Genomic DNA, 72,089 nt, shown 5'->3' with positions numbered 1-72,089 from the left:
AGTCTAACATAGCCTTATCGTTGTCCTTTATTTGCTCGTTGTCCATTACTTTGTGCATAATATTATCAAACACGTTTTTTTCAATGTACATCACATCAAGACAATGACAAACTAAGTTATCTTTCCAATAAGATAACTTCCAAAATATACTATGTTTAGCCCAATTATGCTTTCGGCCATATCCCGGAGGTTTCAGACCTGTCCTGTTATCGACGATCCTTGTGATTCTATGGACACATTGCCAAACTTGGCTACTACCCAATTTCGTAGCTGCCTGATGCGGGCAGAAATTAGCGAATTAAAAATTATTAAAATATATACATTGCAAGTATAGTTCTTAATTCGCCGGAAATCCGCCTATCAATTTAGAAAGGTGTCACAGAAAATTGAATTTAAAATACTGGGAGTATGAATCCCAGGTCGTCTCCCAACGAGTTGCAGAAAAGTGTGCTATTTTATTAATCAGAAGTTTTCAAAAAGGTTTGAATTGGGCAAACAGGAAATTAAATTGGTGAATTTGAATAATGTAAATAAAAGCCTTGACTGGGAATTGATTAGTTGGAATCCCTATTATTGTAGGAATGCTCTCAGGATTAATTGACAATTAAAGGTTATCCTGTTTAGTTATCCTTCACTAGGTGAAGGAAAGTTAAACAAGTTGGAATGCTACGTCCGTTCACAAGTTGCAATCCACTTAATTAAAAGGGATTGGTGTTAGTGATTAGAAGGCAATCCAACCATAAACCCAATTACAAATTTTTTTTTCAAGCCTTCTAACTCGAAGGTTCCTTTCAATCAATTCTCCATCAAGTTAGGGAACTACTCGCTCATTGTGAATGTAAAACTCATAACACATGAAAGGGAATTAGAGAAAGACATTGTAAATAAAAAATCAAAATAATAACTTAAAGATAAAATCAATCCTTGTATTAAATAAGCCTGAAAATATTCCAATGGTAAAATTAAACAAAGTAAAGAACATGGGAGAGTAAGACCAAGTAAAGAAAACGAAATAGAATGACGAAGTCTTGATGAGGTAATAACTCTTCTCAATATCCCAAACTATGAATGTAAAATAATAATCCTAAAAACTATGAATGTGTAGAGAGAAAACCTAGGGGAAGAGTAAAACTAGATCTAAAACTAAAACTGTGTAGAATGAATGTTGTCTTTGGTTTTTGCATGTTCTCTGGCTCTAGTCTGCTGTTCCGGGCCGAAAACTGGGTCAAAATAGGGTCCGAAATCGCCCCCAGCGAATCTGCAAATTATGCAGGTCGCGCACGTCACGCGATCGCGTCGCTCATGCGGACGCATCATTCGCGTTTCTGCTTTGTCACGCGGACGCATCATCCATGCGACCGCGTCACTCGTGGTGTTCCATCCGCGCGTTCGCATCATCCATGCGGCCGCGTCGATGCAAATTGCTCTTTTCCGCGCGGTCGCGTCATCCATGCGACCGCGTCGCCTCTCGTTGGTCATCTCCTCAATTTCTTGTGTTCCTTCCATTTTTGCAGGCTTCCCTTCCAATCTCCAACTCATTCATGCCCTATAAAGCCTGAAACACTTAACACACAGATCACGGCATCGAATGGAATAAAGGAGAAATAAAATACATAATTAAAAGTCTCTAGAAAGCAAGTTTTCAACCATAAAACATCTTTAGGAAGGAAATATAAATGCATGCTTATTTAATGAATAAGTGAGCAAAGATCATGATAAAACCACACAATTAAACACAATATAAACCATGAAATAGTGGTTTATCAACCTCCCCACACTTAAACATTAGCATGTCCTCATGCTTAATTGAAGGAGATAAATGAAATGAGTAAGAACATGTAAAACCTATGAAATGCAATGCAACCTATATATATAAATGCAACTATATGATTCTTGTCCACTTGATCAAAAGTAAGTAAGTTCTTCAAAACAATTATAATTCAAATTCCACTAATTCAATTCTTATAAAGTAAGAGCAGATAAAAATGCAAGAGGATAGCTCATAAAAGCAGGGAACATAGAAATTCAAGCATGGAACCCTCACTGATGGTGTATGTACACTCTAGTCTCTCTAGTGTATAGGGTAATCACTCTATCCTTCTCTAATCATGCTTTCTAATTTTTGTTCTTCTCCTAACCAATCAACAATATTTACAATACCAATGTAAGCATCATGAGGTCTTTTCAAGGTTGTAATGGGGCCAAGGTAAGGGTAAGGATTCATATATGGCTAGTAAGCTTATAAATTGAATCTTTAATTAACCTAACCTTTAACATAACCTATATATACTCTATATAACTTAGAATTCACACCTAGCTACCCAGAATTCCCTTTTGCGTTCCATACTCATGTATCAACTTTTTATTTTAATTTTATCATATGTGCATTGATTTTTGAATTCTTAATTCTGCATTGGGGTAATTTTGTCCCCTTATTTATTGATTGATTTTTTTTTAAATAGAAACATAAAAATAAACATAGCTTATCAATGCACATAGATTTTTTATTCTTATAGTTTCACATGGGTAGGTATCCAAATTCCCATTAAATTATCATGACACATTCCCTTAATAACTTTTGTTCCCACAATTTCCCATACTTAACTAGCACACACAATTCTATCTTAAGCTAAACAAAGATTCAATTTGGGATATACAATTGTTTTTCCGCTTAAGGCTAGTAATATGGTGAAATATATAACAAATGAAATTTAAAGGCTCAAAGTGGTTAACAAAGGTAATTGAAAAGGGTAGGCTTAATTTGGATAAGTGAGTTTAAACAAATAATGGCCTCAATCATATGCAAGCATACAAATATAATAAATATTGGACATATAAGATAAAACAAAATATAGATTACAATCATAGAGAAGTAAACACACAAGAATAAAATAGTTATGGTTAAATAATGTAACCATTCATAAAGGCTCAAATCTCACAGGTTGTGTGTTCTCTAGCTCAAAAATCATGTTCCAAATACAACTTCAAGCAAATTTAACATAAAAATGTTTTTTTTTTTAGAAAATTAGTGAAATTTTGTTCCAAAGATAGAGTTTTAGAAGAAACTTATTGTCTTTTCAATCAAGTAGAGCATGCATGCAACTAACCTATTACTATGCAATTTATCCTATTCTATAAAAGAAAGAAAATCTAACTAAATATCCTAATTTATTGGTGCTAGGGAAGAGAAATTACCTCCGGAAATCAAGTACTGACCTTGTCCAATGTGCCTCTCTCCTAACTCTTCATTGTGAACTTCAGCTACAGTTTCATCTATGACATCACACTGGAAGATAGAATGATCTTCTGGAGGATTGTTTATGACTCCATTCAGATTGAAGATTACTATTCGGCCATCTATTTCAAACGAGTATGTTCCTGAAAGCATTGAATATTTAGAATAACATAGAGAAGTGCATAATGCCATATGGGCTTTTTCACAAACACATAGCATGTAAGGTAAATAAAGTATATAAAGTATTAAAGTGAACATTCAAGCAACCCTTTAAAGAAAATAATATATAATTGTCAAACAATTTGCAACAATCCACAAGTATATAATGAAGAATAATGACTCACATAAATTGATAACACCGTGTAAAAAGGATAGAAGAAGAAAAAAATATGAATAATGAAAAGAAAAAGAAAAGAAAAGAAGATAACATATACAATAAGAGGAATGATAGAAAAGAAAGGGGTGAAGAAGAAAATAAAACCTTGTTAATGGAGGTGAGGGAGAAAGAATGAAAGGTAAGATAGAAGGAAGAAGAGAGAAGGAAGAAATAAGGAGGAAAAAGAGAAAAATAGGATTTGAAGAGAAAAAGATATGATATTTGGCAAAGTTAGAGAAACTATGCGCCGCAAGCGACGCGATCGCATGGGGCACGCGGTCGCATGACTTGCGCTTAAGGTGGTTGACACGGTCGCGTCGGTCACGCGGTCGTGTGACCCATGTTGTGCTTATGGCTCGAGTGCAACTTCGCGCCAGCATAACTCTCTGTTCGACTTGATATATGTGCCAAATTTGGGGTGACGCGATCGCATGGGGCATGCGATCGCGTGAGTGGGCTTCAGAAGGGAACGACGCGGACGCGTGAGCCATGCATCCGCGTGGGTAGAATTGTGCCATTGGCACCAATCCAGCACCACTCGCGCACAATAATTTGTTGTGCACCCTTTTTACGTCGAAAATCAGGTCACGCGGTCGCGTGGGAGGTCATTATTTCCATGTGACGCGGACGCGTGGGGCATGCGTCCGCGTGGGTAGAATTGTGCCATTGGCACGCCTCCAGCCACGCTCCAGCGTGACTCTCTGTTCGTTTTTATTTTTCTCCCCTCTCCTTGCAACGCGAATGCGTCGCTGATGCGGTCGCGTCGCGTGGCATTTTTTTTAAATAAAAGTATGTGAATGCAGATGCATGAAAGTACCGATAAAGAGAAGAGTTATTGAATAGGAAAAACTGAAAATAAAGAAAAGAACGATCATACCATGGTGGGTTGTCTCCCACCTATCACTTTGCTTTAACGTCCGTAAGTTGGACGCTCCACTAGCTCAATCTTCTGCTATGTGTGGATCTTCCAAGAGGAAGATCTCAAGCTCCTTATTTTTCTGTATCTTCTTGCCATGGTATAGCTTCAAACGGTGTCCATTAACTTTGATAAGGTCAGAGTGTGAAGGATGGCTTAGGTGATAAACTCTGTACGGTTCGGCCTTCTCTACTCTGTATGGACCTTCCCATCTTGATCTCAATTTGCCTGGCATGAGCCTCAGTCAAGATTTGTCAAGGAGGAATAAATCCCCAGGCTGGAACTCTTTTTTCTTGATGTTCTGATCATGTACAGCCTTCATCTTCTCCTTGTATAGTTTTGAGTTCTCATAAGCTTCTAGGCGAAGGCTTTCCAGTTCTTGCAGTTGTAACTTCCTTTCAGCTCCGGCTTTCCCAATTTCCATGTTGCACTCCTTGACTGCCCAAAAGGCTTTGTGCTCCACTTCAACTGGGAGATGACAAGCTTTTCCATAAACTAAGCGGAAAGGACTCATCCCAATGGGTGTTTTATATGCTGTTCTATATGCCCAGAGTGCATCTTGTAGCCTGGTGCTCTAGTCTTTTTTATGAGGTTTGACTATCTTCTGCAAGATACGCTTTATTTCTCTGTTTGACACCTCGGCTTGCCCATTGGTCTAAGGATGGTATGCTATTGCAACCTTATGAATTATCCCATGCTTCTTCATTAGTCCTGTTAGTCTCCTATTACAGAAATGGGTGCCTTGATCGCTCACGATTGCTCATGGGGATCCAAAGCAACAGATAATATGGTTTCTCACAAAGGAAACAACAGTGTTAGCATCATCAGTGTGGGTAGGAATTGCTTCCACCCATTTTGAAACGTAATCTATAGCTAACAATATATAGAAATGTCCATTAGAATTTGGAAATGGACCCATGAAGTCAATGCCCCAAACATCAAAAATTTCACAGAAAAGCATAATTTGTTGAGGCATTTCATCCCTCCTGGATATATTACCAAATTTTTGGCATGGGAGACAAGATTTACAAAAGTCAGCAGCGTCTCTAAAAAGAGTAGGCCACCAGAATCCACAGTCTAAGACCTTTCTAGCTGTTCTTTGAGGGCCAAAATGTCCTCCACTCTCAGATGAGTGACAGGCCTCTAAAATGGACTGGAATTCTGATTGAGACACACAACGTCTAATTACCTGATCAGCGCCACATCTCCATAAATATGGGTCATCCCATATATAATATTTAGACTCGCTTTTCAGCTTGTCTCTTTGATGCTTAGAAAAGTCTGGAGAGAATGTACGGCTAACTAGATAATTAGCTACAGGTGCATACCAAGGGACTATCTCAGATACTGCTTGCAGGTTATCAAATGGAAAATTATCAGCTATAGGAGTGGGGTCATCCTTAATGTGCTCAAGGCGGCTCAAGTGGTCTGCCACTAAATTCTGGTTACCACTCCTATCCTTTATTTCTAAATCAAATTCTTGTAATAGCAGTATCCAATGTATAAGCCTTGGTTTGGACTCCTTTTTGGCTAATAGATACTTTAAAGCTGCATGATCTGAATACACTACTACTCTAGTACCAAGTAAATAAGCTCGGAATTTATCCAGAGCAAAAACAATAGCAAGAAGCTCTTTCTCAGTAGTAGTATAATTGGATTGGGCAGTGTCTAAAGTCTTAGACGCATAAGCAATAACAAAAGGGTCCTTACCTTCACGCTGAGCCAGCACTGCTCCTACTGCATGGTTGGAAGCGTCGCACATGATTTCAAACGGCTGGCTCCAGTCTGGTCCTCTCACAATTGGGGCTCGAGTCAGGGCGGCTTTCAGCTTATCAAATGCTTGTTTGCAATCTTCACTGAACTCGAACTCAATATCCTTCTGTAGTAATCTAGATAAGGGAAGTGCTACCTTACTAAAGTCCTTAATAAATCTCCTGTAAAAACCTGCATGGCCAAGGAACGAACGGACTTCCCTCACAGAAGAGGGGTAAGGTAAACTAGAAATAACATTCACCTTTGCTGGGTCTATAGAAATGCCATTATTAGATACCACATGTCCTAATACAATCCCTTGTTTTACCATAAAATGACATTTTTCAAAATTCAATACAAGGTTTGTATTAACACATCTATCTAATACTCTAGATAATCCATCTAAGCAAAGGCTAAAAGAATCACCATAAACGCTAAAATCATCCATAAAAACCTCCATACAGTCCTCAATAAGATCAGAGAAAAGACTCATCATGCACCTTTGGAAAGTAGCTGGTGCATTGCACAAGCCAAAGGGCATTCGTTTGTAAGCATAAGTCCCAAAAGGACATGTAAAAGTGGTCTTTTCCTGATCCTCAGGAGCTATATGAATCTGGAAATAACCTGTATAACCATCTAAAAAGCAATAATGTGATTTACCTGACAGGCGATCCAGCATTTGATCAATGAATAGAAGTGGGTAGTGATCCTTACGGGTTGTTTGGTTGAGACGCCTGTAATCAATGCAGACTCTCCAAGCATTCTGAACTCTAGTTGCTATGAGCTATCCATGCTCATTCTTCACTGTAGTGACTCCAGACTTCTTGGGCACCACTTGTACTGGGCTAACCCATTCGCTGTCTGAAATGGGATAGATGATACCTACTTCCAATAGTCTGGTCACTTCCTTTTTGACAACTTCCAAGATAGTGGGATTCAATCTTCTTTGGGGTTGATGGACAGGTCTTGCTCTCTCTTCTAAAAATATTCTGTGTTCACATACTTGAGGGTTGATGCCTACTATGTCTGCCAAACTCCACCTAATTGCTTTCTTATGCCTCCTCAGTACATCAAGTAACTGCTCTTCTTGTTGGGAAGTGAGTTCCCTTGCAATGATAACGGGAAACTTCTGTTCATCTTCAAGATAAGCATATTTGAGATGTGGAGGAAGAGGTTTCAGTTCCAAATTCTGATCATGGGTCGGCTCTGGATTCTCTGGAGCTTGTGAAAATGCTGAGGTACCCTCATTGTCAGTCAAGAGGGTCCTCACACTTGGACCTTGTCCAATGTGCCTCTCTCCTAACTCTTCCTTGTGAACTTCAGCTACAGTTTCATCTATGACATCACACTGGAAGATAGAATGATCTTCTGGAGGGTTGTTTATGACTCCATTCAGATTGAAGATTACTATTCGGCCATCTATTTCAAACGAGTATGTTCCTGAAAAAGCATCCAATTTGAATTTTGATGTCTTCAGGAATGGTCTTCCAAGTAGGATTGATGATGGCTTATCCGAGTCATTATGGGGCATCTCCAAGATATAAAAATCAGTGGAAAATGTAAGCCCCTTAATGTTTACTAAAACATCTTCAGCAACTCCATCCACTGTAATAATGCTTTTATCTGCTAACACAAAACGAGCTGCCGACCTTTTTAAGGAAGGGAGCCTCAAAATATCATATATAGACAAAGGCATTATACTGACACATGCTCCTAAATCACACATGCAATCATAAATTACTACTCCACCAATAGTACAACTAACTATACAAGGACCTGGGTCACTACACTTTTCAGGTAATCCTCCCATTAAAGCAGATATGGAACTACCTAAAGGAATAGTTTCTAATTCATTAATTTTGTCTTTATGTATACATAAATCTTTTAGAAACTTTGCATATTTAGGTACTTGTTGAATAACATCAAAAAGAGGAACGGTTACCTCAACCTTTTTGAATATTTCTACCATTTTGGGATCGGATTCCAGCTGCTTCCTGGGCTTCCTTGCAAGTTGTGGAAATGGAATAGGAGTATTGTTTTCTGCAGTGTCTGCGCCTCTTGGTGCTTCCTCCTATGGTTGGACTTCTTCTTTTTCAGCTATGTCCTGTATGTCCTCTTCCTCTTCAATATCTTCTATTTCTACTACCTCTTCAGCTGAGGCGTGTTCTGGTGAGCTTGGCTCCTCCTGATTCCTCTCCTGCAGTGTGGTTCCAGACCTCAGGGTGATGGCATTAATGCCTCCCTTTGGATTGGGTAATGGTTGAGAGGGGATTCCAGTGGAGCTTGAAGGTTGGTTACTGGAATTTTGCATTGATCCAATCTGTGAAACAAGAGCTTGCAAAGTAGAGGTCAGACCATTCAGACTGGCATTAATGTTATTCATAATGTTATTTTCCATGGTCTGTTGTCTCCACTCAAAAGATTGTAGTAACTCTTCATTAGGAGATAAAGAAGAATGAGTAAATTGAGAGGTCTGCTGTTGGATATTCTGTGGTCCTTGGGATTGCCTCAGGTGAGGTGCTTTGTAAGGTTGGTTCTGCTGCCTGTTGTTATTATTATTCAACCTCTGATTTCTCTGATTATCTCTGCCTCCTCTGTTATTGTTGTCCCTCCAATTCTGGTTAGAATTGTCCTGCCATCCATGGTTATGATTTCCACCTTGATTGTACCCTTGGTTGGGGCGGTCATAGAAGTTATGAGTGGATGCCACCATGTTGTCTTCCTGTTGGAGTTGCGGGCATTCATCAGTATAATGGCTATAATCAGCACAAATTCCGCAAACTCTCTGTGGGACTAACTATTGGTTTTTCTGTGGTGAAGGAGGTTGAGCTTGCTGAACTTGTTGTTGATTCAATTGCATCTGCTTCAGCAAGTTGGTCATTTCACAGATACTCTAAGTTAGAGCAGCAGTCTCTCTGCTAGAGGATACCTCTGCAATGGCTTTTGAACGGCCTTGCTTCTGTCTATGGTTCCTAGTAGATTCAGCTAAGTCGCTGATCAATTGCCATGCCTCATCAGTGGTCTTGTACTTCTTCATGGACCCATTGCTAGCACTTTCCAATGTGGTCTTATCTTAGGGCCTCATGCCCTGTGTGATATAGCTGAGTAACACTATCTTGTCAATCATGTGGTGGGGGCATGCTTCTAGAAGATTATTGAAGCGCTCCCAGTATTCAAAGAGAGTCTCGTTGTCATCTTGAACAATCGTGGAAATGTCTTTCCTTAGTTTATCAGTAACTTCAGATGGAAAGATTTCTCCAAAAACTCTTTTCTAAGCATATCCCAGTTGGATACATTTGCTAGGGGTTGAGTGTAGTACCACTCTCTTGCTTTTCCCTCAAGAGAAAATGGGAAAGCTTTCAGCAGAATTGAAGTTTCATCTGTACCATCACGCCTGACAGTAGAACAGGCTGCCTGGAAATCTCTCAGGTGCTTGATGGGCTCTTGAGCAGGTAAGCCATGAAACTTGGGCATCAAATTGAGCAGTGCGGTCTTTATTTCAAAATCTGTAGCCACCGCTGGGTGATGCGCTTGAAACAGTTGCATTGTAAAATCAGGGGCTCCTTCCTCCTGGATGGTAACTCTCCTAGCTGCCATGTCGTCTGCACGTGAATCAACCGAATCAATAGAACGGGAGCTGGTTTCTTCCTCAAGTTCACTTTCAGATCCGCCCTCAGAGCGGACTAACCGACGCCGAGCTCGCTTTATTCGTGAAATAGTCCTTTCAATTTCAGGATCGAATATTAGCAAGCGCGGATCAGGAAGTGAACGCGTCATTTGACGAAAGAAACATGCAGCTCATAGTAGCAAAATAAAATAAAATGCAAATAAATAAATTCTAATTAATAATTTTAGCACTCTATTGCAACTCCCCGGCAACGGCGCCAAAAATTGATGCGGGCAGAAATTAGCAAATTAAAAATTATTAAAATATATATGTTGCAAGTATAGTTCTTAATTCGCCGGAAATCCGCCTATCAATTTAGAAAGGTGTCACAGAAAATTGAATTTAAAATACTGGGAATATGAATCCCAGGTTGTCTCCCAACGAGTTGCAGAAAAGTGTGCTATTTTATTAATTAGAGGTTTTCAAAAAGGTTTGAATTGGGCAAACAGGAAATTAAATTGGTGAATTTGAATAATGTAAATAAAAGCCTTGACTGGGAATTGATTAGTTGGAATCTCAGGATTAATTGACAATTAAAGGTTATCCTGTTTAGTTATCCTTCACTAGGTGAAGGAAAGTTAAACAAGTTGGAATGCTACGTCCGTTCACAAGTTGCAATCCACTTAATTAAAAGGGATTGGTGTTAGTGATTAGAAGGCAATCCAACCATAAACCCAATTACAAATTTTTTTTTCAAGCCTTCCAACTCGAAGGTTCCTTTCAATCAATTCCCCATCAAGTTAGGGAACTACTCGCTCATTGTGAATGTAAAACTCATAACATATGAAAGGGAATTAGAGAAAGACATTGTAAATAAAAAATCAAAATAATAACTTAAAGATAAAATCAATCCTTGTATTAAATAAGCCTGAAAATATTCCAATGGTAAAATTAAACAAAGTAAAGAACATGGGAGAGTAAGACCAAGTAAAGAAAATGAACTAGAATGACGAAGTCTTGATGAGGTAATAACTCTTCTCAATATCACAAACTATGAATGTAAAATAATAATCCTAAAAACTATGAATGTGTAGAGAGAAAACCTAGGGGAGGAGTAAAACTAGATCTAAAACTAAAACTGTGTAGAATGAATGTTGTCTTTGGTTTCTGCATGTTCTCTGGCTCTATAAAGCCTGAAACAATTAACACACAGATCACGGCATCGAATGGAATAAAGGAGAAATAAAATACATAATTAAAAGTCTCTAGGAAGCAAGTTTTCAACCATAAAACATCTTTAGGAAGGAAATATAAATGCATGCTTATTTAATGAATAAGTGGGCAAAGATCATGATAAAACCACACAATTAAACACAATATAAACCATGAAATAGTGGTTTATCAGTGCCTCTTCTTGTTCAGTTTTATTCTTTGTGAGCGAGTCCTTGTTGCGCCGAAAAGGATGATCAATGTCTAGAAATCTTCGATAGCAATCAAACCACAAATTCTTACCGCCATTTGACAACGAAAATGCCTTCGTATCCTCCATACAAATGGGACATGTCATTCTGTCCTTAGTGGACCAACCTGACAACAGGTCGTATGCAAGAAAGTCGTTAATGGTCCACATTAATGCAGCCCACAGTTGGAAGTCTGTCTTCATCGAAATATCATACATTTTTATTCCATCAATCCACATCTCCTTTAACTTATCCACCAAAGGCTGCAAGAAGATATCTATTTGGGCCTTTGGATTGTTGGGACCAGGTATGATGCAAGTTAGGAACATGTATGAGCCCTTCATACACATTTTGGGACTCAAGTTATAAGGTGTCACGACTACAGGCCAACAAAAGCATGCATTACCGAAATTGGAATTCGGTGCGAACCCGTCAGAGCATAAAACTAATCTAACATTTCTGGGCTCGCTCGCAAATGTAGGATGGACCCGGTCAAAATACTTCCAAGCTTCCCCGTGTGACGGATGTGTCATGATCTCATCATCTCTTTTATTGTTACTATGCCAAGTCATGTGAGGGGCCGAACTCATCGATGCATACAATCGTTTCAACTTAGGGATTAAGGGCAAGTAGTGCATTCGTTTCATTCAAATTTTCTTTAACTGGGTTTACCAATTTGTTCCCTCTCAACTTGGAACCTCGGTAATCTATAAAATCTGGATTCAGTTAGGTCTGCATCCGTCTTGTAGTACAACATACAGCCATTCAAATATCAATTTTCACCGCATGTAGACCCAATTTCAATTGCTTTGTAGTGGTTTCGAGGGATGCCAGTGGACCTGATAGGTACCAATTGGGTGACCCACTTATCAAAGGACTCTTGGGTATGATTTGACTCCGACTTAATACTCATCATTCTAACACATGCAGACAACTTCGAATGAACGCACCCCTCGTACAAAGATTTCGCAGCAAATTTTAACATATGATAAAATATCTTCGCCTCCAAGTTAGGCTCTTCTTCAATCTCTTTCAATTCTGTAACACATGTTGTATCACACACCATCTCATTGTATCTCTCTTGGTTAGCCTCCTAGGTCATTTCATCCATATTTAGGTCTCTCACCACCCGAACCCTCGTTGATTGACAATTGGACCTATTCAAATTAAAGGCAGACCGGTTAATTCCCTACTCATTCACTTCTATGTGTTCCATCCAAATCCAATACCCCTGCTTGAACCCGTTACGGTAAAGGTGAATCGTTATGTCTGCAAGTCCTAACTACTTAGTTAGCCGACACTTTTGACACGGACACCTAGATACCCCTTCAGACCCGCACTGTTACATGCTGAAGACATGCGCGACAAACGCATCAACCCCCTCAAAGAATTCAGGTTTTAAACCCCCGCCCACCGTTATCCTTCTCATACATCCATAGATGATGACTTTGAATCATATTGAAACACACACCCTAGAATTCAACGAACAACATAAATTATTCAATTTTTTTAGAAAATTCGGCATTAGACTCTCCTGTCAAATAAAATTATCATTTTCTAACAAACCAAACATGTTTTAAACAATTTAAATGATAATTTGGCATAACTTCCCCTTAATTCAGAGACATCTATCAAATAAATATAACAGTTTTCATATAGAAAATAGCTGCAGGTCTAAATTATAACATACACGCATTCAACATAACATCAAATCCTAACCGTTCTAGTGCGCAACCCCTTATAACTTCACAATTTTTCAGCAAACAAGGGTTTCGAGAAAGCGCCACTACGCGATCTTCTCTCACTTTCGTTCTAAAACATTATCGTAGAAAAAGTAAGTTTGACTTAAAATTTAAACAATTTATTATGTTCAGAGATAGAAAACTAAGCTGGAATATTACTGACAAACAATAAGAAAAGCAAACTCCAATTAGCACCGTCTTGAAAAGGACAACATATTGAATTACAAGCTGAAACTAAATCAGAAACTAATTTGAAAGAATAAGTAAAACTTATTATTCTAATTAATTAAAACCTAATTCTAATTTCACCAAACTAACAAGAGGCGTGTCAAAAATAAGCGACATAAGTTTAATACAATTGAAAGAAACTTATTCACTAAACTCAACTAAAATCTTTCAACAACTCAAGCACTTTTAATCTCACCTTATTTAATCTACTCTAACATTATTTGATTTTTACATCCATTAAATTAACACAACAAATATTAATCACACACTTTATTAAACAAATTTAACCACTAATTTAAACTAAACCTTAACAAAATACTAAAGTCACAAATTAATATGTAAAAATAAAATAACCATACTAACAACAAATCCGATGATAGTGGTTGCAGGGTCTCCTTAACGTAGTGGTGATAGAGGCGGCATTGACGGCAACATGAACAGTAACAACAGCCGATGATACGGTGGGGACATCTACAGTAGCACAATTGACGGCGGCATGTAGCGGCGGCTTCAGTGGGTACTTTAGGTGGTGAAGATAACGACAACGAGGTCCCGGCAGTGGCGACAGTGACTTCTCAACGGCAACGGAGGGAGCACGCCAAAAGAGAGAGAAAGAAGAGAGAGAGCATTCGGACAAAAGAGGGGGAGGGGTTCTGCGTTTGAATTTTAAGCCACATTTACTGTTGGATTTACTGTCAGATTTTTCGTAAATCACTAAAATGATACGTTTCGTTAAACCGTTGTACCAGCAGATTATACCGACGGTAACTTTGGCGCCATAGAGTAATATCTTCATGCCAACACTTACCATCGGTTTTTGTGACAAAAAATGTATTTCGACTGTAACCTTTTATGGCGACGAATTTTTCTTCCTTTCTGTTGAAAAATCCAACGGTAAATCCACCGATACAACTCGACACTAAACCATACAATAATTCTAACAGTATTTAACATTTTTTTTGTAGTGTCAACACGTTTATGGTGTGTTAGACCTACCATATCTGCAGCGTCCACCTTCGATATATACACCAAAAATATCCATTTCAAACAAAAACACACGTATCTTTTCCATATTAAAAAAAATGAATCTAGACATATATACCAACTAATTGTTTTTAGAATAAATCATTATTTTTATTTATGATAACATTGATATTTGAATTGAATAATTTCGTTATACAAAAACATCTTACGTTAATATAAATAAATTTTTTTCTTTATAAATAAATTTATTAGTATTTTAAATTTTTTGAATTACTAATTATATATATGCGATTATTCTTTTGTAGTTTAGTTATTTTAAAAATATTTTTTTTGCATATACAAATTTATCATATATAATATTTGTATATTTTTTTGTTTACAATATTTTTCAATCTCACATGTTAATGACTAATTCGTAACGAATTTGAGTCTTATTTAAAGATCTAATCCATCCCTATCTCTCATAATCATAAAGTTAACTGAAAATAGATTGAAAAATATTCCTTTTTAAGTTTTAATAAAACTTTTTGGAGTAAATAATAACCGGGAATCAAATAATTTATCGCATTAAATATATTAATTATTAGCAATTTGTTAGTATATTGTTTTCTAATGGAATGATGGAAATGAAGTAAAGGTTTTGTGCGTAGACTCTACAGAATGTTCCAATGATTGAGCTTCCGACACATGGGATTTGCTTTTCCATAAGGTAGATTCCTTTGTTATTTTAGAATAATTAAATTAAGAAGAATACTAGAGAATCCATTTATTATTTTTAGTTATTAATTAATTATTAAATTAAGTTGATTTAATTTATTATTAATACAACATATATATAGTAAATCAAATCAAACAAAAATATACATATAACCAAATTTAATTTAAAATATCTGTATAATTTTTTTATTCAATTTATTTATATAAATTATCTTAAAAAAATATAATATACAACAAGAAGCAGCTTAATCTAGTAATAGTCAAATTACTCTCTATTTCTCATATTTTTTGTTTGAATCTTACCTCATATAAAATTTTTAAATAAGCATAGACTCACATTCTAACATCAGCAACTGACCAAAAAAAAAAAATCCACAGTGATAACTGAATAATATATATTAAAACAGTGACAAAGAACTCATATATTTCCTAATAATATTTCTAGTTTGTACAATCTTCACCACAAGGTGAAGGAACCAAATTCTAAAGACATATATGTGCTCTTGAATTTTCTTTCTTTGTCAAATTTAATTTTGGAGTAAAATTAAAATAAATGGAAGGACAAATACTCAAAAAAAAAAAACTTTATCAGTTAATATTTATTTTTAAAGAATATTGTTCTATTTTAACATTTACTCATTTATTATTTTATTACCAAAAATCATATGATAGATGTACATATTTTTTCTAAGTTTGTATAATTTTGATTGGACTTAATTATCAAAAACGTTTATAAATTGTATTGCTTAATTATTTATGATACACAGAGATTAACACAAATATGGATACGGAATGCGATATGATATAGGATAGGTAGATGTACAAATTTTAAATATTTAAAAGACACGAGAATACAACATATACATAAAATATAAATTATTTTTAGATAAATTATAGTTATATTTTGATATTTTATTGATATTTAATATAAATTAATTTTTTAATTATTTTTAATATCTTTTTTATTATATTAAGTATTTAAAATATTTTTATTTTAATAAATAATAATATATACTATTTCTAAACTTATTTTAAGAATAGATGTTAAGAATAAGGTCGCATACACATATACGTAATGGTATTTATATGTCAGATGAATATTATGTTCAAAATATGTCCGATATACTATACGAACATGATAACTCAGCAAAATATTTACGTTTTATAGTTGATTATTGACAAAAAGAAAAATATATTAGATAATAAATATTTTTTATACTTATCTTACATTTGAATTAACATGAATAATTTTTTTTTAACATTTTTAAGTAAAAATTATTAATCTGTAATATCTTAAAAACACAGTTTCCTAAGGAAACCGTTTATTTATGCGATGATGTGATAACGTGAATCCAAGTTTAACTTCATTCACCGTTGTGTAGCAATGCATATATAGTAGCCATATTCAATTTTCAATTCCCAAAGCTATATAAGGCTTAGCTTGAGCATTGTATTGAGCACACTCCAATTTCTAGTTAAAAAGGAAAAGAATTAGCACTAATATTAAACAAATTAAAAGCACATAAATATGCGGAAGAATATTCAGCTTTCCCAATGCGACAAAAATACCCATGGAGTAGTTTTGCGCATTTCAATAATTATTATGATTATATCTCACATAATATAATCTCTCCGAGATTAGTAAACTAAATTGCAACAAATTAGAGTATCAAACCTCAAACCAACACAGGTAGGTAGCTGGCTAAAAGGAGGAATAGGTGTGGGGATAGGTATCAACCAAACTCTGCCACTACTCCTTTTAAAGGGACAAATAAAACCCTGCCTACAGCACGTGTATATAGCCCAAACAGAAATTAACAGAGACAATGTTAAAAGCATGGATGAAAAATCTTTAGGCTTAAACTCAAGTTTTTTTCCGATATAAAAATAAGTAATTAGATTTATTTATATCAACATCACATAGATAGTTATTCAAATAGGTTGGTCAAAATGATGGAGTGTGTTATATGTAACAAAAAATTACCTTTAAAATTTAAAAGTAAATTTTATCGCACTATTTTTAAATCGACTATACTTTATGGTATAGAATATTGAGCGACCAAAAGAGAGAATGAACTAAGTGTGACAGAAATAAAGATATTGAAATAGATGAGTAGTCATATAGGTTTAGATAGAATAAGAATCGAATATATAATAGAAAGAGTTGGAGTAGCACCTAATGTAAAAAAGATAGTAGAATTACGTCTCAAGTGATTTAGACATGTGAAAAGAAGATCAATAGAATACTAAAATAAAAAGGTGAGAATATAATAAATAAAGAGTTGAAATTATTTTAGTTAATAAAAATATAATATTTTTTACTTAGTAAAAATATTTAAAAATTATTATTTATTTTCAATAAAATTAATATCTAAATATTTTCATCACATAAAAATGATGTTTCATAAGGATAAAACTAATTTCACTTATTTATAAAGCATGGATGAAAAGAAATTCTAATTATTAATGTCGTAAATTTTATTTTTATTGTAGAAACAGTAGTTTATATATGAGCAAAGTGTGAGGCGGATGTCGCGGCAGGCGTACACAAGAGATTCCATTCTCTCTAACGCTTTCCAATAAACAACTACTTCACACTTCACACTTCACAGTTGCACCTGCTACTTTGCGCCTCCACCCTCCGCGTACTTTAGCACTATCCTTTTCACTTCTATTTTATTTTATGAAAAACTCTTGAAACAACTATTTTTAGTATTTTTTATTATTATTTAATTAGTATAAATATTAAATTATTTTAAATAAATAAATTTTATTAATTTATATATATAAATTTAAAAAAATATAAATATAAATTATATTAATTTATAGGTATAAAATTTTGATATATATATATATATATTATATATTTTTTGTGTATAAATTTAAGAGTTTAAATATGTACAAATTTTTAAATTTAAAAAGATTAAAAAGATATGTATACATTTTTAAAACTTAAATATTTACAGATAAAAAAAATAAAAAATTTATTTATTTTTTCTTTATTTATTATGATGCCCATAATTATTGTGCTGATCAAATGTTCATAGTAATGTACAATGGTCACTATAGTCTATACCTATATGATATACTACATCATTACATCAATGAAATGCAGAGAGAGAATCATTTAAAGAACTGAGAGTTTCCAAATTTGTATATAAATAATAAATGGCAAGGAAAATCAACGAATTAGAGAGAGGAAGTTAGCATATATACATGGATATGAAAATGACACCAAGAAAATGTTAGCTAACCAAGTTTAATCACATTGACTGAAACAGTTTCTAAATTAATTAAATTTGATTTAAATATTTTGAGAAGTTATTTTACTTTTATCAGGTGACATAAAAAAAATATGAGGCGCAGTTTAGCATAGTGGGGGCATCATCTGATCTGCTGTAGGTTGCAGAATGTGATTTGTTTCACTCACTCGTATTTATATTTCTTTTCCCAAAAATTCTGAAATAATAAAAAAAAAATTTATAATTTTCAGGTTCAAGCCAAAAGCAAACAAAAGAGGGGACAATCCAACCACGTGACCTGTCAATACTTTACCTGCAACAAAAGATTTTTTTTTTTCTTTATTTTCTTTTTGCATTATAACACAAAAACACACGTCTTACTCACCATTCTTCTCTCTCATCAATCCCACGTAGGGGTGGCAAAGCGGGCCGATCCACCCCAATCCATCCAGCCCCGCCTAGGTCCACCCTATAAACGGAGCGAATCAGTCCGTCCCGTCAACTAAAATGGGTTCAAAATGCTAGCCCGCTCCACTTTACGGCGGATTGGCGGGCTAGTCCACTTCTTTTTTTTTTTAAATAAAATTCATTAAAATTAACCAAAAAATAATCATTAAAAAATTAAATACAAATAAAAAATAGTCAAATTATAATATAATTTTTTTATTATTTTTTTTAATTTTTAACTTCAATAAAATTGTTCAAAATAATATTTGTCAATAGAATCATCTTTATTTTTAAAAATAAGTCACATAATTTGAGCATATATACAAAATTGTAAAATAAAATAAATAAAGTTAATAACTAAAAGAAGAATAAAAACAAAAAATGAAAAAAAAGTATTTAAAAATTCTATAATTATTAATTTTATAATAGTAATCACACTTTTTATTTAATAAAAAAAATAAAAGTAAAAATCTTCCGCCCGGCGGACCGGCCCGCCCCGCCAAAACCCGTCAAAACCCGCCAAATTGGCGATGCGGGTTTGGCGGGCTTTTTTAATTTGGCGGGCTTCAAATCTTAGCCCGACCCGCCTTTTTTAGCGAGTTTAGCAGATCGGTCCGACGGACTCGACCCGTTTTGCCACCTCTGATCCCACACATCCCTTCACTCTAATAAAAAAAAAGACCAATTTTAGTTTTTAAATAAATTAATTTAATTCTTAACTCTTTTAAAATAATTAATAAATTTTCTATTTCTTCAAAAAATAAAAATAAATAAACTATTAGAAAATTAATATTTTTATTAATATTAGTTAATACTTTAGATTAATATTTTATTCTTATACTATTAAAATTTAAAATTTAATATAAAAATATTTTTATTAATTAAATATTAATAAAAATAATAAATTTTATTGATCATTAACATTGTCCAAAAATATTTATGCCAATTTTTTCATATATTTTTTTTATATTTTTAACAGTATAAAAAATAAATCATCTATTCTTATTTTTTACCAATTATTTTTAATATTCAAAATAAAAATATACATAAAAAATACACAAAAAAAATAATATACAATAACAAAATCTCATCAAGTGAATTGGTTATATAGATTAAATGATATTATTATATTCTATTATGTATCATGTATACAATAAAATAAAAAAAAATAATATAATACATATAATTTTTTTAAAAAAAAATATATCTTTTATTGGCACATTAACATTAAAAAAATATTATTCAATGTTCATAGATTTAATCAATTATATAATTTGGTTGAATGATTTTACACCAGTATCAAAATTAAGTTTTTAAAACGTTGTCATCGTTTATACAAATTTGGTTACTGATTTTCCATCTATATTGGCTTCCACTTTGGCGCATTTGTTTGGTTCTTTGGTCGTGAGTGTGTTTCATGCTCCCAAATCCTAAGCTACCTTTTATTCTCTGCAACTGCAACAAGCTAAGAGGAAAAGAAGAAGAAGAAGATAATGGTGGTATCAATGGAAACTAAGCTAGAAAACCAACAACGACAAGGCTCACATGGAATTTGTGGGGAATGTCCAAACCTCATAGGAACCAAACCCCATCACTCACAGATCTCAAGGATCTCAGAATTTCAGGCTTAAAGTGCTGTTTCTTTGTTCTCACTGATATAAAATATTAAGAAAGTTTTGTTCTTTATTTTTTTATATTATATATATTTTTGGGGATGGTTTTGCTCTTTTGAGCTCACTCACTTGATAATTTGTCCTAGTTGGATTCAAATTCTCCATTTCCAAGTTGGTTTCAGTGGTGGGAAGAAGAAAAGTAGCAATTTTGGCATCTGGGTTCTGTTGGTTTTGAACTTATGCGGTTATATGAATTGGGTCTTAAGCAAAGTTGCTGTTTTGGTGAGAGTGGTTTTGTGCTTTATGGGAATCTGATTCCAAAGATTGGCTTTTTCCTTTTTTTGGTGTGGATAAGATGATGCAGACTCAACCACCGTTTGAAACAAGAATGACAAAGTCCAATTGTGACTTATGGTGGCTTTGAGAACTTTCTAGTGTGTTTTTTTTTTGTTTTTTGTGTGGAGGAAGGCATTGTTACTGAATTGAGAATACAGCATGGAACATACCAGATTGGTTTCATGGCTGTTATGTTCACTTCTTCTGTTGATGATGGAGATTTCTGCTGCTGTTCTTTCTCCTTCTGGCATAAACTATGAAGGTTAACCTTTTCTTTAATTTTCTTCCCCCCTTCCCTTTTTCATTTTGATCTTTGGTCAAGTTAATTATGCTGGAAATTACTAGGAATGATAGCTGAAGGATTGATGATGATGCTATTCTGCGACTTGTTATTTCCTTTTCTTTTTTGCCTTGAGAATCTTAACTCTTAAGTACTTCCTCATTACCCGTTACATAGTGGCATATTCTCAAGTGAATCAATTGATGGGAGGTTTTAGTTCTTACCCTTCTTTCTGTTTCTTCACTGAACAGTTCTAGCTTTGATGGCGATAAAGAATGAATTGGATGATCCTCACAATGTCCTGGAGAATTGGGATAGTAATTCTGTTGATCCTTGCAGCTGGAGGATGATTACTTGTAACCTTGATGGCTCTGTTTCAGTATTGTAAGTTTAGATTTTGAAGTGTTTTATGAAAGTAGCAAACAAGTTTCAAGATATTTATATAAGAAAATGAACCAAACAAATTTGAGTAGTTTGAATTATTTTTTCTTTCTTCTAAAGATCTTTTCTTTTCATATCAGGGGAATGCCTAGTCAGAACTTGTCTGGTACTCTATCTCCTTGGGTTGGAAACCTTACTAACTTACAATCTGTGTAAGTCGTCCGGATTTTCGTTTAAGTCTCTTGTGTAGTTCTTGCTTTGGAATTTGGTTCAGCTCTGAATCAGTTGCCTTTGCTCTTATTGATTGAATGAATCTTTATTTTCAAATTCTTTGGTGCTTTGATTTATTATAAACTTATATTCACTCAAAGTAGAGGCAGTTACAGTGATGCTTAATTGGTACAGGTTGCTTCAGAACAATGCAATTTCCGGTCAGATTCCTACAGCAATTGGAAGCCTAGAAAAGCTTCAGACACTTGATCTCTCCAATAACGATTTTAGTGGCGAGATACCGAATTCTTTGGGAGGCCTCAAGAACCTGAATTATTTGTAAGTTACCTATATTACAGATTCTAACTGTTCAAAGTATTGTGTTTGATACTTATTTCTATTCTGACTTATGAAATTTGGTTTCTTACTCTATTTAATGTGTCCTTGTTGGTGCTAGGCGGTTGAATAATAACAGCCTTACAGGACCGTGCCCTCAGTCTTTAAGCAACATAGAAGGTTTAACACTTGTGTAGGTCTTTGTTACCTTGGCATTAATGTTATCTTTTCCTTACAAAACTATTGATTTCTAGGTATAAAATTGAATACTAACTGTAATGAATTGAAAAATATATGTAGAGACCTCTCCTACAATAATCTGAGTGGTTCCCTGCCAAGAATACCAGCAAGAACATTAAAGTAAGCTCATTTAGCGTTTCTAGTTAAATGTTGACTTTAGCTCTATATTCAAGTTAACAAAAAATTGGTGTAGTAATTTCTTGATTGATTATATACTTCCAGGATTGTCGGAAATCCGTTAATTTGTGGTCCGAAATCCAACAACTGTTCTACTTTACCAGAGCCACTTTCCTTCCCTCCAGATGCACTAAGAGGTTGAGATGATTTATGTGTTTTGAACTCTACTTTCAGCTACGTTAACTACCTTTTTATAACTATTTATGACATGTTTCGATGTGGTGACTTTTGTTTATGTAGCTCAATCAGATGGTAGTAAGAAAAGCCATCATGTGGCTATTGCTTTTAGTGCAAGTTTTGGTGCTGCCTTCGTCTTCGTGATAATTATTGTGTTCCTTGTTTGGTGGCGATATAGACACAACAAACAGATTTTCTTTGACGTTAATGGTTAGTCATCACTCAAGTTTCCCTTGGTTTCATTTTATACTTGTCTCCTTTTATCTTTCATACCATATATATAAACCTTGTTGCAAATTTTGTAAAGAATCTGATGATCGTAAGCTTAATGTTCGGAGCATTTTAAGTAACATTTTCCTACTTTGCAGAGCAATATGATCCAGAGGTGCGCCTTGGCCATTTAAAGAGGTACACGTTCAAAGAGCTTCGAGCCGCAACAGACCATTTCAACTCAAAGAATATCCTAGGTAGAGGTGGCTTTGGAATAGTTTACAAGGCGAGCTTGAACGATGGGACTATTGTAGCCGTTAAAAGGTTGAAGGACTACAATGCAGCAGGTGGTGAGATCCAGTTTCAGACAGAAGTTGAGACGATAAGTTTAGCTGTCCACCGGAACCTTCTGAGGCTTTGCGGATTTTGCAGTACTCAGAATGAAAGGCTCCTTGTTTATCCGTATATGGCTAATGGCAGTGTTGCCTCTAGATTGAAAGGTTAGCTCACTGTTAAGCAGCCATTTTCTTAAGCTGCTTGTATTCGAGACTGAGTCATAATTTGAAGCTTACCTAACTTTGCATTGGTTTTGGATTTATGAACCAGATCATATTCATGGTCAGCCTGCTTTAGATTGGACAAGGCGGAAGAGAATAGCATTAGGTACAGCAAGAGGGTTGGTCTATTTGCACGAGCAATGTGATCCTAAGATTATTCACCGGGATGTGAAAGCCGCCAACATATTGCTAGATGAAGACTTTGAAGCTGTTGTTGGCGATTTTGGTTTAGCTAAACTTCTGGACCACAGAGATTCCCATGTGACCACTGCTGTGCGAGGCACAGTTGGTCACATTGCTCCTGAGTACCTATCCACAGGTCAGTCATCGGAGAAGACCGATGTATTCGGGTTTGGAATCTTGCTGCTTGAGCTGATCACAGGTCATAAGGCTCTAGATTTCGGGCGAGCAGCAAACCAGAAAGGCGTAATGCTTGATTGGGTACTCTGTTCCCCCAGCTGTCTATCCTCTATATTCCTCAACTCATTTTGCGAACTTGACTATCTAAACTGCAATTCTTAAATGATAAGTTTTGTTTCTCTTTCAATCACAGATGTTTCGTTTAACATGAATCAAACAACTTCTTTCAGGTTAAGAAGCTCCATCAGGATGGAAGACTAAATCAAATGGTTGACAAAGATCTAAAGGGAAACTTTGACCGTGTCGAATTAGAAGAAATGGTTCAGGTTGCACTCTTGTGCACACAATTCAATCCTTCTCATCGTCCCAAGATGTCGGACATATTGAAGATGTTGGAAGGAGACGGCTTAGCCGAGAGATGGGAAGCCTCACAGAGGATTGAGACACCAAGATTCAGGTCTTGCGAAAGCCACCCTCAAAGATATTCGGATTTTATAGAGGAATCTTCACTCATAGTAGAAGCTATGGAGCTTTCTGGCCCTAGGTGACAAAAACATCTTGGTTTTCCACTATAGCTCCCACTATTTAAAAAAGGTGTAGTTTCAAAATGGTTAAAGAACGACATTGTAATTGGTGTTGATAGCTTTGTAATGTAATGTAATGCTTGTATTGATGTGTAAAAAGAAAACAAAATGAATGAGAAAAAGGTCATGTATAAGTATGTATCTTCTTTGTTGGGATGTCTTAGTTGTGTAAGAAAAATTTTGATTCATATTATATAAAAAATTGTACTTAGTTTCGCTTATATGAGTGTATTCTATTTTGCCTTGGTGGCCAAGCAATCCACTTTTGAATCTGAGGTTTGTTGACTCATAAGTCATAACTCATCACAGATAAAACCCTAAACCATAATGAAACCATGCAATGCTTGGAAGAGTGCAGTTGACGAGTAATGAATAAATGTTAAGAGTCATAGAATACTACTTCTTAGTTAAGAACTATGTTAGGTCTCAATCTTTACCCGTTTGTTTTTCCTTGTTGAGTCATAGAAACTTCACATTTTTTTCTTAAACAAAAAGATGGAAGTACTATTGGTAAAACAAGGCAAAAAAGAAAATACATGAAACACTTAAAAGAAATATTAGCAAGTCATGAATGGATTTAATTGGTTTTAAGTTTGGCTGGGGCAATTTGAGGCCGGTTGCCCAAAGTGAACCCCTTCTTAGCGAGGAACAGGATTATGGCGGCCTTAGTGCAGGCGGTTCGACATGTCTCCTCTTCCAATCTTGCTAATAGTGGCTATACATAAGAACATTTCCCTTTATGACACTCTTGGACAATTGGAGTTTCGCGGTTTTGCCTGAGAATATGAGACGTCGGCTAGAACTAGAACTACGGTGTCATTTTTCCTTTCCTTTTTTGATAAGAACAGTTTGCAACACCCAACTAAGAAGGGGTTAAAGGGGTTCATACATCAGATCCAAACAATAGAAAAAAAAAAACCTACACTCATAAGTCATATCAACAAAATATGTTTTTTTAAATGTTTTAATAATTATTAAATAATTTTTATTTAATTTTAACTACAAAACTTCATTTTTTATATATTATTTAATTATTAAATTTATTCTTTATTTTATAAATTATTATTTTATTATTCATCTATTATGACCTATGTTTTCTAAGTTCTAACTCCTTTTCCTCTCCAACTCCATTTCCTCCTCCACAGTCAATCCCTTTTGATCCTCCTTCTATTCTGCTCCTCCACTATGGCCACCGCCTGATAAAACCAACCCTATTGCGTGTGACTAAAACTTAATAATTTATTATTAGCCCATTATCAACACCACCATGAACACTTTAAAACAAAAAAAGGGGAAGAAAAACGGTGAGCTGAAACTGAAAAATAGAAAATGCGTTCTCCTCTCCACTTCTTCCCAAAACAAAAAGAAAGCTGAAGCCTGAAGGTGAGAAACCCTAGCCTCTCCCCCACCGCCGCAAGGGCTGTCTAACCACCGTCGCATGGACTGCTGCAAGGATTGCCGCCATGTCGGCCGTCGCAACTTCTTCCTCGAGCTCGGTGTCAGTCCCTGGCGTTCATCTGGTCCGTCGCGCTCCTGCCATCCTCCGTGGCTCTCTTGCCGTCGTCTGTCGTGCTCAGGCACCATCGTCTTCGTCTGGTCGTGGTGCTCGAAGTCCCCAACCCACCAATCGTAGCTTCTTCCTCGAGCTCAGCGTCTTCGAGTCTTCTTTGTTTGATCAGCCACAGGACTGCCGCCGTCAGTTGTGCTCGTCGTCTGGCCTCTGTCTCCGTCGTACTTCTGCCCCTCTTTTCAGACTGCTCAGAAGTCAAGTCAGAACAAAGGTTTAGGACTCTGTTACTCAGATTAGTTTTTTTCATTTTTTAAATTTTTTCATTCTTCATTCTTTTTAACTATGCTCTGTGCTGCTGTTGTGCTGAACTTTGTTTCGTTGCCTTTTCTTGTGTTGTGTTGAAAAAAATTATGCCGAACTCTTGATAATCCTGGTTAACATTATGCTAAAGCATGAGCTTTTATTTGTTCAGTATGTTAGTTGATATTAGTATTCTTGCGATTGTTATGAATTCAAGTGTTTTTATTGCAGTGCTGCTTTCTGAGGCTATGTTCTTTGTGACTGTAAGCTGTGGATATTGGATTATACTCTTTTAATGAATCTTTTTGGTTAAATTAATATGTTAGTCCCTGATATTTTTAGAGAACTCCAAATAAATCTTTCATGCTTTTTAAAAGTTTGTAATTGTGTACTTAAACAAAAACTTCGAAAATAAAAAAAAAAATCAATGTAAACAGAATATTCTTTGATGTGAAAACTCTAACCATTGTCCAACAGGGTACATGAGTTGGGTTTTGAGTCTCCATATGGAAAATTTCCATATTTCTTTTCAGCTAAATCTCTAATTCTAGACCTAAAAAGCAACATAAGCATAATAAACATGCTTTTATTAGGATCGAGTCTTCTCTGCTTCATTGAACAGAATTTATTTATTAAATTTTGCTAAGTTGTATCTTGTTTTGAACGGATTATAATGAATGATGAAATTTTTATTGTTGAATTTTTGTTGTTGTATAATCTTGTTTGGATTAAAAAAAAATGACGAACTAAAAGAAAAAGAAGAAAGTTAGTGCATAAAGAACTAATAAAGGTTTTCACCCTTTAGTATGTTTCGCTGCTCACCTCTTTTCTCTTGATTTGGTTTTGGCTTTGTTTTTGTCTTGAATTTGATCATTTTATTTTGATTGAATATTGTGGGGCTCATCATTTTGAAGCTATCTAAGTTGTTCACCTCCATTCTTATGGATTTGATTAGGTTTCAAACATGCTGGCCTTGCTGAAATGGGGAATAGGAGTGCATGGTTCTGGTTTAATTCCAATTCTAAAGGAAGTGATTGAGATTTTATTTCAAGAAGGACTAATAAAGGTTGGTAGATTTTATATACATTCATTTTGTAATTTGCTTAATTTATTTTTTCCAATGATTTCATTTTTCCAGAAATGTAGTGTTAGAAATAAGGAGAATATCCGAGAATATATCATATCTTAGTATATTAAATTCTAGTTCTGTTATTTTATTTGCTTAAATAACCATGATTGCTACATTGTTATTGTGCAGTCATTACTTCAAAATTTTAGAATCTGATTACTTGTTACCTGAACTCTTTCAAGAACTTGAAAATTTTAATACTAATGTTGTGCAGTCATTATCTCCAAATTACTGTCTTAGTGGACTTTGCAGGGGACTGTTTCCAATAAAAATTCCCATGCAAATGATGAAATCTTGTTATTTGCTGCTGCAAGAGCACTCTCCAAATCACCTTGGTGAAGGTGATTTGTTTGTCATACTACTCCCAAAAGTGCTTAATGTTACTGATGTCCAAAGCTTTATTCAGGTGGGCTTTCTTGTCTCTTTCATTATTAACATAAATTGACTTAAAAAGTAGCAAGAGAAGTTGCATCAAGTTGATGGTCTTCAAATATATGAACCTTGAATGAATTGTTTGATCAATTGCAACTTTACATAGTTTCATATTTTCAGTTTTCTATATATTTGATTCAAATACAGTGCATTATGTGAAATTGGGTGGTACTAAACAATCTTTCCTTGTTCATTTGTGTTAGAGTTTGGAGCCTGCAACTTGGAGAAAGTTGAAAATAAAAGGGAAGATGTATCACAAAGTTCTCTGATAATCTTCAAGCATTGCCGTCGTATCTTGCCGGATCATGAGAAGTGTCTGCTATCTTTGGGGAAATGCCACACACTTAGTTTGTGCATTTTATAACTATTGTTCAATATTTAGTTGTGTTTATTTTAGAAGGTGTTAAGAGTAAATCTTATTTGCTATTATAAAGAAGTTTAGAACTAAATTGATATTTTGTATTGTTTTTGTTTATCAATATAAATAATGGATTGTTTTAGTATTACGTTTTTTTTTTAAATGTTATAATCATGCAAAAATAATGTATCTAATTTATATATATAAAATTTTATTTTATTAGTTATGGTACTATGATAGTTTTCATCATGTATTAAAAGTATATAGATATTATTTGAAGTATAATTTTTAATATATTAAAAGTGTTCAATTAGACACTATTAAATAATAGTTAGTTACAAATTTTCGAAACAAAAATAAGAAAAATTTTATGTTAGCCACAGGCAAAAAAAAAATACTCAAATGATGCTTATTTGCTCTTCTTCCTTGCTATTTGATGTTTACTCTGCTGTGAATTTTCTTCAATGTTGCATTTTTCTTCTTAAATTGTTTTTCTTCACACTTTGCATTTTTCTTCAATTTTTTTAAGGAAATTTTTTTAAAGTTTGTTAAAGTATGGGTGCTTGAACAGAAATACGAAGAAGAACAAATCAAATGGAATTAGAAATTATACCTATTTTAGTTTGATTTGTATACAGCCTTAATATGAGAATTGAAATCTCATTAGAATTGAAATGAGTGCTATTTTTTATACTAAAACAGAATTCTAATTCTCTAGAGATTATTTCAAGGGTTAATCATTATTCTAAAGAATGATAGGAAATTAAAAAAATTTTTACGTATCAATTTGTTACAGATATCAAAAAAATAGAAATAATATTAATATATTCAAACATATAAATAGAAAGCAAACAAATAAAAAATGTTAAATAATTGGATTTTTAAAGAGAATTAAAATTTGCAATTTAGTTTCCGTCATTCAAAAAGTGTTTGGTTTAATAGAATATTTTCAGCATATTTTTTATTTTAACAGAATATTCTCAACATATTCTGAGAATATTCTGTTAAATCAACACTTTTTAATTACAAATTTTAATTCTCCTTAAGAATCCAATTACAAACTTTTAAAGTGTAGGGACCAATTTACAATTTTGCTGAAAGTGTAGAGACCAACTGTGTAATTTAACCAATAAAAAAATAAATTTTTTTATAAGCAAATTAATGGTATAAAATAAAATATAATTGACATGACATAATATTTGTATGACATAGTTGTTGAAATAATAAATAAAAATTACATTAGTTCATCATAAATAAATATAAAAAATTACATTAGTTCATCATATATATATATATATATATATATATATATATATATATATATATATATATATCATACCAATAGATTGAATACATAAAAACTTTAATCACGTACAAAATTTAATCGATTGTATTATCATACCAATCGATTAATACGAAAATATTCTTAGTCACCTACAAAATTTAATCGATTGAATAAGAAAATATTCTTATTACTTTGTGAAATTCAATTGATTGAATTTTGAAAAAATATGCGATATTTTGGATATAATGGATCAAGAAAAAAAAAATGGCATTGCCAAAATATTTATGAAAGAAATATCTATTTTGTTGTTGGTTTTGTGATGAATAAGAAAATAATAATTTATAAAATAAAGGATAAATATAATAATTAAATAATATATAAAAAATTAAGTTGTAGTTAAAATTAAATAAAAATTATTTAATAATAATTAAAAAACTTAAAAAAATATGTTTTGGACTTGTTTAGACATTATTTTTAGAAAATAATTTTTTTAATGATCTTTTCTAAAAAGAATTTTTACAAAAATAAAAATAATTTTATATTTAAATATTTCTTATAAAAAATTTTTTGTCTATCATTATATTTAGATAAAATAAAATAAAAATATTTATTTATTTATTTATTACATAAAAATATATTTTTTATTTTTTACTGTTTTTTTTATTGTTAAAAATTTGTCAAATATAATAAAAAAATAATCTCTTATTTATTTATTTTTTATCAATTTAATAGCACGTAAAAAAATTATTTTATTCTGGGACTGACTGATCCTATGCCATCTCATATTGTAGAAGAGTCTGGAAATTCAACCACAGACCAATAAGAATGAATTCTCTCATTTTTCTTTTAACAATTAAAATAGTAAATTGTGATCTCTTAACAAGCCAAAGAATCCATTTCCCATACTAGGAGAAAAAAAAAAAACGTCAGAACTCACAAGTCACAACAAACCCGAGTAGTCCTAGCCCCTCACCTCACTTCTTTCCGTTATCATCGAAACAAGCCCCAATCACACTGAACCTTGAGAGAAAATGGTGGTGGTGATAGAGCAGCAAGAGACTGAGGATCGAAACGCGAATCCTTCCAACGCTGCCGGTAACGACGCTTCCGACGGTTTTGAAACGGCCAGCGACACCGACCTGGGCAGCGACACCGGAGGCGATGACGTCGGTGCTAGCAGCCATGATCAACAGCTCGAACAACCGCAACAGCAACATCAACAACAGCAGCCGAAGCCAGAGCATTCGGAGCCGGAACCTGAGCAGAGTGTTTCTCCAAGTAATAGTTTCTCTGGGGATCCCTTGATCAACGAGGAATTGGAGAAGGTTCGGTTTCAAAATTTTAGGGTTTTGATAATTTTGCATTTAATTTGGTTTCTTCTTTTAGCGTGATCATGTTCTTTGGTAGTAATTACTGTTTCTTAGTTTCATTTTCCAGTGTATTTATTCGTTAAAATGGTTTATAATAAAAAATTTACTGATTCTTTATTTTAATGGAGTGGTTTGATGCTATTAGGTTGCATAATAATATCAGGGAGTTTGAGTCTGAGCAGTAGTGATTTATAAATTGCACTAGAGAACATGTGAAGTCTCAAGATTATGTTCAATTGGTTAAGCAGACTAATTGTCTTCAGACTAATTGTCTTCAGACTAATTGGTTAACTAAAAACATGATCGATTATCTACGTAATGGTCCTGGTCTAAATTGAACCATTTGATGTGGTATTTAAAACATGCATTTTCATTTTAAGGTTAAAAATACACAAAATAGTTATGCCACATGCTGCAGAAAGCATTGGTTCAAGCAAATGAGGCAAAGGCAGAAGGGAACAAGCTTTTTGTGGATGGGAAGTATGAGGAAGCATTATCCCAGTATGAACTTGCTCTACAAGTTGCACCTGATATGCCTTCATCTGTTGAAATACTCTCAATATGTCATGCAAACCGTGCTGTGTGCTTTCAGAAACTGGTATGGTGTTCTTTCTTGCTATTAATGAGAATAGCATTTGTCAGCACCTTCTCCTATCAATTATTATGTTGTAAATCAGATGGACTATTTATCTCTATTTTTTTATTTTTTATTTTTCTAAAAAGCTTGATAACCTATGTCTAGTGGTCTGTGTGATTTGCCTACTAATTTGGAAGTGTATGATTAGGTATTTTTTTTATGGTTATTATTTGGACAGTTAAATTGTCATTACTCTTGAATTTAAAAGTTTTATTATACAGAAAACAGGGAATGCATAATTCTGGAAAATAAAAAAAATTCTATCTGTATACAAGATAGAAAGTAGAAGCTTTAAGCTTAATTCTCTCTTGTTACAGGGGTAAATTGGCAAACTTAATGATGTGGAGATTATAACCCAACCATAATTTCCTTGACATGTTCATTGTGTAAAAGTAATAGTGAAAATAGAAAAGGAAAATTGGAAACAATTTATTGTTTCAACTATTTCTTTAAGAAAATTGTGCACTAAACCAAACAAACCCTATAGCATTTTAACTATTTATTGATGTGCATTGGTCTGGTTCCTTGTAAGACTTGCGAATTTGAGGCTATTTACTAATTAAATATAATCTAGTTTAGTATATACATATTTATTACTTCCATAATGTAATTAGTCTATTCAAAACATGAACCCAACTTTGCTTAATTAAGAGGCCTGTTTAAAGTAAAAATATAATATGGGAGCTCACAAACTAGATACCTCATGCATCCATCCGAGGGGCCATTTTTGGCAAACAGGACCCTTTTAAGTGTGGTTCAACTCTTTCGTACCTCTTTTTTGATTTTCCAATCATATCTTTTGAAGTCATTTTAATCATAGATAAAGCTGGTATGGAATCTTGCATCATATTTGCCCTTTTATTTGAAATTGATTAAGTCAAGAATCTAATTTCCTTTAACTTATGCTAAACATATCCCAGGGAAAATATGACAACACAGTTAAAGAATGCACAAAAGCATTAGATCTGAATCCAGTGTATATTAAAGCTTTAGTAAGAAGAGGAGAAGCTCATGAAAAGCTTGAACATTTTGAAGAAGCCATTGCTGGTGAGTTCAGATCTTATATTAGGGGTTATTGAACTTTATTCTCTTTTGCACAGTAAGGGGGTAAGTGTGTTTCTCAAACTGGAAAGGTGCCACTGTTATGTGGTATTTGCCAACTTAGGGAAAGCCAGTATGAGTATCATTATGCATTCCTTATTGTTGGATCTTAATGAAGAAGTACATGTTTTGCATTCTGATGCCATTCAGATTTTTTTCCCCCTTTTCGCATCATTGAGTTCATTCATACCATAATTTTTTCGCCTTCACTAATTTTAGTTATTTTTTCAAATATCAATTGACAGATATGAAAAAGATCTTAGAAATTGATCCCTCAAATGATCAAGCTAGGAAGGCCATCAGGCGACTTGAGCCGCTTGCTGCAGAAAAGCGGGAAATGATGAAGGAAGAGATGATTGGCAAGTTTCTGTTTTCATCTTTATCTTGGATTTCAATTATAGTTGCCATTGTATCATGTACTTCGCATAGAACAGGGCATGGGCATTATTTCCTTACATTACCTTGATCCTTCATGCATACATTTATAATGTTACCCAAATATGATGCTCTTTTCTTTATTTCTTCTTGCTGCTGCAAAACTACCATCAATGACGGAAAAACATCCTGTCTCGGTTTCTGTGTATTTATTGGCACATTCATTTAGCTTTTTCGTCCATCCTTAAGATTTATTTGCAATCATGTGGTTGAAATTGGCTAAGTCCATATGTTAGTTTAGTCAGATGAAAATTATTTTATCAAAGGAATTTATGGATGCCTTACTACGATATTTCTAAGCATGGGATACCTAGGTGATAGAAAGATATACTATTATGTTTGAGTGATGATGTATGCAACTTTGGGTTTTCAGAGATTGCATTTTATCTTGTGGATATAGATTGTGTTTTCTTGAGAGTTTAGACTAGTATGCTCTGTGTTATGTGTGATGGGCATAGAGTTGGCATTTGTTAATTGGGATTTGGGAATCTTGTAGTTGGAGGAGAAACTTTAGGATTGTCTAGTTATATAAATTATCTTTTATCTTGAATTGCAGTCTTTGGTGCTTGATTTATTTATTGCTCAAACAAAACCTTTTGGATTCCAGGCAGAGCTGCTAGCTGCACTTGCATGTTAAGCCTATTATCTTCCTGGTTGTCTTTCATGTTAAACCTATTATCTGCTTCTTTACCTCTTGGTAGAGGCTGCAGAGTCTTATCTTCAGTTCCGAATATTTTCTATGTACTTACATTCTATAAACTATAATCCGGTACGATTTGCTATCTTCATTTTACTTGCACTGAAGAACTGTTTCTTGATGCAGCAAAACTAAAAGAAATGGGAAATTCTGTCTTGGGCCGGTTTGGGATGAGTGTCGATAACTTCAAAACAGTTAAAGATCCAAACACTGGTTCCTATTCTATCTCATTCCAGCGTTAAGCCTGGCAGAGCAAAGTCATAATAGCATTAAGAAAGATGCAGTCCATAATGATGCAGGTATGAGGCTTCATTGTGCATGCAAGACATTAGGAAAAGTTGAATGTTCTTAAAGGACTTTAGATCATCTAAAGTGAAAGTTTGTAAAGTGGAAAAAATGAGAGGTTAATCATTTTCAATTGAAGTTATTGATGGAAGGGTGATTATGACTAACTTCTTACTTACTTTCACATCTTTTTCACTCACCTAATAAATTTTTATCTCCTACTTTTAATTCAGTGGTGCTAAGCATTGGCTACTGGCTAGTCAAGTACTTCATGTCATAGCTAGAAGATGATGGAACTAATCTATTGCTACATTCTTTTTTTTTTTCTTAGGCACCTTGGAATTCTGGGTTATTTAAGTAGTGAGGAAGTTGAACATTGCTAGAATCATGAGTAAGTGCAAACATAACGGTTCATGATGGCAATATCGAAGTGTTTTGGGTTTGTTCGCGGCTGCTTTTCATCACGGGTTTATTCATTGTGTTGTGTTAGTTATTACTGTTAGATGTGATTACTGATTAACTAACAAGTGGTTGTTTATTTGTTTTACAAAGGCCCTTAATTCATGCAGATAATATAAATTGAGTCTTTGAACTATACGTATATAATTTATGCTGATGTCACATCAATATATCATTTGATAATACCTGAGTTGGTGTCATATTGACTAAATGAAAAAAGAAAAAATTTCAGAAAAAAAAACAAGAGAGAAAAAGAAAAAATTTGAGGGGGGTCTCTCCTGTTTTAGGTGTGAATGTGAATCTGAAATATGATTTCATTATTCGGAAAAATGGAATTATTTTTTTCCAAGACGGTCAATTTCCCTTAAAAGCCAATTCCTCAATCTCAATGTCAACCTTGAGAAGCCTCATTCTATAAAAGGGAGCTTACAAATGGAGAGAGAAATCAAACTTTTGATATTTCTCTGCACCATTGGTCCTTGTCTCGATGTTTTGAGTGTCACTCTTCAGTAATGATATTTGTTGAGATGTGTCAACTGTCAAGTGTCAACACTGTTGAAGCTACTGCTTCTTCCAAGGCTTCTTTGCCAATCACCGAAACTTCTCTCATCAATATCCTCACTTAATCGGTAAGGAAACACACCATTATCTCCAGCAAATTCATGTTCGCCATTTGATCCAAATCCTTCTGAAATATGGCGGCTTGGGAAATACGCGAGATTCGCCGCAGTGATGAAGGTTGAAGGAAAAACCGTAGGAGGGGTCCACAGCGAAGAAGCAAATAGAAGATACGAGTGCTCAGCAGAAGCCCTCTTGGCGTTTCTTCTAGTTGTTCTCTCTTTTTTGTGAGCATTTTGGTGCCCCCTAAAGCTTGAGAACTGTAGAAAGTTCTTGAGCTGTATAGGCATCGAAAAACTCGATATTGCTGCATCGTCTTCTTCTGCTTGGCTTTCCTCTACTTTCACAACCGTTTCCTCAACTACTTCTATCTCTATATTCTGAAATGAAAAATACAACTAAAGAAAAGACAAAGAAGAGAAAATGCAGATTATAATTTGTATATTATTGAAAAGAAGGGATCAGGAACTGCTGTTAAGATTAAAAGCTTGATAATTTCCCACTACATGAAGTTTCCCAAATATCCTTATAAGATTAATGCATTTCTTTTTTTTTTTTCGGTGACTAATGCATTCCTTTGAGTTTTTTATTTTTAATATTGGAGTGGTAGTGGTGTTTTTTTAAAATGTGGATTGTTGGGGTGTTACTCAAGTGTGGGATCGTTTAATTAGAGAAGCAGAAATCGGACCGTCCGATTTATTAGAGGTGCAGAAATCGGACCGTCCGATTTGTAGAGGTGCAGAAATCGGACCGTCCGATTTGTAGGGGTACAGAAATCGGACCGTCCGATTTGTGGGAAGTGCAGAAATCGGACCGTCCGATTTGTGGGAGGTACACAAATCGGACCGTCCGATTTGTGGTAAAAAAAAAAATTTTAAGGTACAGAAATCGGACCCTCCGATTTCTGTACTTCCACAGTTTTAAAAAACACCAAAAATTACAATGTTAAGGTATATCACCACTTCTACTTCCATAACAAAAAAAATTATTGCAATAGAAAATAAAAAAACTTTAATTTTGTATTAAAGAGAGTAAAATACTATCCCTATACTTCATTTTTAAAAGAAAAACACAATGTTTTTTTGTTAGTTTTAAAAGAATAAAATATCTTTATACGACAATTAACAATGTTTGATTTATTACAAAGTAGGATGAGTTCAATTGATTTTTAATGGGATTAAATATCTTTTTAGTTTATTTCAAAATAACTATACACTATTAGGATTTATTTTAAAAAGTAGGGGTGTTCATGGGTTCGAGTAATCCGATTGTCTGTATAAATCTGAACCAAATCGAATCGATTAAATTGATTCTGGAACCAATGGACAATTGAGTATAATTGAACCTAATCTGATGATATCTGATCGTGATTGGTTTGGATATTAGTTTTAGAGAAATAGAATCCGAAACAACTTGCGAATCCGATTACCCTTTTATTAAATAAAAAATATAAATTCTAATAATATATGTATAATTTTTATACTAATTAATCTAACTCTATTATAAGTTTATAATTGTGAATTTATGAGTATTTTCTTGTTGTTAAAATATTATTGACTTGTTAGTTGATATTACATGTTTATCATTATTTACATTATTTTTCTAAAAAAAATTTCATTTTTTCAATTTTTTTTTTAATTTCTATTTCATCGGGTACACAATTATCCAAATCAAATTAATCCGTTTTTAATTGGTTTGGTTTGATTCGGATACACAAAAAAATATAAAACCAAACCAATCCAAACCCGTTACAAGTTAATTGGTTCAAGTTCTCATTTTATCCCAAACTCGAACTAATTCGACTCGTGAACACCCCTACTAAAAAGATGAATATACCCTCTTAGAATGACAGCTTTTCACTGTATCCAAAATTAGATACTAACTTTAATTTTATTTTAAAAGAGCTTAAGTACCATTTTAGAGTTAAAGCGTACAAATCAGTATTTTGAATTTGATTATAAAAAAACCAAAACATCCTTTTAATTAATTTTAAAATAACTAGAGTGTTATTTTACTGTCAATTTTTAAGAGGACTACTATATTCTTTTTGGGTTACAGTCGCTTCATTATATTAGAGATTAGAATTATACACAAGGTTGCTTAATTTCAAAAAAAAAAAACCTTCCTGCATACCAATTATGAATTAACTACTTCATTACTCTCTCGTACTAAGTAAAATAATATATAATTCCTTAGATATAAATGTTTTTATGCAAAAATATACTATCCGATAAAAACTGAATTTTAGGATTAGTCCTATAAAATTTCTTCTTTTTTTTTTTTCATTTTCTATCCCTCATCTTTAGGATTAGTCCTATAAATTTTTTTTTTTCTACCCCCTCATCCTTATAACATTGTTTGGTAATATATGTTAATAATTTTCCCTTCTTCTAGAAAATACTTTATTTTTGCACAAATATATTACAAAAAGAAAAATATTCACTTTATTATGAAAGTATGTGTTTTATAAGAATTTGCTTTTTTGGTATTGCAATTCATTACAACATATTAATGACATATTATGGCAAACAAAAAGTCCAAAAAAAAAAAGAGAATTTTTCATAAACCCCACGGGTCTGAGTCCCAGAAATTGGAAGCACTTAAGGTGGGTCAATAACAAAAACACTCAAAAATCATTAAACTTAATCCCACTTTTAGCCAACTCTAATTGTGTAACACATTCTGCACATCAACTGTCACCCCTCTGCGTTACTGCGCCTCCTTTCTGCAATAGATCTAAAAATCAAGGGAGACTAGTGGCAAGGGTTGCAAGCCTATAGTTGGCACATACTATCCATATGTGTGGATTACTTTTACTATCCACACCTTAAGAAAAATCCTTAATAGAATAATGAATTTGTTTCAAGTACATAAGGTCATTCAATTAAACATTTACAAGAGACTGGTTAAAAAATTCCGGTAAATTAACTGCAAAGCTTACAAGTGCCATGTAATCTCTGATGAATTCATGTTCAATCATCCTAAGTGAGAAGAAAAATTGTCTAAATGCCATTTAGACTTAGAAATTATTATCTTAGCCTTTCAGATATATACATCTAAACACTTGACAAGTTAAAAACCAAAAAGGATTTAAAATTGACCAAATCACTTGTTAACACAACCTTAACCAAATTATTGATGCTGATACTGCTGCATTACCAAGACGGATGCTATTGTCGGGCAATCTTGAGATACCAGCAAAGAACCAATTGGTCCAAGTTCCGGATATTCATTTCTCTTGAGAGCATATGCCAATTCACCTTGTGGCCTTCGACCCACAAGAACCAGATTGCAATGAGTGAACTCGCAGATCACAGCAACTGTTTCTGCTGCATCCTTTACTACTTTCTCTTCACATGTCACAGAATCATCGTTAGCTACTTTTGCCTTGAATTCATTAAGGAACTCCTCGTCCTCTGAGACTAATTTGGCGCTGGAAGAGGATTCTCCCACATCCACTCTAACGATATCTCCTGTGGTACTTGGTTCCACGACAAAGCCAAGAACCACCAATCTTATGCCAGGGTGCTCGGCCATTCGAGCACCATAAGCGAGGGCCTCGCGATCATCACTTCCACCAAAGAAAAGCACTGTAATGGAATAAGAAACATTGCTTGCAGATATATGGGATGTACCACCAAGGCCACGATCAACGAGAATTCCAACTGAGCATGGAGCATTCTCAAGGACCCTTCTGTTAACATATTTAAAATCACTTCTTGTTGTCTCTAATGAGCCATCCAATCTTTGGTGCTTATGAAACGGAAGAATGATTACTGCAGCTTTCTTTCCCCCAGCAGTTGCACAAATGTCTACGTGCATGTCTGCCATAGATGAGATTTCGGTCATTGGTTTGACAGACACTTGACTCAGTTGACGGTAAGCCTCAAATGCCACAATTAAATGATCAGCATCAGAGGGATGACCCTTATTCCAGAATGGCAACCCATTTTTCCTTGCCTTATGTACCATTAAGATTGTTGATGACCTCTCAGAAAATTCTCTGAGGTGCATTGTATACACACAAATTCCACCGGACTTCTGGATTCCTCTTGAGGCTTCAATCAAGTTTATCATTGATGGAATATTTCTTGCATTATGGAAACAGCAAAGAATCCTCAATTGGCTGTTTGTGTTCTTCCTTGCAATTGTTTTGTATTTGTAATCATCTATTTTTCCCCTTCTTGCAGGTTTATACACAGCCATGACAAGAGGAGTGGTAATGAATGTGGTAAATACTGCCATAAGAACCATAATGGCAAAGGTTTGATCATTTAAAACCTGCAAATTGCAAAAAGCACATATTAAGTTTTCATTTCTTTGATTGATAGAAACATATAACATGATAAAATAGTTAGTGAATATCAATAGCAAGAGAATTTTAATACCTTCCTATCTTTGCCAATGTTGAGAACAATCAATTCAACCAAGCCCTTACTGTTCATTAGGAATCCCAGAGCTAAAGCCTCCTTCAAGGGTACTTTACAGAAGAGTGATACAACAACGGTTCCAACAATCTTCCCAAAACAAGCAGTGAAAATAACTAAGGCCAGAATACCCCATGACTGCAGGCCGTGAATGGTGAATATGTTGGTCTTCAATCCACTTGACACAAAAAAGAGTGGGAGGAAAATGCCCGAAACAAGATCCTCTACTTTCTCCACAAGAGCACTGGTAAATGGTCCATCTTTTGGAATCAACACACCAACAACAAATGCACCAAACATGGCATGGATTCCAATAGCATCTGTAACAAAACCCGCGGCCAAAACAACAACTAATGTAGCACATATATATATCTCATCCACCGGCTCGCCTTCATTACATCGTTGTGTAATCCTTTTGAAAATCGGAGGGACAATGATGATTGAACAAAGAACAAAACCACATCCACATAAGAAGACCCACAATGACACTAGTGGAGACTCGCTATCGCTCGACAAGGCAACAGCAAGTGCAAGCAGAATCCAAGCAGCAATATCATTTACTGCTGCGGCCGACATAGCCATTCTACCAACATTGGTGGTTAGAAGTTTCAACTCGGCCAAAATACGAGCCAACACAGGGAAAGCAGTTATGGATAGAGCAACACCCATAAACACAAGAAATGCAGTACCATTTACACCTTTGGCAATTGTTTCTTTAAGAACAAATGATGAACCAATTCCCAAGGCAAAAGGTATACTTATTCCAGCAATAGCAATGGCAAGGGTCTGTTTTCCTGTTTGACGCAAAGATCTAGGATCTAACTCTAGGCCTGCAAGGAATAGAAAGAACAAAAGGCCAATATTTGCCAGAGTATCCAGTACTGTAAGACTCTTGGAGGGGAAAACAGCATTCAAATAGCTTTTATTTCGTCCTAATGCTGATGGCCCAAGTAATATTCCTCCCTGTCAATGAGAAGTAGTGTTAAATCATGGAGCATCATCTCTCCCTTTCAATAAACCTCTAATATAAGTCACAACTTAGTCCTTTCCTAAAGAAATTTCTAAAATGTATTGAACTTAATAACGCTTTTTATTTCCCTGCTGTATGGAGGGTAATTGTACAAATTGTATTACAAAAATCTTATGATAGATAAACATTACAGGTTAAATTCTAAATTCATTAGATAGTGCTGCAGATATTTTAAGAGAAATGAACTTACCACAATCTCTGCAATGACTCTTGGCTGCCTCAAAGGCCTTATAATATATGCCAATCCTCTTGTGACTACAAATACTAGGCATATCTGTAAAATAGCCATCGGGAGTGCAAAATCAAGAGGGTTATCTCCTTGAAACACACCATTTGATGTTGGTTTCATGGGTGGGGGGCAAGCACTTGCAGAAGTAGCATTGATAACCATTTTCACCACTGCAAAGTCCAAAGCTACACCAGACTCTCACTTAAATTTCTGCCAAAAATAGGAATCTTCTTTCAAATCTCTCATATAAGAACTGAAGATCTGGTAATCAAAATCAAAGTACGTGGGAATATATTCTTTTATTTAAATTTTCACATTCTCGTGACCTTATCAAGAAAAAGGACCCTAACTTCTAATCAGTAGTGACAATAAAAAACATGACAAGGTTTATGTGAATTTGTCAAACCAGAAGATCCATTCCCAAATTAAAGACCACTCTTTAGCGGGGACAGCATCTTTGGCCTGAAAACTCAAAACGCACTAAAATAAAAACCACTGAAACACAATCAAGAATGCATCTTTCTTTTCTCTAGAACTTTCTATGTTTCTATAGCAAACACTTTCAAGCAGTAAACAGAAGAGAATGGTCGTACACGAGAGCAGTAAACCAAAGATGATCGGTAGTTCATACAAACAGAAGTATCATTACTAATTCGATTATAATTAAGGTTTGAATCTAAGGGCTCCAAAAATGTCAAATAAAAATTCCTGAAGCAGAAAAAAAAAACGCTAACCCCACAAAACCGATTGCATGGCTGGTGGTAGTGGCAGACTGGCAGCGTGCAAGGAAAGAATTATAAGTACAAATTTATTACACCAATGGGAAACAAACAATACAAACTTACCCAAAACAAAGAAGTATAGTTGAAATTAACGTTAAAAAAAGAAATTAAATGACTATAACATTGATACATATGCAGAGAATGCAAAGAAAAATAACGCAGACAAACCAACGGAATGGTTAGAAGCTCAGATCGAAGTCAAAACTCAGTAGAAAAGAGAAGGCGCTGTATGTTTTAAAATTGAGAAGCCAGTGATCGAAGTTAACAGCATGCAAGAAAGTAGTACTCTATATATATATATATATATGGCCATATGAATAACTCTGATTTGGCTTTCCCCTACTTTACGCGGTTGCCGGTTATCTATGACGCTTTTTTTAATGGGAAATAGTAGGGCGACAATTTCGAATCACACTCCTTCAATGAACAATAAGTCAACCACCAAGAAACTTTATAAATAAAAGATTTCAAAGAAAGCATACATTGCACGTTACTCCAACAGCAGGAAGGCCTAGTGTGGAAAGAGCGCAGTAGTTAACAGATCACAAAGTGGTTCCTAGTCCTCGCCTTACTTGTACTCTAAAGTAACATGGAATTTTAGTATTCTTTATATAAGAAAAAGAAAACGTCTATATATAGAGTTTTAGTATTCCTTAAAAATTTTGTTTAGTTTCTATCTTTTCATTTTATTGTTTTAATTTAAATTTATTATATTTTTTAGTTGATATTAAATTATTACAAAATTATAACAAAAATAAAAAATTAGATAAAAAAATATTTTTTAATATTAATTTTAAAAACTAAAATATCTTTTAATATTAAATTTATTTAATTTTAATTAAAAATTTAATTTAATTATAAAAAATAAATTAATTTTGAAATTAATTTTAAAAAGATAAAAATATTCTTTTAAGATAAGAATTGTTTAATTATTTAAAATATTCAAAATTTATATTAAAAAAAATTTATTACTTTTTAAGATTAAAGTTATTTAATTTAAATTAAAAATTTCATTTAATTTAATTTTAAAAAAAGCACAACTCATTTTAGTTTAATTATAGAAAAACAAAAATATATCATCTTAGAATTAGAGTTGTTTAATTATTTTAAAAATTAAATATTTATATTTAATTATTTAAAGTTAAATTTTAAACACACTTAATTCATAGTTTCATACAAATAAATAGAAAATCAATCCCTATCCGATCCAAATCCTATTCGATCTGGACCTAACTTTATTTTTTTCTGTAGCTCATATGTTGCAGTACGTGATTTGATACTCGAATGTAATATGAAGTTTGAGTACTCTTTCATTATAAGAAAGAAAAACTGTCTATATATGAAATTTTAGTACTCTATAATCAAAAAGAAAAAAAAAATAAAAATTTTGTTTAGTTAAAATCCTTTTATTTTATTGTTTCAATTTAAATTTATTTTATTTTTTAGTTAATATTAAATTATTTCGCGTTCTTAAAAATGATTAGGTAACGTTTTAAAAAAAACAGAAATTGAGAGATTAATAATAAAAGACAGAGATTAAGAGACAGCAATTGAAATAAATTTTAATATTGTGTTTTGTGTAAAAAAAAAGAGATAAAGACTAAAATAAGAATAAAATTTTAATTTAATTTGTACAAAGAATAAATTAAAATTAATTAATTGAAATGAATTTTAAAATATTATTAAAATTTCAATTTCTGTGTTCCCATTTTTTAGAGGTACTAAAATATAAAATTTTAAAGATAGAAATTAAAATTTTATTGCCAATATCTCAAACAACAAATATAATATTGAATTTCAATTTTTCAATTTTTATTTAATTTTAATATCTCAAAATAAACACTATCTATCAATCAAAAATCTGCATTATTATTATTATTATTATTATTATTATTATTATTATTATTATTATTATTATTATTATTTAGTTGATTAAATCCCAATTATATATATTATTCAATGTTGTTACGAAATTAAAAGAAGTAAAACTTATATTACTGAAGAACTTACATGATATGTTGGGGCTTCCAAATGACAGAGTAAGCGTAGAAGTTCTTGGTGGGATCGAACCAAAGAGTCACTGCTTAAGTTTTTCAAGAACTCGAAATCAATTTCACCGTGTGCTGGCAATTGGGCTTGTGATGACAATTGCACCAACACGTAGGTACAATTAATTTAATTAAAGGATAAATTAAAAGAACATGTTATATATTCGATAAAGAATAAATTATATATTTGTTAGTGAGTTTAATTTTAATATATTGATAGTATAAATTTTTTTTATATAATTACACTCGTTTTTTTATCATTATTTATGCGGTTAATGTAAAAAATAATTATTTTTACTGATGTGATATTACATAATTGGATGCACGTATAAAATTATTTCACACTAGTGCATTAAAATTAAATTCTTTTTTAATATACTGAACTTTTTTATATTTAATTTTATTCAATAATATTAATTTTACAATAAATAATTATTTAATTATTTTTAATCATATTTAAATAAATTATTTTTAATTATGTTATTTTCATTTTAAATAAATTTAATTTTTAATTTTACTCTTAATCACATCACTTCTATTTTAAATAAATACCTATAATAAAAAATTATTATTATTAAAAAATAAAATTAAATTTTATAATTATTTTTTCTCCAGAATGAACAAAAGATAACAATAGCATGAGTAGCATATTTTTATATATAATAAATAATTGTAATTAGTTAAATTTTGTTTACTTTAAGGCATTCTAAGGTAAATTTTCAATTTTAGTTTTCTTTTAATTTTCTCATCAGTTCCTCCATTTATATCAATAATGTATAAATCTCAGGCATCATTAGAAAAACCTCTAACTTAAAACACTCAATAGACCTCCACACCAATATGAATTTTAAGTGTGCAAGTACATTCAAGTTTGAGACCAGACCACAATCGTTATTACCATCCAGTTTGTAGTTATGTCTTAAAAATACATGAGAAGAAATGAGCTACTTGAGAGCATTTTTTTTTTAAGTTCAGGGTTCTTTTAAATGGGATGGAATGGTCCGGCTTCTTGATTCCATTCTTTCTTGTTGCAAAGATCTTGACTTCCGTCGATATTGGACAAGATATGATCATCATTCTCACCCGCTTCACTCCATATTATGTTGGCAAGATGAAAAAAAATTCTAGTCTAAAATATCCAAAACAGGGAGTTAACTTTATAGTAACTTGATACCCATTTTGCAAAGCAAGAGATCAAAGTTTGAAAAATGCAATTGAATATAATAGAACAATAATTACAAAAGAAGATGAGGATAAGGAATCCTCTAAAGACTAACCTCTGTTTATATTAATTATAACAATACAACTCTTATCTAAATAAAAAAATAAATAGCCGTAAAATAATGGTATTTATAACAAAGTAAACAAGCATTATAAAGACAAAATGTCAGCAATTGCATTTCAATCAATTGGCATTTCGACTTACAAATTTATTTTTTAAGAACTAATTTGATTAATCAAAAACTTTGTAAACAAATTCAAAGATTAGATAACCTTTTAAAAATGAGTGAATATTAACCCATAACCTTTTAAAAGATCAATATTTTAGTGAAAAAAATTAGGTAGTATATTTCAAATCAAAGATAAAATATTCTCTATCAACACTATATAAATAAATATCAAAATTTAAATGTGAACAATAAATTAGTTATCTTTCAAAATGAAATTTAAGTTATGTAATTGTGAATCTATATTTTTTATTTGAAAAATGGTTATTGAACTTCTTTTGATATTTATTCAATTTTAGTTCGGGCCACACCCAATTTATATTGTTATTTAAATGCTCTCTAAAAAATATATAATGTATATAACTATAATTAAACTCACTTTTCTTTTGAGACATTAGAAGAGTAGAATTTAGTAGAATTTATTATCAAACACCACGTTAAAAGGTCCTAACAAACTCTTCATATAACGAACATAATAATTATATGGTAAAGATGTAAGTTTATAGATTTTTTCTTTAATAGAATGAAAGAGAGATTAATAAAAGTAGGATCCACATTTTGAATAATAATAAAATAATAAAAAATAACTATAAAAGGAATTATATTCTCTCTATACCATTCTAATCTGTATAGTAGAGTGCTCCAAATAATAAATCACAAATAAATTGGATGCAAACAAATGGATAATGGAATCTAAATAACCCATCTTTACAATATTATTACATCATACGTGTTATTCCTTCAATCCACTTGACACAAAATAGAGTTGGAAAAAAAATGGCCGAAACAAGATCCTCTACTTTCTCCCAAATAACACTGGTAAATGGTCCATCTTTTGGAATCAACACCGCAACAACAAATGCACCAAACATGGCATGGATTAAATCAACCCCATCTTTTGGATCAGGCCGGGTTTTCGGGCTAAGTCGGGCCATAAACACTCTTATTATCAACCAATAATCAGCTTCGTTATTATTTAGTTGATTAAACCCTAATTATATATACTAGTGGCTCAACAATTCGTGCCTGTTCAGATTAATTTTTATAATTTTATTTTTTATTTATAAATTATTAAATAATTAAAAAATTTAAAAATATGAAAATTTTATAGATTATTTAACTTTTAGAATGTATAAAATTTATAAATTTAAATTAAATAAAATATTAAAAAATTTATTATGATGTTATTATATATAACAAAATTAAGATAAAGATCTACAAACATTATTTATAATTTAATTATTTATAAACGTTGTTAAATTTATTTAGTAATTTTTTTAACAATATTTAATTTAAAGTAGAAATAAATTTTTATGCAATATTGTCTTTATCTTCATATATATTTTTAATAAATAAAAAAATATATTTTTTAATTTTATTAATTTTTAAAATTATCTTTTTGGTTTCATTATTTTTTAATTATTAATTTATATTTTTATTAAATTTTTTCACTGTGTCACATACTATTCTTTTCTCTTACTATTATTCTTTATACACATATCTAGTATTGTCTCATCGCCACTGTTATATTACCTTATTCTTTCCTCTTTTCTTGTTTTCTTCTCCTTCTTCTTCTTCTTCTCTTTCCATCTTCTCTTCACTCTATCATAATTAATTATCACCCAGGACTATTATTATAACTCTTAATCTTATCTATCATTTTGATCTATAACAATCTATTATGATAATTTTTATGTGTTGTTAAAATTTTGATAAAATAATTTTTTTGTCTCTCTTGAATATCTAGATGTATAAAAATTATAGTTATTTTCTTAATTTGCCTGATAAGTCATCTTATTAATTTATTAAAAAAAATTTATGACATAAATTATTCAAAATTTTTGTTCAAATGATCAAAATTTGTTGTCAATAATCCTAAAAATTAATATCAAAATATTTATTTTTAATTAATGTAATAAGTAATAGTACAACATTATAAGTTTTGTAACTAATAATTATAAATTTTAGTTGCAATTTAATATAGTACATCATTGCTTTTCATATTGGATTATCACTATATAAGTTTCATATTTATTTTATTGTGCATATTAATTAAATTGTACTTTATTATTTTATTTTATATGTTTTAAAATAATGTGATTATACTATAATAAGAATGACATTAGTTTTCATAATCTAATATGAATCTTCTTACTATTTTGTTTGTCATATGAATACTGGCATTTTTTATTTATAAAATAAAAAAAATTATTATTTCCCCAACATGATTTTTGGACTTTAATTCTTCAAATAAGATTTTTTTTTTGCATTTAAGCAAGTTCGCCAGACTCGGCGAAGTCCTTTTTAAGTTTTTTCAATTTCGCTTTTTAATCCATTATCATCATCTCCAAATAATATATAAATCTACAAACAGTATATATGAATACACAAAAATAAACTGACAACAAGCATGGCTTTTTCAAAGATTTTTTTAATTATAAATTAAAAAAATAAGCCATATTTAACAATGGCAACCATTGTTATCCTCCCTAAAAATACATAGGTACACCGAAATAAGCCATATTTAACAAGAATTTTTTTAATTATAAATTAAAAAAATAACTATTTCCCAAAAATAACAAGGATTGTTCTTGTGTACTTTTTGTGTACTCTTATGTACTCTGAAAACGATAATAATGGTTACCATTGCTAACTTTTCAATATGACATATTTGAAGTGGATTATTTTTCGAAAATAATTATTTTTTTAATTTATAATTAAAAATTTTTTTATTAAATATGGCTTATTCCGGTGTACCTATGTATTTTTAGAGACCATAACAATGATTGCCGTTGTTAAATATGGATTTTTTTTTAATTTATAATTAAAGAAATCCTTGAAAAAGTCATGCTTGTTGTCCGTGCATTTTTGTGTATTACTATGTATTGTTTGTAGATCTATATACTATTTGGAGATGATGATAATGAATTAAAAAGCGGGATTGAAAAAACTTTAAAGGGAGTTCGTTGGGTTAGGCGAACTCTATAAAATTTATAGAGTTCGCCTGGATCCGGCGAACTTGCCCATTTTTATAGAGTTCGCCGGGATCGGGTGAACTTGCTTAAATTCCAAAAAAAAAAAATTCCTATTTGAGGAATTAAAGCTCAAAAATCATGTTGGAGAAATAATAAATTTTTTTATTTTATAAATGAAAAAAATTCTATGAATACTATTTATAAAAAATAATTATTTACGGTGAAACACTACTTTAATTAAGAGAAATAGAAAATTTTTAGATTCATCGTCTTGTTTTACTTCTTAATTCTTACGTGATATTACTCAAATTTAATAAGTTGATAGTGGTGATTCTTTGTGATTAGTTAAAAAAAAATTTTTTTAACAATTTTGAACAAACTCAATTTTGTTATTAAATAGTTTTTGTGGGTCATAATATTTTTAACTTTTTTTATAATTGTATTTTTTTTACAATAAGTACTTTTAAATTATCTAATGCTTAAAAATTCATTTTTTTTCGAAAAGGTAAAAATTAAAGTTAAATGATATTAGTTATTTTTTTAACAAAATTATATATTTACTTTTTGTTACTTATTTTACTTTCTTTTGATGGTCTAAATTAGTCTATATATTATCTAATTATTTCTATTATTTATACAACATTTTTCTTCTAGTAATTATTTATTAATAAATGTTAAATTAACAGTTCTGTTTATTGTATTTCAATATGTTTATTTTAGTTCAAATTCAAACCTATTTTCCCGATCTACTTTTTATCAAATGATTAAAATTATTTTTTTTTGGTGACTAATGATTAAAATTATTTAAATTGAGATCTTTAGACCCTAAAATTTTTAAAGTAAAAGAAAAATACAATAAAATAAATTAGAAAAACTAATAAAATAAAATAATTTTATTTTATTGGGTTGTCAAATAGTTAAAATATTAATTCAACAAATGGTCTTATCTTGTCACATCTTTAATATTATATATTAATCTAATAATCAGTAAAAAATAATATTATCCAATATAAAATAGATTAAAAAAGAAAAAAAAAGTTAATAAAATATGCGTGAGACTTTTTATTCCATCATTAGTAGGTGCAGACTTTCTTGAGTTCTTTATAAGCGAATCAAATAATTTGTGCCATATGTTAAACGAACAATATTAAATTAATTAATTTTTTTGAAATATAATTTATTTATTTAATTTAAGTATAAACAAATTTTCATGTAGTTAGATGTCACGTACAATACATAACATAATTAGTAATTTAGAAAATTAATCTATTAATGTGTTAACAAATTATTGATAAATATAAACTGCGTGATTCATATGCCAATCAAATAACTAGTATCATATGCCACAAATGATATTATAGAAGACAAAACTAATAATTTTTTACAAAAAGTTATGCGTAAAATCTTTTGTATTGTTAGTGAAATAAATATCTGCAAAATTAGTTTCGGATTATGTTAGTAGAATTAAAATAAGATAAAAGAAATTGAAAAGTGAAAAAAAATACATAATAGCATATATATATGTTATATTTTTGGAGCCCCTCTTATACTTTCATAAGGATAACCTATTCATACTTTTTATCGTCAAATTTTTTTTAACAAACTACTGCACCTCACTGTTTTTTAGATTATTCATACAATTTGAATCATGAAAAGAAACAAAAACAAATATCTTATGATTTATTAAATTATTCTCTTTAGCAGTATCATAAAAAATAGGTAACATCCATTATCAACGAAATACCAAATATAATTATACAACTCAATAATATCACTCCAAAGTAACACATAGGACCTATTGATACCAATAATATACTACATGAGGCACAATATCTGTAGTATCTATTATCATGGATACTACACATTAAAACTTCTTCACCTACTGAATACTTTCTTACTGTTTCGCTTCATTTTGTATTTATTGGCATGTTGATTTCATGTAACCAGTATACCTACGTGCTCATGGTTTCATACAACTCTTGTGTTTAAAATTTTTATATATGTCCCATGGTATCTAACTATTACTTCTCTACGCATCCAAAATCTATTATAAACTGTTGTTTTTATCGTGTATACTGCACATTAAAACTTCTTCGCCTGCTGAATACTTTCTTACTATTTCGCTTCATGTTGTATTTGTTGGCACGTTGATTTCATGTCACCACCAGTGCACCTACATGCTTATAGTTTCATACAATTTTTGTGTCTAAACCTTTTATATATGTTTTATGGTATCTATTACTTGCTCTCCACGCATCCAAAGTCCATTATAAATTGTTTAATATTCTATTATTTTTTCATTCATTCTTACCACTCCTATTATTTTCAACAATTACTCTTGCTTTATTCATACCAACTATTCTTATGTGATGCGTTTTTTAAAGCCATTCTAGATTAATACGTATTAATATGTAAATAAAAGTATTAATTAACTTTAATAAATATAGATTTTAATAATACGTATCAAACGATGTAACAAAAAAATATTGATAGATTTTAATGAATATAGAATATATTTATAGGTAAATAAATAAATAATTTTTTATATATAACTTAAAATGATAAATATAATCTTTTTTATTTTTGAATAAATTAAATATAACTTGTATAATTGCATAAAAAATATTTTTTATTTATTGTTAATTATTACGCATAAATTTTTTATAATATTAGAAAATTTTTATATTATGATGTTATTTTTAATTAGAAAATATAAAATATAAAATAATTAACTTTATTATAATTACTATTATTAGTATTATGAATGTATTGTCTATTTTAAAAAATTTTATTTGTTAAATATTTATTTTAATTATTTATTATGAAATTCATAATCTTGTTTATTATTAGACATTTTATATATAGTAGTGTGCACTAACATATCTTTAAATTTATTCATTGTGAAAATTTTTTTGAATAAATATTATATATTATATGATGAAGATAAAATATTTAAAAAAATTATTGTTACTATTTTATCTATTAAATTTATTTTGTGAAATGAATTGTTTGAAGGCAAATGATTTTTTCAAAAGTTCGACATCAAATTGTAATATTACCTTTATATATTGTTTGAAGTTGGTCCATATAAGATACTTTTTGAGATATTGAGCAACTCGATCTACAATTATAAAAAAAACTTTAGATGTAAAAATGGGTTATGATAAAGAGTACTTGTCTTTTGAATTTTCTTTTAAAAATTAAAAATTAGTACTCAAAAATAAAATAAACCGTGAATATAAAATACCAATCACTTATATTATCATAACGTCTATTATTTGAACCACTTCCATTATCGTGTGTTTCTATTCATATTTTTTAAAAGACAAAATATAGATACATGTGTTTAACAATGGAATTGGCATTAGAATTGGAGTTGGAGTTGTATCAACTCCCTTGTCAAAGCAGGCTTTCTTGCGAGGTGATGTTGCATTTGTTCTTTGGTGACAATGTGATTATTGATTTGTTGAATAATAAATGTATGTCACACTCAAAAAATAGCAAGACACACAAAAGAAGATCGACGAGAGTGATAGATGTTTGTAAGTAGAGCGGTTATTTAATTTCATCAGGATTGCGATAGTTATTTAACTCTTTCGTGAGTTAATAACTTTTTTTTAATTAAAAAACAAAAAATATATTATTACTATTTTGTCCATATATTTAGTTTATAAAATAAATTATTTGAAGATAAATGATGTCTATAAAAATTGGATATCAAACTCTAGTATTAGTTTTATATATTGGTATAGATAGATATATTCAATGTTGTTACAAAATTAAAATAAGTAAAACTTATATTATTGAAGAACTTATATGATATGTTGGGGCTTCCAAATGACCGAGTAAGTGTAGAAGTTCTTGGTGGGTTCGAACCATGGTTCTGAAAATTAAACTGGACCGACCGGTTTAACCGGAATAATCGGGAACCGGTCACCTAGTCGGCCGGGTAAGGTCAGAAATTGCCTGATAAAAAATCGGTAAAAAAATCGATCGAACTGATAGTTAACCGGTGAACCAGAAAAACCGTTCGATTTTTTAGCGGTTTTTGATTTGAAATTAAAAGTGTTGAACGGCGTCGTTTTTGTCTCTTTAAAAAAAAAGAAAAGAAAAGGCTAAACGCTAACGAAGCCCTAATAAGTAATCAGAAATCACCCAGAAGCCACCACTAGCTCTCCCCTCTTCGCAGTTCAGCAGTTCAGCACCCACAGCAACTAGCTCTCCCTCTTCGCAGTCGCATAGCCACCACCACTAATCGAGCAGCCCACCGCCATCGCCACCGCATCCCGCAGCCATAGCAGCGACGGCGTTGACAACCGCAACCACCACCGTGTCCTGTTTCGTCGCTGAGCTCGTCTCGTCTTTGGTCGTCGCCGAGCTCGCCTCCTCGTTGGTCGTCGCCGAGCTCGCCTCCTCGTTGGTCGTCGCCGAGCTCGCCTCCTCTTTCATCGTCGCTGAGCTCGCCTCCTCTTTCGTCGCCGTTACTCGCCGTCGGTAATACTCTGTTCTTATTCGGTTATTCCTCCTTGCTGCCTTCTGATTTTCTGAGCTTGATTTTATGATTTATTTGTTTGCGATTTTGATTTATTTGTTATCTGTTCATGATTTGTTTGTTTGCTAGATTCATGATTTTGATTTTTTATTTTCTGAGGTTATTTGTTCATGATGAATTTGTTTGCTGCTTCTTGATTCTGGTTGCTGAATTCATAGTTTTCTGAGGTTATTTTGGATTCATGATTTTTTATTTTCTGAGGTTATTTATTTGTTCATGGTTTTCTGAGGTTGTTTTTTGTTTTTGATTTTCTTATTGTTACAGTTGGAACAATCACAAAGTAACTCAGCCACAAGATAATGCTGTTCAAGATATTGGTGAAAGGTATCATAAGCTTGTGATTCAGGCAAGGAGCTGGTGCCGTAAGTGTGAGTGAGATCAGAGAGGAGAAGAACAAGGAAAGACTGTGATTCTTGTGTATTATTTCAATATCATACAGGGGTTGGTTTATATACAGGGAAGTGCAGGGGAGTGTGGTTAGTCAGTTGCTAACAGAATTTACAAAGGAAAACGTGCTGCATAACAAACTTCACCAACTTGCTGATTGAAGTTCTAATTGAAGCTCCTGGACTGTCTTCATCACCATTCCTTGTGTCAATTGGAACACTTAATGATTTATTTGTTATTTGTTCATGATTTATTTGCTTGCTGCTTCATGATTCTGGTTGCTGAATTCATAGTTTTCTGAGGTTATTTTGGATTCATGATTTTTTATTTTCTGAGGTTATTTATTTGTTCATGGTTTTCTGAGGTTGTTTTTGTTTTTGTTTTTTGTGTTTTGGATTACCTGTTTATGATGGAAATATTGGAACACTTAATGATGATTATGATTTTTGATGAGTTGCACTTTTGATTAGTTGAAAATTTGCTAGTAATTGTTTCTTTTGAATGTAGAACAGTATGGGTTTGTCATTATGTGCGTTTCTTTTGTTTAGTTATAAACTTTGATATTTGAAGTTGTTTGTGAACCTCTAATATTAAGTTATGGATAATTTATTATGTAAAATTTTAAATTTTATTAAGTTAGAAATGATTGAATTTATATATTTAAAATTATTTTTAGATTTTTTAATAATTTTATTTAATATTTAATTAAATCAGTTCAACCCCGATCGAACCAATAAATTATTGAACTAATGACTTTACCGATTCATTGATCGGTTCGGTTCTCACAACCTTAGTTCAAACCAAAGGTAGAACTGATGTTGCTCTCTGTCACCTACTCACCTTTGCCTTGGGTGAAGATGTTTGTGTGTAGTGTGTAAGGGTCACTGCTTAAGTTTTCCAAGAACCCAAAATCAATTTCACCGTGTGCAATTAATACGCATGTTGACAACTGCACCTAACCACCAACACGCATGTACAATTAATTTAATTAAAGGATAAATTAAAAGAGCATGTTGTATATTCAATAGAGTTGGATGTAAGCCAAGTCAGCTCGAGTTCGACTTATTAATAACTCGATAAACTAAATTCATGAATTAGTGAGCCGAATTTGAGCTCGAATAAGCTCAACTCATTAGCTCATGAACTGGGCTCGATTATATATATAATATTAAAAGTATAGATTAAATGCATATAAGATATGCGTATTAATAATTTAATATATATATATATATATATATATATATATAATAGTAATATATAATTTTACATATATATTAATATTCTTAATCGTTTAAAATTTTATGTCATTTTTTATATATAATTTTAATGTAAAATATAAATAAAAAATTTGTAATTGATAGATAGACAATATATTAATTTTTTAATATTTTTTAATATATATAAGTTATAATTTATTGATATAAAATTATAGATTATGTTCCTATTATTTGAGCCAGCTCGTGAGCTTTCATTGAGCCAAGATTAAGCTTACAAAATAGGCTCGATTGTTAATGAGTCGAGTCGTGAGTCAAGCTTAATTTTCGTGAGCCGAGTTTGAGCTTGGTCTAGCTCGACTCAACTCGACTCACTTTCAGCCCTAATATTCAATAAAGGATAAATTATATATTTTTTTTAATGAGTTTAATTTTGATACACTAATGTATAGTGGGGCGGAGCTTAGCTTGGGCAATGGGGAGTCATAGCCTCCAAATTTTTTATAAAAGAACTAGTAGTATTACTACAAAAGAATAAATATAATTTAATTTATTTATGTTTCACATTTTTATATTAAATTTGTGGGATCAATTTCTATTTTCTACATTTATTCAGTCACTTTTAATTTTAAGCATTAACATTTTGGACTTGACTTTAATGGATTTTTACAAATTAAAGATCTTATTGGCTTATTCATTCAAATTAAAATCTCATTTTCATTTATTATTCTCATTATCAATAAGATTTTATAATTTTAGTGTTGAAATTAGTTGTAATAAAATTAATTTCTTTTATCTATATAATTTTTTTTATATTAACATCTTGGACTTGAATTTCAATGAACTTTTACAAATTAAAAATTTTATTAGCTTATATATACAAATTAAAATTTCATTCTCATTATTATTTATTATTCTCATTATCAACTAGACTTTACAATTTTAATGTTGGAATTAGTTATAGTAAAATTATTTTTTTATCTATATAATTATTTATTTTACAATTTTTATTCTAAAATTTCTAAAGTATTTTATAATATCTATCTACATAGTTATTTATTTATTGCCATATTAGTAATAAATTTAGAAATAATTATATTTATAAATTTTAATTTTATATAAATATTATTATATAATTTTTATGTTACAAGTTTTTGTCCTCCAAATTTTTTTTAAAGTTATGTCACTAAATGTGTAAAGCATTTTTATAGTCGTACAATCACATCTGTTTTTTGAATAATGGTTCACGCGATAGATGTGAAAGGTAATTATTTTTATTAATGTGACTATATGTAATTGGATGAATGTGTAAAACTATTTTACACTAATAGTGTATTTGTTGAGTTTGAAAAACTGAAATGGTGATCAAATATTATTAAAATATAAATTAAAAAATTATTAAAATTAAGTGTCTTATTTAATGCTTCCAATGGTTTGTTTGATATGTTTATTAGTGTGCAGGAGGAAGAAATTAATTTCCTAATGGGTCAAAAAAATATAGCAGCCCACTTTGGTCAAAAAATTATTTTAGCTTTGTGCAAAATCAATTCGAACATAAAGTGGCTGAAATTTGAAATGAAGATAAGCCCATATTGATAAAACAAATAAAGAAAGAAATGGCCCAAGGATACCATACATTGATCACAAAAACAAAAGGGGCCCAATTTTGTTGAAGCATGTTTTGGTTACCAATTCACTTTGGTGGAATCCAAATTTTAATTAAATTGATTGCATGCTTTCCACGGTTACCATTCTCATCTCCAATGGGTTATGGAATTCAAAATTTGATTAAATGGATTTAATGCATGCATTGATAACAGGAAAGAGAAAATGTAATTGATTTGATGGCATTTAATTTTCACACGTTACTAAGCATGGGGAGTGGAAAATTAATTCATTTTAATTTCATTCATCAATTACATTGAAAGCTTTTCTTCATTCTCTCTCTTATTTCTCTTCTTCGGTCATGTCACAGGAAAGAAAATGGAAGAAGTTATCAAAGGTAGAAACAGAGAAGCTATGAACAAGCAAGAGGCCAAGGTGATGATGGCCCTTGCAAAAAGAAGATCTACAGCATGGTGTGGCTGAGATCCTTACCGCTAAAGGTAAGATGTGGTGAGAAAGTCTCAAGATCTCCATACCTAGAAATGGAAGCAATCCATTTTGGTCAGAGAAGAAGATTCCTGGGGTATGGCTCGTCTCTACTTTGTGGCCATCCATCACAGAAGGTAGCTAGTGTAACTACGTGGAGGAGGAAGCAAAAGTGGAGCAGGAGAAGCTGTCAAGGATCAAGCGTTCATCAAGGGTCAGAAATCCTTCTTGGGGACCAAGTCAAGATGGAAGGCTCAGATTGATGGAGCTTGAAGAAAAGGGATGAGAGAGAGGTAATTGCATGTTGGTTTTAGCTTTCGGTTCCCTCTCTCTTCTCTCTGTTCGAACCGATTTTGAAGTTGAAGAAGAAGAAGTTGGCTCGGTTGAACCGTTTCAACCTTGGAAGCTTCCCCTTCTATAATAAGGGTGAACGGCCAAGGCTTGAGATAAGGAGTGAGAGCACACGTTTGGGTTCCCATAGCTCTTTGAGCTGTTTATTCTTCTCCTTCATGGTTTTCGTTGAATATTTCTTTTTCTCAGTGAGTCTGTCTGTGTTAAATTGGTAAAAGGCAAAATGTGAGATTTTGTAAGAAAAAGCCAATGAGTGAAAAAAGGTAGAGAGTTAAAGAAAAGACATTATTATCTCAGAAATTCTTTGTTGTATTTCTGTTTTGTTGTCATGATCCTGAGGGGATTCCCTTACAAGTTGGGTTAGCACTTTGCGGTTGAAAGCTAGATTGAGGTCTAGTCAAGTTCGGGTTGGGGTAGAATCTGGACTTGTTTCCTTGCAAGTTGGGTTAACACTTTGCAGTTGAAAGCTTAGTAGATGACTAAATCAAGTTCAGTTTTGGAGATAGATTCTGGACTTGTCCCGGATAGGAAAGGGTAGTTCTTAGGGAAGAATTGGTGTCTATAATCAGTTTGATTATAGTGAAATTCTGTCACTGTTGTGATGGAGACTGGATGTAGGCTGCATTACACTTAGCAGCTGAACCAGGATACTTCTGGGTGTGAATCTCTCTTTCTCTTCTACTCCTTTACTGTTTCTGTTCGTGGGAGACAAAATTAAAAAATATGTCCTAACCGGTTACGAGACAAAAAGAAAATGTCTCTTGACCAGTTATGAGACAAAAAGAAAAAATATCTCCTGGAGCTATTCTAAAAAGTAGAAAGTAACATTCAGCAAAAAGATGGCTAAGATTCAACCCCCCTTCTCTTAGCCACTGATAACCATCAATTGGTATCAGAGCTTGGTCTCAAAGAGATCAAGCTTCACAGCTTGGAGGAAAAGTGATACGTTACCTGTATCCTCGGTCGCCCGAAATACTCGGCACACAAATATCCGAGGCTGACGTCACGTTAAACAAGCTCGGAACAAAAGCAGATAAGCTCGGCCTCACCCATTCAAATAAAAAGACACGTGCATCATAAAGCTCGGTCCCGAATCAGCCGTCCGAAAATCTCGGCACGTGATCAGGACCGAAACAGCATCACTCAACTGAAAATAGGAAACGTGCTCAACTAGTTTATAGCACCAAAACAGAATATCTCAACTAACCTATAAACTAGGACTTATCCACTAACGGGCAGAAGACAACTTCTATAAAACCTAGCTAATATGCTTGGCTAGGCCTCAGGTTCTATCACTCTCACTCTTCTACTCTTTACTCTTAACTCACTCACTGAGAATTATTACTGACTTGAGCGTCGGAGTATCTTGTGCAGGTATTCCCGCCGCAGTGTTTGACTTCCGGCCGACGTAAAGCTCTTCCTCTTCGGTGTTAACCCGCTCGGAAGTGCTTAAGCTCGGCCTCCCCAGTGTTCGAACGAATCACTTGGCGCCCACCGTGGGGCCCGGAGTACATCTAACCCCATTTTTTCCTTCGTCTAGTCTTCTATTTTGTTTTGCAGGATTCCCGATCCTCGGACATGGCTGACAAGGAAAATCCACAACTCTCACAGGATGACCTCCTGGCTCAGATCGCCGAGCTTTAGACGGAGGTACGGAGGATAGCTGAGCTCTCAACACAAAACAATGGAGAAAACTCCAAAGGCTCGGCTCAAAGTGCGGCGGACCCTTTAAACGTCATCCCGCCAAAGGAGAAGTTCACCCTTGACAACCCTTTCTCCGAGGAAATCACAAACTACCAGATGCCGAAAAACTTCACGCTGCCCACCGCGCTAGAACCGTACAAGGGGTTCGGCGACCCTCGGGCCCATGTGAAGAAGTTCCAATCAAAGATGTTTTTCAACGGCCCTAACAATGAGCCCGTCCTCTGCCGAGCATTCCCCACGTACCTAGATGGTGCTGCGTTGCTATGGTTTTCTAAACTTTCTGCAGGTTCGATCTCATCCTTTGAAGACCTCGCCAGATCATTCATTGATTACTTTGCTGCATCAAGAATCTATGTTCATGGCTCGGACTACCTCGGCACCATCAAACAAGGTCAGCACGAGAGCCTGAAAGACTACATGACCAGATTCGCGGACGCCACTATGGAAATCCAAGACTTGGACCCGGCCGTTCACCTGCACGCTCTCAAGGCCGGCCTCAGGCCTGGAAAATTTCGGGAGACCATTGCCATAACAAAGCCGAAGACGCTAGAGGAATTCCGAGAAAGGGCGGCAGGTCAAATGGAGATCGAAGAACTCCGAGAAGCCCAAAAGCCAGACAAACAACCACATCGGAGAGACGAAGAAAGGACTTTCAGATCGCCAAGCAACAGGGACACTAAGAAACCTTCTAAGCCCGCGTCCAAGTACAACACATACACCAGATTCAACACTAGAAGAGAGAACATCATCAGAGAAATCCTCAACGCCAAAATCATAAAACCACCAGCCCGAGCAGGGAACTACCATGATCAAAGGTTCGTGGACAAGACGAAGCATTGTGCTTTCCACCAGAAGTTCGGTCATACTACGGATGACTGCATCGTTGCAAAGGACCTCCTAGAAAGGCTAGCACGCCAAGGGCTCCTGGACAAATACGTCGAGACCCGGAAAGGCAGAGGAGGAAACTCGGACAGGGTAGAACATAAACAACCAATGGCCGACGACAAAAAAGAGAGGACGACTCCTGATCCACCAAGAGGAGTCATCAACCATATATTAGGGGGATTCGCAGGTGGAGGAGAAACAAGCTCGGCCAGGAAGCGAAGCTATAGAGCAATGCTGGCAATCGAAGGAACTATACAACCAAAGAAGGACAAAGAACCAGATGTCACAATATCCTTCAACCAAGCAGACTTCAAATCGGCAAGCCCTAACCTCGACGATCCCGTGGTAATTTCAATCCAGGTCGGAGAACTGTTGGTAAGAAAGACATTGTTAGATCCAGGTAGTAGTGCAGATGTTTTATTTTACTCTACTTTTACAAAGATGAAATTATCAGAAAAATTAATACAACCCTCCTCCGGAGAGCTAATTGGGTTCTCCGGAGAGAGAGTCCCCATCATGGGACACATATGGCTAAAGACCACAATGGGAGAAATCCCTATGTCAAAGTCAATCGATATTCAATACCTAATAGTAAACTGTTACAACCCTTACAATATTATACTTGGGAGACCCGCCCTGAATGTATTCAGGGCAGTGGTGTCCACATTACATTTGTGTGTCAAGTTTCCAGTGCAGGGAAACAAGATCGCTACGGTGCATGCCGACCATCAAGAAGCTCGGCAATGCTATAATGCTGGCCTAAAATCAATACAAACAAAACAGGAAGCTCGGTCCCAGGTTCAAGCAATCCACACGTCCGCCACCACAGCAACACTAGGCGATCTAGACCCGAGAGAAGACCTCGGCGAAAGACCTCGGCCAATGGACAATCTTCAACAAATAACACTAACAGCAGACGACAAACAATGCACATATGTCGGAGAGGCATTAGAAGGGGCAGACCGAGCAAGACTCATTCACATACTGCGCCAGAACGCCGACCTTTTTGCATGGACACCAGATGACATGCCCGGAATCAACCCAGAAGTCATCTGCCACAAGCTAGCAATCGACAAAACAATCCGACCAGTTGCATAGAAGAAAAGGACCCTCGGAGAAGAGAAAAAACAAGCAGCACTCGAAGAAACTCAGAAGCTCCTCAATGCAGGTTTCATCAGAGAAATTCGCTTCACCACATGGTTGTCCAACGTGGTAATGGTAAGGAAGAGCTCAGGTAAATGGCGCATGTGCGTCGACTTTACAAATTTAAATAAAGCTTGCCCTAAAGATGCATACCCATTGCCTTGCATTGATAAATTAGTTGATAACGCCTCTGGTTTCAAAGCTTTGAGTTTTATGGATGCATACTCTGGCTATAACCAGATTCTAATGCACCCAGAAGACCAAAGCAAAACAGCTTTTATAACAGAGCATGGGAACTTTTGATACAAGGTAATGCCCTTTGGCCTAAAGAATGCAGGTGCAACATACCAAAGGCTGATGGACAAAGTATTCCAACAGCAGATAGGCCGCAATATGGAGGTCTATGTAGACGACATGGTAGCAAAAACACCTATGCAGGGGTCACACTGTGACGACCTAGTAGAAATCTTCAAACAACTCCGAGCATATAACATGAGACTCAATCCAGACAAATACGCGTTCGGAGTACAAGGAGGGAAGTTCCTCGGGTTCATGTTGACATCTCGAGGCATCGAGGCCAACCCAGAAAAATGCAAAGCCATACTGAACATGACAAGCCCAAAAACGGTAAAGGAAGTCCAACAACTTGCAGGAAGAATAGCTGCTCTATCACGCTTCCTACCAGCAGTAGCAAGCCGATCTTATAACTTTTTCCAGACATTTTCTAAAGGCAGAAAATTCACCTGGACTGACGAATGTGAGAATGCTTTTACCGAACTTAAACAACACCTCACATCACCACCAATCCTCCAAAGGCCAGAGACAGGTAAGCCACTATATTTATACCTATCAATATCTAACCATGCTATAAGCTCGGTCTTAGTAACAGAAACAGGAAAAAAGCAAAGCCCGGTATACTTCATCAGTAGGGTACTACAACCAACAGAAACAAGGTACCCGAAGATAGAACAACTGGCGCTGGCACTAATCACCACAGCAAGAAGATTACGGCACTACTGCCAAAGTCACACAATCATAGTGCGAACAGACCAACCGCTAAGACAAATACTAACCAGACCCGAGCTCGCCGGCAGATTAATAAAATGGTCGGTCAAGCTCTCCGAGTTCGACATTCAATACGAATCAAGAAAAACACTGAAGTCACAGGTGCTAGCCGACTTCATATCAGAAATGACCAATGACACACATAACACAGAGGTCAGGTGGAGCATACATGTAGATGGAGCATCCAACAAGGAAGGCAGTGGAGCGGGGATACTACTCAAGGAAGGAAACAAAGTGGTGGCCGAGCAATCACTGCAGTTCCGCTTCAACGCAAGCAACAATCAGGCGGAGTACGAAGCCCTACTCGCTGGACTAAAGCTCACCTTACGACTACAAATACCTCGGATAACAGCCTACTGCGACTCTTCATTAGTGGTACATCAAATAAAGGGCGAATTCCAGGTAAAAGATCCTTTGTTAGAGAAATATTGGCTCATAACAAAGGATCTAATTTCAAAATTTAAAGAATTTGATATTATCCATGTAAACCGAGAACAAAACACCAGGGCCGATGTGTTATCTAAGTTAGCCACAACTCGGCAAGCCGAAAACACATCGGCACTGTCCCAACTAACACTCGACAAACCAAGTTTTGAGCAGGATACAATTTTGAGTATTACACAGGTCCCAGATTGGCGAATACCTTTCCTCAATTATATAAACACAGGCACCATACCAAATAACGAACCAAACTTGCCACTCTTCCGAAGAAGAGCAAGCTTCTATACAGTGCTCGGAAACACCCTATACAGGCGAGGACATTCACAACCACTGCTCAAGTGCATCAGCAAAGAGGAAGCCGAGGAGGTTATGGCTGAAACACATGAAGGAGTCTGTGGCAACCATATTGGCGGCCGAGCACTAGCAGCAAAGATCTTGCGAACAGGTTACTATTGGCCGACGATAAAACAGGACTGCATCACAAAGGTCAAAGCATGTGATAATTGTCAAAAGCACGCCACCCTCTCAGAGACTCCGGCCGAGGAGCTCCATACCATAGAGGTAAGCTGGCCTTTCGATAGGTGGGGATTAGATATCCTCGGACCCTTTCCGAAAGCGCCAGGCCAGGTAAAGTTCCTCTTAGTGTCAATTGACTATTTCTCTAAGTGGATAGAAGCACAACCACTAGCACACATAACAGCAGAAAAAGTGCGATCCTTTATATGGAAAAATATCATATGCAGATATGGTATCCCACGAGAGATAATCTCGGACAACGGGAGATAATTTACAGATCATAAGCTCGCCACTTTTCTGACAAATTTTAACATCAAACATCACTTCAGCTCAGTAGAGCACCCGCAAACTAACAGACAAGTTGAATCAGCTAACAGAATTATCTTGCAGGGATTAAAGAAAAAACTCGGCGAAGCTAAAGGGGAGTGGGCTGACCTCATTCCAGAAATTCTATGGAGCTACAACACCAGCATCCAATCTGCCACAGGGGAAACTCCCTTCAAATTGGTATATGGCGCAGAAGCGCTCATTCCAGTAGAGGTCAGCGTCCCAACGTTAAGGACCAAACTCTATAATCAACCAAACAATCAACAAGCTCGGTCAGCTGACCTGGACCTCCTAGAAGAAGACAGAGATATCTCCGCCATAAAGCAGCGAGCCAGAAAACGATACCTAGAGCAAAGACACCACAAAAGAGTAGTCCACAGGTCTTTCAACAATGGAGACCTTGTACTCAGACGAACAGAAGATGCACGGAAACCACCAGCACATGGCAAATTAGCGGCGAATTGGGAAGGTCCTTTCCGAGTTCTCCAAAACCTTGGAAAGGGGGCTTACAAATTAGAAACCCTTAGAGGAGAGCAACTTTCGGGAACATGGAACGTCTCCTCTCTAAGGGAATATCAATCGTGACATAGCCTGTGTAATAAGCGAATGATGGTACTCTTTTTCCCTCCGACGGTTTTTTCCCAAAACACAAGGGTTTTACTCGGAAAGGGTTTTAACGAGGACGGACGCAACAAATCCTTGTACACATACAACTTAATGTTTTCATTTCGACAGTTAACATACATTTCAATTAGAAAACACTTCAAACTAGCCGAGCATAATCCTCGGAACCCTAAACATCACGAGCCGAGCATATTCCTCAGAAAACTACCAGCATAAGAATAAGTCAAAGTTTATCTAATTAAACTGATCCGAGCTTCATACTCGGAAAACAACATGCGCATGCCGAACATACTGCTCGGAGGAAGTACAAACAAACAATATCATCAAGTCACTTAAACAAATCCTAATGCGCTTCCATTTAAAAATACAAGTTCTACATTAGAACATCTACTCTCATTTCCAACAAATTCACTTAAACAGAGAATGGCTTTGGCCACCTTCGATACATATATACGATTACTTCCAACACACAATCATAAGTTTATCCGAAAAATCAAAGTTTATAAGATAAGTCATCATCAAGCCGAGCTATATGCTCGGAAAACAAAAGTATCGCAACCGAATCACATACTCGGTACCCAAAATGTTATCGCCAAATATTCGAAAACATAGTTCAAGATAAAACAACCACAAGTTTCAAGCATGCTACAAATATACAAAATAAACAAGATCAAATACTAAAAGCCTAGTCTGCCTTATCGCCAATACTAGACTCCCCGCTATCATCTGAAGCAGCAGCACCATCATCCACAAGCCGCCCGTTCACAACCACTTTAGTTGCATCAAGCATGTCCGCATCCGATCCAGGAAACAACACCCGCACTTGAGAAACAGCGCACTCAAAGCCTTGTGCATACGACTCATAAACCTCAGTCTGCAACTCCTTCACCCTTGACCCCAAGCGATCATTGTCAGCCTGAACAGTCTTCATCTCCTCTACACAAGAGAGGTGAAGACGTTTTTCCTCAGCAAGCTCGGACTCTTTCAACTTTAATGAGGAGGACAATTCCGTAATAGCTTTCTCCTTCTTCTCCAAAGCTGAAGACAGCTCAGCAACATCCAGAGCAGACTTGTGTTCTCTCTCAAAAACCAGCTCTTGAGCACGACCAACAGCTACCATACGTGCACCAATCACCTAGAACAAAAACAAAGAACATCAAACACAATATAACAAACGCACACCAAGACAAAATACAACCCTCACCTGCATAAAACGGCTCACTCCTACATGGCCGACATCCTCGATCATCTTCATATCATCCGGGAAGCAACAAAGCTCATCAGCCATGACAGAAAAAGGATACAATTTTCCCCATAATGAACGACAATGAACATTTTCCGAATAGCCATGCAGTCTTTTTTGAGACTCATAAGCAGATTCCACTCGCTGAAGCTCCACAGAAGACTCCCCTTCCTTCAAGAAAGCCTCAGCAATTTTTTCTTTTGCAAAACCCCTCTTTCGTTTAGACTTAAGAGCAGCCTCGGACTGAATCACAGGGCCTTTATCAGCATTAGTAGCCGAGCTCTCCTTCTCAGCCTTCTTCCGCTGATTGAAGAATGATTTCAAGCCAGCAGTAGTAATCGTAGGCACCTTCTCACCTGCACCAAAAAGCCAACAAGGTAAGTACAGACAAGAACAAAACAACAAACTAAGCAAAAAACAACTAATTTACCTAGATATCTCAGAACCGCCTCTCTATCAGAATTCCATTTTAACAATTTGGACACAGATAGCAACCCCTTTGGGCCCAACTTCTCAAACAGAAACTCCATCACAAGTTGATCATCAACCGACCTATCATCCACGTCTAAAGCTTGCACAGGCTCGGAACACCAAGACAAAGGGAACTTCTCAACAAGAAACTCAGTTAAATAAAAAGGAAACTCCTCGGGTACACTCCTCACTTTAACATACATGGTTTTAAAGTCCTTAAAAGAAGACTTGTAGAGGCCAAAAATAGCGCGACGGGGGTAACTACTTAGATTAACCCAGAGACCTCCGTTAACCCCTTTAGCTTGAAACAAGGAGAAAAACAACCGAAGAGAGGGCGCCTGCTCAAGGAATTCCATCAACACCTCAAAAGCCCTAACGAACCCCCAGGAGTTTGGGTGAAGTTGACTCGGAGCACAATTCAACCAATAAAGTACACCACATTCAAAATCAGTAAAAGGGACCCTAACTCCCAATTCAGTAAAAAGGCAGCTGTACATATAAAAGTAAGCCCAATCATCACGAGAATGAAAAATCCGGTCATCAACACCACAGGGAAGTATCTCTATCCTTATATCACTACCACTCCTAACCCAAACATTCGAACCCAGCATATCAACAGACTCTTTATCACTGAACTGAGACATATACTCCTTAACCCTAGAATCAACCCAACTATATAAACCCCCCTCACCCTCATTAGACATTTTAACTTCCATAAGAATAGGGAGCAGAAAATCAAAAGTGAGAGAAGAAGAGAGAAGCAGCAAGAAGATGAATCAACACTCACCTTTCTTACTCATTTTCTCCGAAAACGCAGAAGCACCCAGCACAAAAAGGAAAAATATTAGGGAAGGGAAGCACGTTTATTACATAGTGGAAAGGAAGTTACATATGAAACGTTTCCCTCTGATCTACACCCTTAGAAAGCCCACGATCAACGCTCAGCAGATCAAACGGTCAGGGGCTCCTCGAAACTTACAATGCAATCAAATCAATCATTCATTACCACACGAAGAACAACGCAGGCAATAAATGCCACAAACCATTTCAAAACACCAATGCGCCAAAACTAAGACAAGCTCGGGGGCTGTAAGGAGCACACATAATAAACCAAGCGACCGAGGATTTTGCCATCCGAAGTATACAAAGCTCGCCTTAGTCTTGTCCAAACCAAGGCAAGCTTGGGGGCTATGATACGTTACCTGTATCCTCGGTCGCCCGAAATACTCGGCACACAAATATCCGAGGCTGACGTCACGTTAAACAAGCTCGGAACAAAAGCAGATAAGCTCGGCCTCACCTATTCAAATAAAAAGACACGTGCATCATAAAGCTCGGTCCCGAATCAGCCGTCCGAAAATCTCGGCACGTGATCAGGACCGAAACAGCATCACTCAACTGAAAATAGGAAACGTGCTCAACTAGTTTATAGCACCAAAACAGAATATCTCAACTAACCTATAAACTAGGACTTATCCACTAACGGGCAGAAGACAACTTCTATAAAACCTAGCTAATATGCTTGGCTAGGCCTCAGGTTCTATCACTCTCACTCTTCTACTCTTTACTCTTAACTCACTCACTGAGAATTATTACTGACTTGAGCGTCGGAGTATCTTGTGCAGGTATTCCCGCCGCGGTGTTTGACTTCCGGCCGACGTAAAGCTCTTCCTCTTCGGTGTTAACCCGCTCGGAAGTGCTTAAGCTCGGTCTCCCTAGTGTTCGAACGAATCAAAAAGATTCTGATGAAGAACTACATGGGTTCAAACACAGTGGCTTATATTCTGACAGAAGGACAGTCCAACAACAGATCTCCATTCTTCAAAAAAAAAAGAGAGAAAGAATGAAGATCTTTTCTCAATCAGTGGATTACAGCATGTGGAAGATAATCAGAAATGATCCTCAAGTCCCTACAAAGGATGGCGCTGGTGGTATTGTCTCTCCCAAAGCCGAAGCAGAATTGAATGAAGATGACAAAAGGAAAGGAAAACTAAATGGCAATGTTGTCAACATACTGAACTGTGTAATCAACTTCAAGGAATACCAGAAGGATTCAAGATGCAAAACAGCAAAGAAAATCTGGGACAAAGTTTCAAGTCACACCTGAGGGCATCATAAAAAAAAATCAGAAGTGACATGCTGAGCAGAGAGTATGAGATGTTCTCTATGAAGGAAGGAGAATCAATTGATGACATGATTCTTTATCATCATTAATAGCTTGGATGCTATGGGGATTACTTATTCCGAACAGATGCTAGTGAGGAAAATCTTGAGAAGCTTGACAAGAGAGTGAAAAGTGAAATAACCTGTAATGAGTTGAGAGAAAAGTTACTAGCATATGAAAAAAAAAATGATGATACAAAAAAAAAGAGGAGAGGGGAGAGTGGCTCTTAAATCTTGCACTAAATTATTAGATGATGAATCCAGTGACTGTTTATAAGATTACGAGTTTGCATGTTTTGCTAGGAAACTTAGAAGGATGATGAAACTCAAAAGAAGAAGCAGATGTGGCAACTCAAAGGAACCAAAAAGAAAATGACTTATGGCTTCTTGGGAGGATCTCAAGATTGACTCAGATAAGGAAGAAGACTCCGAAGATAGAGCACAAATCTGTTTCATAACTGATGAAGATCAACAAGAAGAGGTAAATTTATATGACTTATCTCTTGATGATTTGCATGTGACTATTGATGATCTCTCTCACCTTTCTGAAACATTGCTGAATAAATACAACAAATATAAATCTGAAAATGAAGTTTTGAATGCTGAAAATAATTTTTTGAAAGAAAAGAGTGAAGGAGACCAAATGTGCTTTTGATTTCATTAAAGAAAATAGATTTTTTTAAATATGAAAATGTTCAATGGAAAGCGCATTATTGATCTCTCTCAAAAATCTGTTGCTGAAAATAAAAGATTAAATGATCAAAAGTTTGAATCATGATTTAGCAAAATTTGCACATAACTCAAACAACTTAAACAAATTACTTGCTAATCAAAGAACTTTGTTTGAAAAATCAGGTTTAGGGTATGTAATGAAAAATGATGCAATTAAAAAAAAATCACTTGCAAATTCACAGCATCATCTTCAAAAATAAAATTATCTTTTGATAAATCTGATCTTGAATATTCATCTAACATTGATGCTGATTTTGAAAAGCCATATTTTTTATAAGAATGCATCTTATTTAAAACCTGAACCTGCTTCAAATAAACTCTGTTCTGGGTTACATCTCTAACAATGAGGACATTTTTAGAAAATTTTTCTTTCACAAAAGAGCCTCACGTTCTAGATACCCATCTGTGTCAAGAAATTCTGGTTCAAGGTTTCTGGCAAAATGAGGTACTAATGTTAGAGATGGATCTTTCAAAAGAAATGCACCCTTTCAAATACCAGAAAATTCAAATTTTTTGATCACCATCAGCATCATATCTTAAAGTATTTTCAGCAACATGCTCACACAAATTACTGTTTTAATTACAATAAATCTGGTCACTCTTCTTCTTAATGCTTTATTGACAAAAGAAGAGTAGGAAATAAAACATACAAGGTTGTTTGTGATTTTAATGCTCTTGGGCAACCAAGAAGGGTTAACTTCAAAGGATCCAAATTATTTTGGATACCTAAGGTCACTTAAAAGATTTGTGCAGTTTTGCTTAGCATCCAAGAAGAAGAAAGACATGTGATACTTGAATAGAAGATGCTCTAGGCACATGACCGAAAAGCCCACTTTCTTTGATGAATTTAATGGAAGCTTTGTGACTTTCGGTGACAATGGTAAATAAAAAATTGTGGCCGTAAGTAAGGTTGGTAAGAATTTCTCAATTTTCATTAATGTTGTATTTTGAGTTGATTGGTTGAAACACAATCTTCTAGGCATGAGCCAATTGTGTGATTTATGTTGTTTGACTTTTTTCAAGAAATTGAAATGCTTGGTTGTGTGTGAAAAATCTAGTGAAATTTTGTTTGAAGTTATAAGATGCGATAATGTGTATGGACTAACCTTAGAGGATCTAAAAGAACAAAATGTAGCTTATTTTATTTCCATAGAATCTGAGAAATAGTTATGGCATAAGAAAATAGAACATACAAGCATGTTTCTAGTTTTTAAGCTTGTGAAAAATAATTTAGTTAGATATCTTCCTAAAAATAAAATTTGACAGTGACATCACTTGTGATGCTTGTCAATTGGGTAAATAAACAAAAAAAAAAATTTTTCAAACCCAATGATGACATCTCAACCAAAAGAATTTTGGAAATGTTACATATTGATCTTTTTGGTCCTACAAGGACTCAAACTCTTGGTGGTAAGCAGTATAGCTTAGTGGTGTCTGATGACTATACTAAGTTTGGATGGATTCTTTTTCTTAGCTCATAAGAATGATGTCTTTCTTGTTTTTTTAACACTATGTAAAAAGATTCAAAATGAAAATTGTTTTCTTAAGAAGTGATCATGAAAATGAGTTTGAAAAACAACACTTTGATGAATTTGGTAGTTCATATAATTTTTCATGTCCTAACATACCTCAATAAAATAGAGTTGTTGAAAGGAGAAATAGAGGCCTTCAAGAAATTACTAGGGCTATGTTTTGGTGAAAATGAAATTCCAAAATTCTTTTGGATTGAAGCTGTATTTTAAACCAAATCATCATTAGAAAAATTTTAAAGAAAACACCATATGAGTTTTGAAAAGGAGTACCACCCAATCTTAAGTACTTTCATACTTTTGGATGCAAATACTTTGTGTTAAACACTAAAGATATTTTTAGAAAATTTGATCCAAAAATCTTATGAAGGTATCTTTGTTGGATATTCAACCACTAGTAAAGCTTATGAGTTTACATCAAGAAACATGGAATAATCGGAAAGTTCATACATACCATTTCCTTATGATTCTAACTCTATTTCAAATGTTGTTGAAAAAATTGATGCAGGAACTAAGATTGCACAAAATTCAGAAGAATTCAAGAAAAAGACAAATCTGAACCTTCAATGGAAGATGCTATTCACAAGTCTGCAAACCAGAATCTAGGAGATGATTCTGTTTTGTCTCTTCCTGACACAGAGTTCATACTCAACCTGAGATCACCTCACAAAAGTCAAGAGAATGGAAGTTCTTAAAGAACTATCCACATGAATTCATCATTGAAGATCCCTCTTGAATAAAAGCAAAGGAGGAAGAACTGGTCCAATTTAAGATCTTGTTGAGATCGTGTGAATAGGAGCAACATTTCAAAAATTTGTTGTTGTCGTAGAAAATCCATGTTTGGACAAGCAAGAAGCAAGCTACTGTTGTTCTGTCAACGGCTAAGGCCGAATTCTCAACTTCCTCTTGTTCTCAATTGACTTGGTTTAAAATACATTTTGCACATTACAAATTGCAAGTCAATAGTATCCCTATGTTTTGTGACAACTTGAGTGCAATAAATCTTTTTGAAAAATCATGTTTTACACTCAAGAACTAAGCACATTAAAGTAAGATTTCATTCCATAAAAGAACATGTGCTAAAGGGAACAATTGATATTCAATTTTTTGAAATTGAGAACTACTCTAGAGACTGTTCATTGTTGAGTTTTTTTTTAAATAAAATATGCTTAAAGATCTTTCTGGTTGTTTTTGTCTCCCAGGTTACAAGGAGACAAATCTGGGCAGATGATGACTCCCTCTAGGTTCCATGAAGTTCAGACTATATGTTGATAATTTTAAATGAATTTAGATTTGAACAAAATCTTTAGTGGTCAAATGTGTTTCCTTAAAACCACCACTAAACCTAAGAGAAATTTGTTTTGTTTTATGTAGTGGGCCTCATTACTTGTTTTGATCACATACACAAAAAATGAGAGTATTTACATTCATTATTTTTCAAGTCAAATCAGTTTCAAAATCTTTTCAATCCTTTATTTGATTTGTCATTTCAAAACTGCCTGTATTGTTTTTAAAATTCAAAATTCTTTAAATCTCATTTTATTGAATTAGTTTGTGTTTTCAAAATAATTTTGAACATTTAAAGCATTTATTATGATACCTTCTCATTTTCTCCGCTACTCCTATTTTTCTTATATATAGAATGTTTTTAACGTGCGTTTTTGAGTATTTTGGTGTCGATCTGAGTAATGAAACCCAAGACAGAATTTTCTATCTTAAGGGTAGTAATGCTGTAAAGAAAAAAAAAAGAAAAAGGGCACAAAGGTAGCCAAGGACACATTTTTGAAAGAAAAGGAAGATCCTCTTACAACCGAAGATGAGGGATCTGATGTCTAGTCCAATTTAATGCAGTTGTTTTCTTATAATCTATTTTTTGATGATACATTTTACAACTTATGTTGACACTAACACCCATACCTATTTTGCACTTGTGGATTGCATATTGAACTTATGATACTTGAGACTGGCTGCAATTTTTTTTGTTTTACACTATTATTTCACGCAGCTATGATTATGCATTTTAGTCTGATTGTGTATATTGCTTATACTTATTATAGATTTTGTTTTTCTTTGGCATCTGAGTTTTTTTAAGGCTACTCATCTATGATGTCACACTGGAGGATAGAATAATTTTCCGGAAGGTGCTTCATAACTCCATTCAGATTGAAGCTTACTACTCGGCCGTCTATTTCAAAAGAGTATGTTCCTGAAAAAGCATCCAATTTGAACTTCGAGGTCTTCATGAATGGTCTTCCGAGTAGGATTGATGATGGCTTCTCTGAGTCATTTTAGGGCATCTCCAGGATATAAAAATCAATGGGGAATGTGAGCCCCTTAATGCCCACTAATACATCTTCAGCAACTCCAACCACTGTAATAATGCTTTTATCTGCTAACACAAAATGAACTGCCGACCTTTTTAAGGGAGGGAGCCTCAAAATATCATATATAGACAAAGGCATTATACTTACACATGCTCCTAAATCACACATGTAGTCAAAAAATACCACACCACCAATAGTACAATTAACCATACATGGACCTGGATCACTACACTTTTCAGGTATACCTCCCATTAAAGCAGATATAGAACTACCTAAAGGAATAGTTTCTAATTCATTAATTTTGTCTTTATGTATACATAAATCTTTTAGAAACTTTGTGTATTTAGGTACCTGTTAAATAACATCAAAAAGGGAAACAGTTACCTCAACCTATTTGAATATTTCTACCATTTTGGGATCAGGTTCCAACTGCTTCCTGGGCTTCCTTGCAAGTTGTGGAAATGGAATAGGAATGGCGTTTTCTAAAGTGTCTGCGCCCTTTGGTGCTTCTTCCTGTGATTGAGCTTCTTCTTCTTCAGCCATGTCCTGTATGTCCTCTTCCTCCTCAACATCTTCTATTTCCACTACCTCTTCAGCTGAGGCGT

At 33.7% G+C, this 72,089-nt stretch overlaps 6 protein-coding genes across 8 annotated transcripts; 4 read left to right on the top strand and 2 right to left on the bottom strand.

Annotated features, from left to right (window-relative positions):
* Window positions 1-19,996: 19,996 nt before the first annotated feature.
* On the top strand, window positions 19,997-24,388 carry LOC107643343 (protein CLAVATA3 INSENSITIVE RECEPTOR KINASE 1). The gene is made up of 11 exons (XM_021123385.2): window positions 19,997-20,917; window positions 21,187-21,319; window positions 21,457-21,528; window positions 21,722-21,865; window positions 21,984-22,055; window positions 22,163-22,222; window positions 22,325-22,416; window positions 22,520-22,666; window positions 22,825-23,166; window positions 23,273-23,664; window positions 23,814-24,388. The coding sequence occupies exons 1-11, from the start codon at window positions 20,815-20,817 to the stop codon at window positions 24,129-24,131; spliced, it is 1,875 nt and encodes a 624-aa protein (XP_020979044.1). The 5' UTR covers window positions 19,997-20,814; the 3' UTR covers window positions 24,132-24,388.
* An 882-nt stretch (window positions 24,389-25,270) lies between these two features.
* LOC107643342 (uncharacterized) lies at window positions 25,271-28,042 on the top strand. Its single transcript, XM_016346954.3, has 4 exons — window positions 25,271-25,948; window positions 26,933-27,043; window positions 27,321-27,512; window positions 27,742-28,042. The coding sequence occupies exons 1-4, from the start codon at window positions 25,631-25,633 to the stop codon at window positions 27,805-27,807; spliced, it is 687 nt and encodes a 228-aa protein (XP_016202440.1). The 5' UTR covers window positions 25,271-25,630; the 3' UTR covers window positions 27,808-28,042.
* Window positions 28,043-29,999: 1,957 nt separating this feature from the next.
* Window positions 30,000-34,303, top strand: LOC107643341 (uncharacterized). Its single transcript, XM_088489022.1, has 6 exons — window positions 30,000-30,506; window positions 30,970-31,149; window positions 32,109-32,235; window positions 32,535-32,648; window positions 33,548-33,720; window positions 34,038-34,303. The coding sequence occupies exons 1-5, from the start codon at window positions 30,213-30,215 to the stop codon at window positions 33,661-33,663; spliced, it is 831 nt and encodes a 276-aa protein (XP_088345148.1). The 5' UTR covers window positions 30,000-30,212; the 3' UTR covers window positions 33,664-33,720; window positions 34,038-34,303.
* Window positions 34,304-34,704: 401 nt separating this feature from the next.
* Window positions 34,705-35,757, bottom strand: LOC107640377 (uncharacterized). The gene is made up of 2 exons (XM_016343902.1): window positions 35,725-35,757; window positions 34,705-35,163 (listed from the first exon to the last, which is right to left on the bottom strand). Exons 1-2 carry the CDS (start codon window positions 35,755-35,757, stop codon window positions 34,705-34,707), a joined length of 492 nt encoding a protein of 163 aa, XP_016199388.1.
* Window positions 35,758-37,610: 1,853 nt separating this feature from the next.
* On the bottom strand, window positions 37,611-41,857 carry LOC107643339 (cation/H(+) antiporter 18). 3 transcript variants are annotated; one of them, XM_088489021.1, is made up of 4 exons: window positions 41,734-41,857; window positions 40,431-40,679; window positions 39,172-40,173; window positions 37,611-39,064 (listed from the first exon to the last, which is right to left on the bottom strand). In XM_088489021.1, exons 2-4 carry the CDS (start codon window positions 40,629-40,631, stop codon window positions 37,916-37,918), a joined length of 2,352 nt encoding a protein of 783 aa, XP_088345147.1. In that variant the 5' UTR covers window positions 40,632-40,679; window positions 41,734-41,857; the 3' UTR covers window positions 37,611-37,915. The 3 variants fall into 3 exon arrangements, with proteins under 3 accessions (XP_088345147.1, XP_016202436.1, XP_016202437.1); XM_016346950.3 differs by lacking the exon at window positions 41,734-41,857 and adding an exon at window positions 41,420-41,679; XM_016346951.3 differs by lacking the exon at window positions 41,734-41,857 and adding an exon at window positions 41,204-41,522.
* Window positions 41,858-58,117: 16,260 nt separating this feature from the next.
* On the top strand, window positions 58,118-60,004 carry LOC107640376 (uncharacterized). The gene has a single exon (XM_016343900.1). The coding sequence runs from the start codon at window positions 58,118-58,120 to the stop codon at window positions 60,002-60,004; it is 1,887 nt and encodes a 628-aa protein (XP_016199386.1).
* The last annotated feature ends 12,085 nt before the right edge of the window (window positions 60,005-72,089 follow it).

The sequence above is a fragment of the Arachis ipaensis genome, chromosome B5 (assembly GCF_059453495.1).
Source record: "Arachis ipaensis isolate K30076 ecotype BB chromosome B5, ASM5945349v1, whole genome shotgun sequence".
NCBI classification, from domain to species: domain Eukaryota; kingdom Viridiplantae; phylum Streptophyta; class Magnoliopsida; order Fabales; family Fabaceae; genus Arachis; species Arachis ipaensis.
Note: the sequence above shows the minus strand (reverse complement) of the source record. Positions and strands in the feature narration are given on the sequence as shown.

Coding starts and splice junctions, on each gene's coding strand:
- LOC107643339 (XM_088489021.1), bottom strand. CDS start 40,631: ATGGTTATCAATGCTACTTCTGCAAGTGCTTGCCCCCCACCCATGAAA. Junction 40,174..40,430: donor GAGTCATTGCAGAGATTGTG/GTAAGTTCATTT, acceptor TCTCATTGACAG/GGAGGAATATTACTTGGGCC. Junction 39,065..39,171: donor ACATTGGCAAAGATAGGAAG/GTATTAAAATTC, acceptor TGCAATTTGCAG/GTTTTAAATGATCAAACCTT.
- LOC107640377 (XM_016343902.1), bottom strand. CDS start 35,757: ATGGAAGTAGAAGTGGTGATATACCTTAACATT. Junction 35,164..35,724: donor TGGTGATATACCTTAACATT/GTAATTTTTGGT, acceptor TTTTCATTTCAG/AATATAGAGATAGAAGTAGT.
- LOC107643341 (XM_088489022.1), top strand. CDS start 30,213: ATGGTGGTGGTGATAGAGCAGCAAGAGACTGAGGATCGAAACGCGAAT. Junction 30,507..30,969: donor TCAACGAGGAATTGGAGAAG/GTTCGGTTTCAA, acceptor CACATGCTGCAG/AAAGCATTGGTTCAAGCAAA. Junction 32,649..33,547: donor GATGAAGGAAGAGATGATTG/GCAAGTTTCTGT, acceptor TTCTTGATGCAG/CAAAACTAAAAGAAATGGGA.
- LOC107640376 (XM_016343900.1), top strand. CDS start 58,118: ATGCCGAAAAACTTCACGCTGCCCACCGCGCTAGAACCGTACAAGGGG.
- LOC107643343 (XM_021123385.2), top strand. CDS start 20,815: ATGGAACATACCAGATTGGTTTCATGGCTGTTATGTTCACTTCTTCTG. Junction 22,417..22,519: donor CCCTCCAGATGCACTAAGAG/GTTGAGATGATT, acceptor TTGTTTATGTAG/CTCAATCAGATGGTAGTAAG. Junction 22,667..22,824: donor GATTTTCTTTGACGTTAATG/GTTAGTCATCAC, acceptor CCTACTTTGCAG/AGCAATATGATCCAGAGGTG.
- LOC107643342 (XM_016346954.3), top strand. CDS start 25,631: ATGTCGGCCGTCGCAACTTCTTCCTCGAGCTCGGTGTCAGTCCCTGGC. Junction 27,044..27,320: donor TTCAAGAAGGACTAATAAAG/GTTGGTAGATTT, acceptor AATGTTGTGCAG/TCATTATCTCCAAATTACTG. Junction 27,513..27,741: donor ATGTCCAAAGCTTTATTCAG/GTGGGCTTTCTT, acceptor CATTTGTGTTAG/AGTTTGGAGCCTGCAACTTG.